The sequence below is a fragment of the Crinia signifera genome, chromosome 3 (assembly GCF_055691185.1).
Source record: "Crinia signifera chromosome 3, ASM5569118v1, whole genome shotgun sequence".
In the NCBI taxonomy this organism is placed as follows: domain Eukaryota; kingdom Metazoa; phylum Chordata; class Amphibia; order Anura; family Myobatrachidae; genus Crinia; species Crinia signifera.
In genome coordinates, this window is record NC_139219.1 from 302,900,214 (window position 1) to 302,972,302 (window position 72,089).

The following is a 72,089-nucleotide window of genomic DNA, read 5'->3' on the forward strand; positions in this document are numbered from 1 at the left end:
ATTTGTTTACTCACATACACATACACGGGAGAACGAAAGGTCGACACAAAGAACCAGAGAGTCCTTAAAGATAACGCTACGTGCTTGTACCCCTCCGCCAATACCGTGAGTGGGGTACGCCCATATTATCTTTATTTGTGTACAATCACCACTGATCCGAATGAGAGACAGCACATAACAGTTGCCTTTTTTTCTATTGTGGTTCCTTTCCATATCGCATCGAGTGTGAATATTGAAGAGAGTAACAAGTCCAAGAGGAATATCGCCGTTCGATAGCCTCACCATCTACCCTTGCGCCTTAGAAGCCTGGAATCCCAAATCTTTTGTATTGTATGATCCTGTGTATTGCTATTAGGTGATAGCTGTGGGTTAGTACAGACTCAAGGCTGCAATAAGCGCCAACAGGTGGCCAGTTCCTATAACCCTTTTTCTTTACGTTATCAGTGTAACCCAACGGCTGCCTTACTTGTGTAGTTTCACGGCGGTAGCCTAAGCTACGTTATCAGTACAGCCCAATGGCTGCCTAGCGTAGTCAGCGTAGTGACTCCGCGGCAGCCCTGTGTAGTCAGCGTAGTGTCCCCGTGAGGCAGCTACTCACCGTACTGTTCTCTGTTCCCGGCGTCCCTGGTGAGCGCCTCTCGCACAGCGCCGCGGAGAGGGGATCATGCGGGTGCCGGTGGAGAGGCGCTCCATTTGTCTGAGATGCAGGAGCGTCTGATACGCCGAAGCGTCTGATACGCCGAAGCGTCTGATACGCTTCTGCGTCTGAGTAACTATTGCGGCAGGGTACAGCAACCCTGCCAACAGGGTTAGGGGTTCGGTAGCGTGTGCGATTTGAAACCCACACTATCCACGCCAGCCTGAAGCATGGCGAGCGCAGTGCGGGTGTATCAGGAACACATTCACACCTGCCATATCATACATCTGAGACAGTAATGACGACATGTGTTAACTGGTAACTGGATTTTAGAAAAAAATGAAACAGTTATTCTTCTGATTCGGCATTGACAGAAACTGCAGCAGAAGTGGATGCAGTTGTGTCTGCATCTGTGTGTGGCTGCGGGAACAGTACGCTGGCTCTGACAGGGATGCTGGCTACATTAAGTGGCTGTGGGAACACTACGCTCATTCTGACAGGGACGCTACACTGACTACGTAACTGCCGCTGTGAAACTACACAAGTACCTTAATGTCAGACACACAAGCCTGGGGGGGGGGGGGGGTAACTGTTGGGTGAGTGGTATTAGTAACCTCACTTGATATTACTTATTAGTGTTGACCGCCAATTACTAACACAGTTTGGGATATGTTATTGTGCTATGCATTTTCAAGAATAATATTCCTTTTGACAGACCATGTTGTTATACCTTTATCATCTCTCCAACATATTTGTGTTCAATGGGCAGTGGCCGAGCGTAGAAGATCTACCAAGGTCAAAACTTGGGGATATATGAACAGTTGAGCTGAGCATGAGGCTCATTAAAAGACCTGGGTGGAAACACCACCAAACACACCCGCCAGCACTGTTTTATACTGTACTCACATTATTTATTTAGAAGCCAAGGTCAAAAATCTGAATTTTGAGTGTAGTGTGCAAAATTGTAATACATGTGTGTGTTTGTGTATGTGTGTGGGTGTGTGTATAGGAGGTTACACAGCAGACAGAATTGCTCACATTTTAGCATGCCAATGGATGGGATGCCGGCAGTTAAAATCCCAGCACTGGTATCCCTATGGGTGGCCACAACACTCAAAACAGCCCCCATCCTGATTGTAAGTAACCAAGGGACTGTTAGGGCAAAGGAGTGGGTGGAGGGTTGGGTGTTGTTTAGGGTTAGACATTGGGGGTTAGGTTTGGGGGTTTAGAGAGCGGGGAGGGAGGATTAAGGTTAGGCACTGAACGGGGAGGATTAGGGTTGGGTATCAGGGGAGAGGGTAAGAGTACTTATGGAGCTTCTTTCAGGATTCAGACCTTCCGGGATGCCGCTGTTGGTCTTCTGGCCAGCATTCCGACCGCAGGAGATCCATATGTATTCCCTCACAACATACCAGCAACACATTACAAGGTTGCTCAGCATAAAGTAACTGCTAATGCCCATAATAGCCCATTTAGCCACTTGAGGTGCCCAGTCCATTTCTCCTCCTGAGGTGCCCAGTCCATTTCTGCTCCTGAGGTGCCCAGTCCATGTATCCTCCTGAGGTGCCCAGTCCATTTATCCTCCTGAGGTGCCCAGTCCATTTCTCCTCCTGAGGTGCCCAGTCCATTTCTCCTCCTGAGGTGCCCAGTCCATTTCTGCTCCTGAGGTGCCCAGTCCATGTATCCTCCTGAGGTGCCCAGTCCATTTATCCTCCTGAGGTGCCCAGTCCATTTATCCTCCTGAGGTGCCCAGTCCATTTATCCTCCTGAGGTGCCCAGTCCATTTCTCCTCCTGAGGTGCCCAGTCCATTTCTGCTCCTGAGGTGCCCAGTCCATGTATCCTCCTGAGGTGCCCAGTCCATTTATCCTCCTGAGGTGCCCAGTCCATTTCTCCTCCTGAGGTGCCCAGTCCATTTCTCCTCCTGAGGTGCCCAGTCCATTTCTCCTCCTGTGCTTCCCAAACTATTTACTCACCAGTGGTGCCTAGCCAGTTACCCATCTGTGATACCAAGCCCTTTTACCCACAATGGGTGCCCATCCTATTTACCCAACTGTGGTGCCCATCCCATTTACCCACCTGTGGTGCCCATCCCATTTACCTAACTGTGGTGCCCATCCCATTTACCCACCTGTGGTGCCCATCCCATTTACCCAACTGTGGTGCCCATCCCATTTACCCAACTGTGGTGCCCATCCCATTTACCCAACTTTGGTGCCCATCCCATTTACCCAACTGTGGTGCCCAGCATCTGTGTCCATCTGTGATGCCTATCATCTCTTAAACACATTCATATCCCTATTCCACTGCCTTTTTAAAACCTGGTATTTGCCCCAGTACTGTACATTCTCCCTCTTGTGCTGAGCACTTCACAGCAGACCAAGCTTTCCACTATGAGTATGGACACATCTTGGACAATCTGTTTAAATTACTGAATAATGATAATATTTGGAGGATTACTGTACCTATATTTTTTGTATTGCTGTAAAAGTTAAAATGTGGTGTATTACAGTGAAGAATAAGTGCACTTTTGTTGGTTGTTTAAATATTATTTTGCTTGTGCCTCTGAGAGTTTTCTAAAGCCAACGTCACATCAGGGGCTACTGACACATCCCTTTGTACTGTGTGAGAGACATGGCAAATTGATCCCAGTGGTGTCTCTTTTGACAATGAGCAAGGTCAGCCTTTATGGCAGCATGAGTTTCCATATTACAGTGCATAGAACATAAGACCTTGAGCTAAATAACTTCCAGAATTAGACAATTGTTCTGTAACGTTCGAATCTTATCATTAATTGCTGAGCACAATTATGTGAATATAATGGTATTATCTGGATTTGCTGGCTATTTATTCCTGCAGTGGTGGCTCATTATCATGCCTGACTGTAGGTATGAATAAAGCATCTTTAGAATTCTAAGAAATGGCTTTCACAATACAAATTGATATCCCATGCACCGGCGCTGCTGTAATAACACACACACACACACACATATATATCTGTCAGCTCTCATGACTCCACGTCTCTCGCACTTCCCATAACAGTAGGTGCCCCACAAGGTTCTGTTCTTGGTCCTCTCCTTTTCTCTCTCTCTATTTCCTCTTTAGGTCAGCTCATTCAATGCCCAAAGCTCTTTATTAAATTCAACAGATCTAAAGGCCCATACACACAGGGCGATTTTGAGCTGAAAGCCGCTCGAACTTGGTGTTTTGAGCAGCTTGCATCTTGCTAATCCATATTTACAGTATGAAAGGAGACACACAATAGGAATTATTTGGTACTTGTTTCCTAGCACGGCCACAATCGCATTGATCTTGTGCCCTTAATAGTGGTATGCGATGGCCCCCGCCGCGATGGACCCGATTTCCCATTGAAATGCATTGAAAAGTTAAAAAATCGCGTCGGTCGCGTCGCATGCGGCTAAATAAGCATGAAATGGTCCCGACGCGATGCCCCCGATTTCCCATAGGGAACAATGTTAAATGGCTCAATTTAACCAAATCAACAGGGAACAATGTTAAATGGTCCAGAAACCCCAAAAAACACCCCTGAACAGTGAAATGGCCCCCCAAAATTAGTTAACGCCACCCCACGATCAACGTGAACCCGAAGCGTGGCGAGCGCAGCGAGCCCGCGAGGGGCGGCGTTACGCGTCCTCCAACCTTTTCATACCCCCACTATCCACGTCGGCGTGGAGTTGAGAATAGAATAGTGTGGCGAGCGCAGCGAGCCACCGAGCCCGAAGTGTGGCGAGGGGACGCGGATACCTTCACAGGTAAACGCGTCCCCTCGCGGGCTTCACAGGTGTCCTGGTCGCCACTGACACCTGTGAAGCCCGCGAGGGCACGCGTATAACTGTGAAGGTATCCGCTGCGCTTGCCACGCTTCGGGCTCGGTGTCTCGCTGCGCTCGCCACACTACAGTAGGAGCAAGTTTCATCTTTGCTCCTTTGTCCATGGCTAGCCATGGCTATTCTATTGTTCTCAGCTGCAATACAATACGTATACAATACGTATACAATATAATAGCCATGGCTAGCCATGGCCAAAGGAGCAAAGATGAAACTTGCTCCTACTGTATTCTATTCTCAACTCCACGCCGACGTGGATAGTGGGGGTATGAAAAGGTCGGAGGACGCATACCGCCGCCCCTCGCGGGCTCGCTGCGCTCGCCACGCTTCGGGTTCACGTTGATCCTGGGGTGGCGTTAACTAATTTTGGGGGGCCATTTCACTGTTCTGGGGTGTTTTGGGGGGTTTCTGGACCATTTAACATTGTTCCCTGTTCATTTGGGTAAATTGAGGCATTTAACATTGTTCCCTATGGGAAATCGGGGGCATCGCGTCGGGACCATCGCATGCGATTTTTTAGCACGCATGCGATGCGACCGATAAGATTTTTTTACCTGCGATGCCCACGATTAGAATCGGTGTGGCCGTGCTAGGAAACAAGTACCAATTATTTTTCTGTAATTGTGCCTGCCTCGACCAAGGACCTCAGCGGACAAACACACAGAGCGGTGTCATGTGTAACGCCACCGTGTGCAACGATTACATTGCATGGCTGCCTCTAATCTTTATGTTGTAATTGCCAAACATAGGAATAAATGTTTCCTTATTGATAAAAAAGTAATTAATGACCTAAAATAGTATCATGGTACAGAAATTCATCTACTGCATTATTTGTGCCAGTACACAGGCTACAATCCTCAGACGGCTAAAAAATTGCAAAGTGCAAAAACAAACTTTGAATTTATTGTCTTAGACAATAATCTTGATTTGTAATATAGATTGAAGACATTGCACCATATATTTTGGTCTGTATGCTGCTGTTTATTTTGGCCCCGGGACAAAATAATTTGTTCAGTGTCACAAGCTGAAACGGAGATGCAAACCAAGATCTCCGGCAAGTCTCTAATAGCCGGACAAGGACCATTATTCTGATTCACTCGCAAAGGGAAATTCCTTCTCAAATGGACAAAACCATGTGCAGGTGGGGTAGATGTAACTTGTGCAGAGAGAATTAGATTTGGATGAGTTTTTTTGTTTCTGTGCAGGGAAAATACTGACCGCTTTATTTTTACACGGCAATATAGATCTCACTTTGAAGTAAAACCACACCCAAACCTAATTCTCACTGCACATGGCACATCTGCCCCCCTGCAGTGCATATGATTTTGTCCATTTGAGAAGGAATTTGTCTTTGCGAGTGAACCAGAATAAGGACCAAGGTGTATAATGAAAAGTTGGATGCAAGGAACATGAAATCTTGTTCATTGTTGCTGAATGTTCACAGCGTCCCTTCATGATCAGGGATGCCAATCCTGGGGCATTTTTTTAAATCCTGGGATTTGAGGTTGGAAAACATTCAATACCGGGTTTTTCCTGTATTAAGTTTGAACTTTTATCCCCACTCTCCTACCCAAACTGGGTGCCCCGCAGTGCCACAAACCCAGAAGGGGGTGTGGTGGTTGGGAGCTAGGCCCAGCATTAGATTTGCGCATGTGCAGGCTAATCCCAGAATTCAAATATTGCAAGGTCTAATCCTGGGATTGAAATCCCGCCATTTTTAGGGCTACCTTATTCATGATATACATTGTGAATGACATCATGTACTACTTACCTACTCCTTAACTTTGTGGTGAATATATACTAAGCTTTTGAGAGTGACAAAGTACTAGCCAATCAGCTGCTAACTGCTGTGTTCCGGCTGTGTTTGAAAAATGACAGGAGCTCATCGATTGGTAGTTTATCACACTCTCCATTTAGTACATCTTCTGCTGTGTCACATTTTATAGCAGTGGTAAAACATCTCCTACAACTCCCCACCATTTCTCAGAGTGTAGAACAGTGTATGACTGAGAGCTAGCTTTGCAGACAGAACTTTCATTTCTTTGTATTATCTATCCTGGAGTGCCTCCAGCAACAAGAGTGCACATCTCTAACCATTGGTGCCACTATGGAGGAGAAATTGCCCATGGGAACCAATCAGCTTTGATGTAATTTTCCACATTCATTCTGTAAAATTATAGGTAGCAGATGATTGGTTGCCATGGGCAACTACTCCTCTCTTTTCACTGCTTCATACATCTCCGCAAATGTACCTTACTCCATGGGAGCACTGTCACTACATTCTAAGAATATCACTGGTTGATTTGTTTTTTTTCTTGATGCAAATTTTAATGACTAGTCTAAACAAGAAACATATGTAAGCTACTGGTGCTGGAAACAATCTTCCTCTATATTATTCCTCATTGTACAAGCTCAGAATCCAGACATAAGCAGGTACGGGTTATAGTGAATGGTGGGATCAGTCATGCCTCCAGTTGGGCAGCAATGGAATTGGGTAATGATCCCACATAGGCAAAGTTTAATGAGGGCTTGTAGACAGAATTGCAGGCTATGGGAATGATTTATAGATGGAAGCAATTTAGAAGTTATAAACAGTAGAGCATGATAGTTTGCCACTGCACATGTATATAACTCTCACTGTGCATGTGCCACAAATGTCTTCTGATTGGTAGTTAAGATGGAGACTTATTTGTAAAGTTATTGAAAGTCAGAGAGCGTTTGTGAGCGGTAATAGGGGGGGGGGTTGGTGGTGACCAATCAAACGCCGGTGTATCGTGACCTTTTTGAGTGCAAGTCACAGCTTGTGACTGCAGTCTTATATGCATTTTAAATGTCTCACTGCATCTTATCTCCATTGGCCACGTTGCATGACCATAGAGTTAGAATGGTTGACTGTTGTGTATCCGATGGTTGCGTATTCACACAAGCGGCTGATCTTAGACTTCTGCAGTCAGCGTCTTAACACATTTACCAGCAGCGGAGACATTTGCATATTTTTGCACAGCTGCTGTGTTCTAATAATTGGCTGCGAAGGCATGTGCGTCCACATCTGGCTCAGATCCTATGTAAACAGGTATAGGGCATATCTTAAATGGGTGCAGAGTGTGTGATGCATATTGGCCCCTGAGTCCAGGTGGTCCCTAAATACAAACTTTGCACCCACATAATTATACTTACCTCTCCTGTGCTGGCCAGTGCTGCAGACAGAATTCACGGGGGAAATGGTACTGCGCCTATTTTCCAAGAGACAAGCACATACGCCATATACTCTGGTGAAAAGCCAGAGTCTACTACAATGCCAGATGGGAGAGGGTCCAGATAAAGCCTGCACTCAGTCCCTTTCCACTCTTAAAACCACCCCGGTATACCTATATACAAAATGCGCTGTTAGCCTGGTGCCCATGGCTGTTCCTTTCTTAGATGAACATTTTTTGCTCCAGGGGAAGGAAATTAATATTAAACTGTTGTAAGAATGGCCTTTGTTGAACCTATGAGTCCACTTTATGTGCCTGCGGCCTTCACCTTCAAATAAAAATGTTGATAAAAAAATTAATTTTTTAATATTATTATAATAATAATAATAATAATAATAATAATAATAATAATAATAATAATGGAATCCAGTATAAACAATATGTAACTAAGATATCAAATTAATTTGATAAAAATGTCTTGTTCACCAATGCTATAAAAGTCCCATATTTTTATGTTAGTCTTTTATTGGGATTTGATGTTTTACATGATCTCTGTAGTTGTTTATAATACACATAGAATTTTTAAACTTTATATACTATTTATTTCTTACACCGAAAACCTTTTTTAATGATGTGACATCACAGAACTTGGCTAATGGTATTCTAACACATTGGTGGCTATTGCATTTCAGCAAGGTGATTTACCCTGATATGTCTATGATTTTGGCTGTGATGAAAAGTATGAAGCTATTAAATGGAGGTTTGGGTGATACATTTTAAATCATGAATCAAATAATTTAAACATTGTCACAAAAGTTCAGTAAACGGACAACGGTAAGATAACAAATATTGTAGTCTTTACATTAAACGTCTAGAATCGCTAAGTACTGTGAATTCCATAACAGATGTTTTTATATCACAGTGACACAACTGCACAAGTGCCTGTTGTATGCATAGCTGTAATGCCAGTGTGTACACAGCAGAATGCTGCTTGTGATTGGTCCTGCAGTCACACACCCCCTCTGCTGTCAGCTTAACTTGGTGAACTCAGGAATAAATAACTTTGTGTATATCCTGGGAAGTGGGATCACAGAGCCAGCACTGTCATCTGTTGCTAGTGGTAATGCAGTTTAAAAATACTTCTCATCATGCAAAGTAACAGATGTTTATAACTTGGGAGGATTGGTATTGCACAGTGCTGTTCCATGTAAGATAAATGAATACTGTTAACTGATTTGTATGCATTATAAGTCCTAGATTCCAAACTACAGTATTGTATTGCAAAATGTAGCGTAATAATATAAATGACTTTCTATCAGAGGGTACAAACTGGAAAATTAGAGGACAATAATGTATCTTTCCATAACTGTTAACATACAGTAATAACTTTTACCTGGTAAGTGTAACCCTTTAAATATACACAAAATTGTTGAATAATAAAACCTTGAAGAGATACTGTAAACCCGGGTTGCACATTATACAGAGGGCTATCCAGCGGCAGATTGGCCATATTCCTCACAGGGAAGTTTCCTGGTAGGCTGATGCCTATGAGGCCACCTGTCAGCCAGTGACCTGCCCAGAGTATTGGCCCTGTCCCTCTCCTGTCTCCCACACAAGCAACCTTTGCTGTTCACAGAGCGGAGTACCTGATGCTGCAAATACTCATCCATTGTGACATCTGTTAAAGGGACAGGAGTGGGTGCTATCTGGGGGTGTAACAGTTACGGGAGGAGGGGTGGGGGATATTTGTGATATTTGGGGGATTATAGTAATGAGTTGGTTATCTGCTTGATGGAAGTCAGGGGGTCTGTGGTCTGCCTTAGTAGGGGGGTTGGGTATTAAATGAAATGTGAAGGTTTGTAGTTTGTCACAGCAGCTTACAGGTCTGGGGGCCACTAGACTACCAATCATATTGAACCAATGGCTTCCACACCAATGCAGTGATGTATTAATCCCAGCTATTTTAGTGTTGGTTCTGCCAACAAAGGATTTGATGCTGCCCATGTGAGGCCACTTCTAGAGGAGGCCGCCGCCGCCTCCTCTAGCATCCTCAAAAACTGTCTGCAGTATGGGGGCAGCCATTTTCTAAGTGTCAGTTTTCATTATAGCAGCAGGAGCTGGCGCCGGGAGAGACGGAACCGTGATGGCAGGCCAGGTACTGACAGACAGCAGCGCGTAACTATAGCCCTGCAGAAGACTCCTGGCGCCCACACTCTCTCTGTGCCTCCCCGCCACCGCAGGGGCTGCGGAGCTATAGTTACACCACTGATTGTACCGTGTACGAGCACCTTAATACAGCTTCTGAAATATTGTAAAAACAGAATACATAGGGATGACTGGCGGTCAGAATACCAATGCTGGCATCCCGAAGGAGGGAATCCGAACAGGGGTTATATAAGTATACTTACCACCCCCCCCTTGCCCCCCCAACCCTCCCTTCTAGCAGCCTAATCCTAACCCCTGTACCCCACCACCTAACCCTCTACCTGCTCCTCCACAGCCTATCCCCCTTTCTAAGTGCCTAAATCCAACCCCACCTCCCCACAGCCTAACCCTAACCTTCCTCTCCTAACAGTCTAACTCAAAGTTACCACACTAGTGCCTTATCTTAACCCCCCTTCCCCGGCCTGACCCCAACCTGCCCCACATATTCATCCCATCACTGATTGGGATGCTGGCTGTCGGTATTCTGGCATCAGCCGCCTAAATTTCCTAAAAGTTCCATCGCCGGTCTCCTGATGGCATTCAGGATGCTGGAAGCAATATACTGAACTCCGGCATCCTAAGCGTCGTGATGCTGACTTTCTGTAATAAAAGACACCAGCCATTTAGGAATGTAGTGGGATATAATTCATACCTGACTGTGACATATATGTACGTATGGAGTGGTAGCACACAGGAGTGAGGGTTCTACAGTGTGGAAGCATGCTGAAGTCTAAATATGATTGGGTGAAAAAGAAGCTTGATATAATTTTGTTTCACTCAAATGACAATCTACAGTATGTAAAAATGAACAAAGATCTGTCTCCTGTTTGCATGGACATTATACTATAGAATGCAGATAGAGTGCCTCATTCATCTCGGGGAATAGCGAAATCCCCTGAGCTGGCGCAGGCCGGCGGAGAGGCGCTCGGCGACGGGGAGTGAAATCTTTGTCCATTTCCGCTTCAGGGAGACAGGCAGGGTTAGAGGGGGAGCGGCAGGTAGGAGGCGGATGGTGTTAGCGTGCTCCGTTAGAATGGGGAATGTCCCTTCTGGTGGTTGGCCCAGGCTCGCAGATGGAGATTCTATTGCCAGCAGCAGCTCCGACAGGAAATGCTCCATTTGTGGTTGGATCATGCTGGGGTTGTCCCAGCATATGCCATATCCAATTTACTGCTCTATAACCAGATGATTAGCAAATGAAAGGGAAATAGAAGAAAAAAGTAAAAAAATAGAAAAAAACAAAACAAAGAAAAATCAAGCAGTTACAGTTTTTCAGCTTCAAAACACTCACTGGCCAATGAAATCCTACCTGTCATTTTTCAAACCAAGCCTGTAACTTCACAGTTAGGAGCTGATCGGCCGGTGATAAAAACCAGACACTTTATCACTTCACCGAGCTTAATAAATCTGCCCCTCAGTCCTAATCAGATATGTATTCCACATGCTGGATGGTCACCACTGCAGCTTCTAGGCTCACAACTAATCCCATGCATCTTGCTCTTGATTTGTGGGAATACAAAAATGTTGCAAGGGACCAGGTTTGGACTGTACAGTACTAAGCTCCTGGATTTGTGCATGGTTCAAAAAATTCACCACTTTCCCGATCTCGTAGGGAGGTGCATTCTCGTGATGGCAAATGGTACCATTAACATAGGTTTTTGGACTGCACCTGGAAATGTCTTCCAGCAATTGTGGCAGACAGTGGTTGGCATACCAGTCAACAGTGATGGTGCTTTGCTGCACTAGTGGTATGATAGCTACAGGACCAGTCTTGGCCACAAAAACATCCACCATCTGCTTGGTCATGCTGTATTCATGCCAGAACAATGTAATGGGGCACCTCCAACTTCAGTACACTGGTCTGACTGCTTGGTCTCAGGGTTGAAACTGTAGAGCCAGTAGCCATCACCGCTGGTGATTCCCAGATAGAGTTTGAATGACTGGCAACACCAAATCACCCAAGTTTCTGATGGGGTCTGCTTGGGTCTGAGCCTGCTGCTGGGGTACCATGCTCTGGCCAAGCTTTTCTTAGATTGTCAAGCGGATGAATACTGATGAGATGCCTATCTCCTTGTCTAATAGGACCATGGTTGCCCCAACATTTACACTTAAATACGGCACACATGGCAGCAACTCAAGTTCTGCAAACCACAGTGGTTCAGGTAAGTGCTTGCTCTCCAAAAGCAGCTTGCAGTCTGTCAAAACTCTCCTGTTCTCGCAGGCAACTTTTGTAGCATATTATAAATGTATCTCCAGTGGACTCTGATGAGTTCCGTAATAAGCTCATGAAGAGAGTGAACATGCTGACTTCTTCAGTGTGAAGTGCTGCCTTCACATTACACAAGAACTTTACAGTTCACAATCAGTCAGAATGTGTCTACTCTACCTATGCGCTGCACATCCGGAAATATATTGCACACCCCTCTAATATCTATATCCAGACAATCCTATTTAGTGCTGCACATCATCCAGGGCCGTCGTACTGACATTGTGGGCCCTAGGTAAAGCAATGCACTGGGGCCCCTACTTTAGTTAAAAAAGAATCATAACTGCCTGCGGTGTGTCTCCACCTGCTATCAGTCATCCAACCAGGGCAGCCATTAGGTGGGACTGCGGGGACTCCAGTACTGGGCCCAGACAGAAATGGGGCCCAGGACTGGAGTTTATAAAGTATAATTTGTCATAAACAAAGTTGACATTTCCCTTGAAGCAATGTAGAGGTTGAGTAGTGCGGTCAGTGCTGCAGACACAGGTGTCACCAGGCACGCCAGGTGTTCAAGAAAGGGAAGGGGGGCCCTGGCTATTTTGTGAGTCCTGTATCCAGCAATTGCTTACTGCCAGTAACTGTTTGGCTGCAGGCCGGTAGAGAATGTTTCCCAGCAGCTCTGATCTTGTGTAATTCACAATACAACCAGCCGGGCAGCAGTCTCTACCAGCCTCACAAGAAACTCCCTAGGCACCAGCAAACCCCTGCTCAAAAGCCCCTAGAATTGTGGGACCCTGCGGCAGCTGCCCAGTAAGCCCATGCCTTAACATGGCCCTGACATCATCAAATGAGGACATTTCTATGTTCTCTGTTTCTTTGGTGGACGGCTCTGGGTTTGTTGCACAGAATAAAACTAAACATTCAAATGTTCCCTGAAAATAGAACATATTCTGGCAAATTTTTGAACCATCCTCTTAACTTCCTTAGACAATTCTACCCAATGACCGCCTCTCTACACAGTTCACACAAAATGTTCATGTGTTTTATTTCACAATCACACAAACCTCTGACCCTGGGCCAGCATTGCTATGTCACTAGATTATTATAGACCACCAAATATTGCAATCTGACTTTTACCGATCTGCAATCTGTACACTACCACTTCATTTTAACTTCATGTTTCAAATTTCCCTATAGATTGTAAACTTGTGAGCAGGGCCCTCCTACCTCTCTGTTTGTCATTACCTAGTCTCATTGTGTGCCATACTGTATTCTGCAGAAAAGTTTGCCCCAGTCTGGCTGGCTCCCAGCAGTGCCTCAGTCTGTGGGTAGTTAGGGGGTGGGGCCTAATGTAGTGAAGTGCACACCTGCATCATAGACTTTTCCTGTGGCTGGTCATCTTCTCTCTCTCTCTCTCCTCTCTCTCTTCTCTCACTCCTATTGCATTTGGAACAAGCTTTCCTAAATAGTAACCATACAGATACTGATTTCAGAACACTTGCTAAGTGAGATATAATTTACATGACTACTGCACTTATCTGCTACTGACTCACAGGTGGCATACTAGCTCCAAATGGTGGGAAGGTCACAGCAGAAAAACACCATGATCACTTAAAGCAGTCTATGAAATTCTGAAGTATTTTATGTGTATATATGTGGACAGACAGGGGTCACCAATGGTGCTAGGGAAGCTGAGAGCTGTCTTACAGGGGAAAGAGTCAAACAGTTTATTACAGGTCTAGTACAGATCTTCTAATGTGCACTGGATGTGAGCATTACTGAAACGTTCCGCTCCTCCTGTTACAGATACTACATATGCTATAGCTATAGTGATACACATAAGAATTCTGCCTGTGTGTGCTACTGATGCAAGGTTTGCTCTTGAAGTACTGGCATGTTACTCTTCTATATATCAGTGTGTAGCTTTGCTCTCTCTGGGCCAGATTCTCTAAGCTTCAAAAGTGATAAAATGGAGAGTGATAAACAGTCAGCCAATCAGCTCCTGTCTGACATTTTTCAAACACAGTCTGTGACATGGCAGGCAGGAGCTGATTGGCTGGCTGTTTATCACTCTTCACTTTTGAAGCTTAGAGAATCTGGCCCTCTCTCTCTCTTTTTCTGTCTCTTTACCTCCCTCTCTTTATCTCTCTCTCTCTCTCTCTCTCTCTCTCTCTCTCTCTCCCTCTTGTCCCTTCTGTCTCTCCCTCTCTCTCTCTGACTTTCCCTTCTTTTATCTCTCTCTCTCTCTCTCTCCCCCCTCTCAATTTTCTGGACACTCTCTCTTGCTTTATTCTCTCTCTCCCTGGCACTGTCTCTCTACGTCTCCCTGATACCGTCTTTTTCCTACTCTGACACTGTCTCTCTGTCCCTGCGTGTGATGTATCAACCACTTGTGGTACATCCCCCCCACCCATCACTCTGATAATAATCACATATGGAAAAGACAAAAAAATATATAAAAGTGAAGGTGAAATTGAGAAAATAAGAGCAACTTTCACCTTCACTTTTATATATTTTTTAAGTGCTCTTTTCCATATACCAAAAATTGTTCTAATTCAGAAGAGCAGCTCTCACTTAGCGCAAAATTCCATAAAAAAAAACAATAATCACATATGCAATTAGTTCCACAATGGGCAGCTCTCCCGATAAGAGCGGACCTCTATGATACGCTCCTGTGCCTGGACTTCTGGGTCTGTGACCTAGGAGTTCCTCTGTGATCCCTCACGCAGTGCTGTGGAAAGAAGCCTCTAGGCTTCAATAGGGTAATACCATCTATAGCTGGCATTATCCTCCACATCGGAACCCCGGCAGGAGGACGTTAGTACATTCAGACATGCAGCACAGAGCCCCAAAACAACATTTCTGGCTTAGTACATCCTGCCCCCTGACAGTGCATCTCTCCATCCCTCTCTTTCTGACACCATCTCTCTCTCTCTCCCCTTTCTTGCCCTGCCTCTCCATATCTTTTTCTTTCTTTCTAACACTCTCCCATTCTCTTTCTCCCTGTCTCTACTTTTCTATCTCCCTGTCTCTCCTTCTCCCACTTATTATATCTCTCTCATCCCTTCTCACTCTAGCCCCTCTCTTGATCCTCCCTGCTCTCACTCATTCTCTCTCTCCACTTCTCCATCCTGAAATATCTCTCTCTGCTTTATTCTCTTTCTCCTAGACATTGTCTCTCTCTCCCTGATGCTGTCTCTCTCTCCCTGATGCTGTCTCTCCCCATCTATCTGTCTTTCTGAGACCATCTCTCTCCTGACAATCTCTCCCTCTCTCATACAATGTCTCTCATCCAAACACCTTCTCTCTGACATTGTCCCTCCCTCTCTTCCTCCCTGACACAATCTCTCTCTCTCTTTCTGCTGGACACTTTTTCTTTCTTTTATTCTCTCTCCCTGTCTTTCTCTCACTTTCTCTTGTTCCAATCTTTTTCCCCTCACTCCATACTCTCCTCGCATCTGAGCGAATGAGCCAGAATACCCCCCTATATGCAGGGCCGGTGCAATGAACCGGAGCGCCCCAGGCGGGGGGCACCCCAGCGCTCACCCGCCCCGGCTATGGCCACTCACCCGCTCCATGCTGCGGCCGCATCGCATCACAATCCCCCCGCGGCGACTCACGGGGGGGGGGGGTGATGCGATGCGGCCGCCACAGTCACTACATAGGGGGTGGTAGAGGAGGCTTGGGTAGGTTTGCCTCCCGGCGTGATGCGCCGCTGTAAGGCACCATGGGGGGGTTGGGATGGCGGGCAGGCCGGGGGGTGTGTGATGCGGTGGCAGCCACTGTGTCACTGGGTGCGGGGGGGAGAGGAGTGACAGCTACTCACCTCCATCCAGCGGGGTCCCGGCTCCCAACTACCGCCCTCCAGTGGCCGGCGCCCCAGGCAAATGCCTAGTTCTGCCTAGTGGTGGCGCCGGCCCTGCCTATATGAAGCTGTAGAAATAGAAATGAACAGAGAACATCTATTTTCTGCCCAAATGAAGGTCTGCCGCAGTGATTTAGGAAAACTCTCGGCACATGCTGGAGTCATTTTTTTATTATGAGGTTTAAAAAATGAACACGGTTTAATGAAATTGGAAAGGGATTTTCTCTTGATACCCCACAGTCATCGCTGGACGGGTTTGCTTGGAGAACAGAATGTAATTTTGGGATGTTTATTTAGGTTAGCTTCGTCTGATCTTGCAGGCTACTCTCAGATTATAAAATAAGTATGTATCTGTATCCCAAACATTTTTGTGAGAGTGATTCAGCCTTCACCATCTCCTATCTGCAGGGTCCAACTACAGTACGAGTCCTAAAATGACCCTTCCAGAGGCTGGTCCCATACCCCCAGCACAAGGAGTGAGTCACAAGTCCTTGGTTGGTTCAGTGGTGAAATATCAATTTCAGAAATGTATCTAATGCCAAAGTGTCTCCAGCAAGCGAAATGCATTCAGATCGCACAAACTAGGTTTTATCAGAACAAAATGTTTCAACGTTCATTTTTTTTGTTGCCTTTAAATTCTAAGCACGCATTATTACGGACTGTTGACTGTCAATGTAGTCGCACATTATGCTTTCAATCTTCTGTAGAAGGAGAACAAACCTGTCATGAATGCCTACACTCCCACAGTTTAGTCGTGATTTCAGTGCTGGCTTTAACTTTCTAGTAAGGACTTTTATTGTTTCATTTTCAAGGTAAAACACGTTATATAAACTGTAAAACATACGTACGGCTCACAATGAAAAGAGATGGGAACTAAGGGGCACATTTATCATACAATATTTGCGGCTAAATACTCATTTTTGGGGGTTAGCCGCAAAATATTATGTATCATCCCTGCGTGTAAGCTATTATACAATGTAGGAATCTTCCAAACAAACCCCTACCTCAAGGTGTAAAACATAACTGTCCATGATTAGAGCTTGAGGGCCAGATGTACTAAGCTGGAAAAGTGATAAAAATGGAGAGTGATAACGCATCAGCTCCTACCCAGTGGCGGATTGGTTCACCGGGAAACCGAGCCGTTTCCTGGTGGGCCGGACTAGATTTCACTCTGACTGGGCCGCTTACCTTTGTTAGACGTAGGCGGTGGTGAGTAGTGTCCGCACCCCCGCCGCCCCGCCTCCTCCCCTCACTGGCTGTGACGAAAGCAACCCCCCCTTGCTGTAGCGGCAGCAACCCCCGCCACCCCCCGGCTGTAGCGGCAGCAACTGCTGCCGCCCCCCCCGCTGTGGCAGCAGCAACCCCCGCCGCTCCCCCCCCCCGCTGTAGAGGCAGCAACCCCCGCCGACCCCCCCCCCCCTTGGGCTGCAGCGTCCCCCCTTCCCGGGCCAGATTTCAATACCAATCCGCCCCTGCTCCTACCTGTCTTTTTTCCAACACAGCTTGTGACATGGCAGGTAAGAGCTGATTGGATGGCTGTTTATAACTCTCCATTTTATCACTTTTCAAGCTTAGTGCATCTGGTCCACTTTAAATGGCAAAAGAAGGGCGCATTTAGGAACAGTAATAAGCCACAAACCCTCGCCGCCCTCCACTGGCATTAGTTCATACCAGGCACCCAGAGGAAAATAGGATGTGGTGGCCCCCACTAGTGGCTCCGGCTTGCACATGTGCTGATGTCAAAGCGACTCACCTATGGCACATCTGGGAGAATAAAGGGCCTGATTCAGACCTGTTCGCTAGGCTGCGTATGTTAACAGCCTAGCAAACCGGTAAACACTGCCCGCCACCTGGAAGAATGCCCACCCCCCTCCGCCACGTGTAGGCTAACACATCCCCTCTCATGTGGCCGCACGGAGGAGAGAACGTTCCATGGTCGCTCCCCATCCAATGATTTCTCCCGCCTTCGCTAAGAAAGGTCAGCCTGGACTGACTTTTCTAGCGCCCACTGTCCTCTGATTTTGGGGTGGGCACTGACGTCATGTGATGTCAGCCCCCAGCCCCAACCAGGCATCTTCATGCCTGCATCTACAGGGGAACGTTGCATTCCCCTCCCCCAGCCTCCTGCCCGTTCCGTTCCCTCCCACCATGGAGCGAACGGCTCAGCTGGTGTGAAACTCGTCAAAGCCGTTCATTCCCGGGGTTTGTACATGCGCTTATTCGCATTTATTGTGCACGCGCAAACGCAGATAATCAGGGACGGGGTCAATTTTGGCCCATAACGAACGGGTCTCAACCGGTGCCAAAGATCCCATAATGCGGCTAGTTGTGGCAATAAGGAATATTTAGTACTAGCTGCAAATGATAATTAATCAATCTAACAGGGGTTTGTTTTAATATAGCTCAAAGAGAAAAAATTGTGAGAAATAAAATACCAATCGGCTTCCACCTGTGTTTTTTTTAAATGACAGTTAACCAGCAGACTGCCCACCTCGGTAGCGATGATGCGGGAGCGCGTCTCATCGCTAGTATGGGATCTCTGGCCCATACACACTAGGCGATTTTGAGAAGAAAATCGGTCAAAACACCCGTTTTGACCGATTTTCAGCTCAAAATCGTCAAGTGTGTATGGGCCTTTAGGGCCAGATTGATTGGTACATTATCTCTCACAATGTTATCTCTCTTCAAACTTTGATCTGGCCTAGTTCAGGAGCCCCCTTTCTTTTAACTCTTTTGACAGCAGTCCGGAGGTCACTGCCTCCAATGTCTCTGGGAGCTATGCCACCGCCACCCACTTTTTTGCTATTGCTGGGGAAAATCAGAAACATCCTGTTGCTCCAGCAAATTAAAAAAAAAAAAAAAATTCGTCAACTTTAATTACAAATTCAGATTTACTGGGAAATGTATGAAAACTTCTAATGAACAAAGAAGTGGAATAGTGGATTAGTGGCCCATAGCAACCAATCCGCATCTTCTTCGCATTTATAGAATGTACTTAATAAATGCAAATTAGAATCTTATTGGTTGCTATGGGCAATTTCACCACTTGCCCATTTCTCCACTCTTAATAAGGTTTGATACATATCTTCTGTAGAACAAAGAAGAGGTTTATTTTAAGCACCAAATCTCTTGTGGGTGGTTATGAGGGTTCCCAAAAATGGTATCTTACAGATGTAGTGGCTACATCAGAGCCTCTGGTGTCCGCAACTCCTACCGTCGGGCTGCCAGCTAATCATTTTATAATGGGATACAGGTGTGACTACCCTTGGTGCATGGTTCTATCTGTATGTATTATGTCTTGGGTAAAATGGTTAGGTGGAATAACAATGGCAATAGGATCCTGATGTGAATGACGTCACCGGGTATTCCCTCATACTCAGGGAGGGGCTGCAAGTGTCAAAATACTTGCAGCTCCCTCAGTTCGCTGGAGCCTGGTATTTGCTTTTTTGATCCTTGAATTCTACATGGACCGAAGAGGATGCAAATTTACCCGGATGGTAAGGTGAGTATGATTTGTATTCACAGGTACCAATGTGGATTCTACTGGACAAGAGGACGGATCTATATAAGTGTGTATGAATGTACTGTATGTAGTGTATATATATAAAAAAAAATGTGTGTGTGTGTTTGTGGGGTATTGATTCTGTAGATGGACTACAAGTCCCAGTGGACCCATAAATGCCCTGCATGTTGTGGTTTTCCAATTCCCAACATGTGAGAGAGGCCTGCTGGGCATTGTAGTTCGACTACAGAAACCAATATTTATTTTTAACATTTAATTTATCTATTTTTACACAATTTGCCGAGCGTCCTCAGCCCAGGAATGCCAGGGACAACCCTGGACTTCAGCTTGGGCCGGGTGTCCCCTGGGGAAGGGGGGAGCGCTTTATTGCAATTGTCCCCAATCTCCCAGGGACCCGGCCCAGGCTGACCAGGCTGCAGGATGGGAGGTTTGGGCACTCCGGGACCCAAGGGCCATTGTTGCTCCTCTTATCCTGCATCCATTATACAGTAAACAGCTTATTTCTTATTAGTACTGCATCTTTCTATTCTGTATATATATATATATATATATATATATATATATATATATATATATATATATATATATTACACTTGTACAACGGCTAATCTACCGTACTTAAATATTTACCCAGCTTACGCCAGGGATTCTGTTTGATTTAGACAAAGCAATTAATGTAGACGTTCATTTTGTATAGCCTTGCCACCTGGCAGCAGGACTTGCCTCTCCACATCATTACACGCATTCCAGTTCAGCGTACAACTGGACATTAACTCCGTAGGAGGTGATTAATTAGTCTGCTCAAAGCCGAGAACAAAAAGGATTAGAGAGAGAACCAGAACAATATATTTTGAGTAGTTTACCTGAAAATTATAATAATGTGCTGTATGGTAGTATTGTTAAATGATTTTCATTTACTGATCACTTAAAAATATTTATAAAGGGTTTGATTTTTTGCGGCATAGAAATGTGAAGTACAATGAACAGTATCATTTTGTAAAAAAATGGACCGGGATCATGTTTTTGTGAAAAGCATCAGATTTGGCCCAATATTTTGTCTTTTAATTGGACGTTTATATAGTGTGGCTGCGCTCGCCACACTATATAAAATCAACTCCACCCCCGACGTGGATAGTGGGGGTATGAAAAGGTCGGAGGACGCGTACCGCCGGAGCTCGCCATGCTTCGGGTTGGCATTGATAGTGGGGTGGCGTTAACAATGGGGGGGCATTTAACATTGTCATTACCCATCAGGGTGGGGATAAAATTAAAAATCGGGTCTGGGTGGGCATTTAACATTGAAATCGCGTCGCATCGCATGCCATTATAATGGCATGCGATACGACGCGATATTAAAATTGTACACTCATCCTGGGAAAAGCCTCAAATCGGGGTCCATCGCATACCTTAATTAGTGGTATGCGATGCGGCAGGCGCCGTGATAATACACAAGTATCCATTTTAATATATTGGCTTTGTTTATTTTTTTAACAATAGACTTTAAAAAAAAATGTCATATACATTAAAAAACCAAGGAATGCCTTTCTAATACCCCTTTTACACCAAAATCCCGGATCCGACCCGTTATTTGGAACACGGTTCCAAGCCAGGTCGGATCCAGGATTTGCACCTTTTACACTGTGGTGCTGACCAGCAGTGTAAACGGGGGTGGTGCTTGGAGATGACATCATCTCCAAGCGCAGAGGCCGTGGACCGATGTGCTGGGGGCAAGCACAGCACCAAGGTAAGCTGCCGGGCTGCCTCCAGCCCCCTAGCACCCCCAGCCCACATCCGTGAGGTAAATGGATGCCGCACACAGTCATCCATTCACCTTCTCCCTGCCTCCGCTGCTGTCTGCACAGTACAGCAGACAGCAGGGGAGGCTGTTTGCGCCCCCCCCCCTACATCCATACTGACCGCAGGATGCCTCGGTCTGGAGGTTGGGCATCTCCATTGCTGTAAATGGGAGCCGGGTCATAACGACCTGGCAAACAGGTTTAGACTGCCCACTACCCAGGTCCTGCCTGTGTTCCACCCTAGTCAGGACCTGGGTAGAAGTAAATGGACACGGGTTAACCCCTTTCACACTGCCGCTGACCTGTGTCCACGAGGGAAAAACCCTTGTTTTTTGTGGCGGTTTAAAAGGGGTATTAAATTACAATAATGTTCGAAAATTTACCTGGCTTAAAGCAAAACTGATAATTATTACAGGTCAAAAAAATAATACTAATTTTGAAAACAATCAAATGACATTTCTCATATACAAATTTATTGAGACAGGACCATTGGAAATTTAGAAATGTTTGTTGTTGTTTTTAATATTATTATTATTATTATTATTAATAATAATAATAATATTCATAAATAATACATTTAATAATAAATAATGAAAATATTTACTTAATCATTTTTTAAGGAATATATTTGTTAAGTGGAAGGTCCATATGGGAAATCTTTCCAACACTAAAGGCCCCTACACACGGGTTGATTTTGCCCAGCATGTATGGACAACGATGATGGGGGAAATCGCTGGGATGAAAATTGCTCAGTGCATACACAGAGTGATTTCGCCCTTCTGAGCAATTACCCCAGGAGTGGACGACCAGCAGATGAGCACCGGCCACCAATTTTGCAAAGCGCCCCATTGAGGGTGCGTGTCAAGCTCCACTCTAAAGGGCGTGTCTAGTTCCATATATAGAGAGATTGTGAAAATATATTGTGAACGTGGCACCAAGAAGCGTGGGTGTGTAATTTAAAATGACTTATATCCAAATTTAGATGAGCCCCAAAACAGTTAGTAAGAGCTACTATACTTGGTAAAGTGCTGGGAAATGGTGCTGCTGATGATTCAATGTAAATGTATCTGTCTCTCTTTCTTTTTTTCCCCAAAAATGTAACAGTGTAATGTGGGCTAGGGGAAATGAGGGAGATTGCTAGACTAATGAGGGAGAGAGGGAGATTGCTGCTATTTCAGGGAGTCTCCTGAAGAATGCAGGAGGGGAGGCAACTATGCATTTGAGGATATTCAAGAACATGATAGTAAGATAAGAAACATATCCGTGTATGGTTAAAATGAATATAGTATGTAAACTAAAATAATGGAACCTAAAATATGAGATTGACATTATTTTCTCTAAAGAAAGCCCTTTAGATTTCACAGAAGAGTGGGCAATGCCATAGTGCTACCAAATTACCTGCAAGGAAAATCCCCAATAATGCAACTCTGAATACCTAATGAGGCATATGTTATAGTTTACACAATCACTTAACTTCCAGGCACGGCTACAGCTTAAGTGAACAAAATTCAGATAAAAATGGTAAACACATACCCTATAGGCTACAATAGTAAATATGGTCAGTACAGTGATCATTGAGAGGGGAAGTAAAGTATATACGCCCTCTACAAATAATTCTGATGGTAAAACAATTAGTATAACCTAAGAAATTGTGTGGAGTTTGTATGTTCTCCCCGTGCTTGTGAGGATTTCCTCCGGGTACTCCGGTTTCTTCCCTCAATCCAAAAATATACTGGTAGGTTATTTGGCTCCTAACAAAAACAAAAGTCACATGATGGGATGTTGTTGGCTGAGTATTATTTTTTGGTTGAGCCTCCATACAGTAATATTCCTAGACATTTTATGTATTTGCCTCAATCATATATACAAAAGCATAACATCATTATAGTTTTTAGAAGCATATTTGATTTTATTCTGAAAACCTATGTGTAGTATCCCTATAGCTGTTGTTATGGCAAGTTGTATTAATGTTACAACAATAAATTAAATTTAGGGTATTTTGAGTCTGTACATCTTCTTTGCATAGAATATTATTATTATGATTTATTATTTACAGTTTCTTATATAGCGCAGCATATTCCGTTGTGCTTTACAAACTGGGTAGATACAAACCGACATGGAGGTAGGAGGGCCCTGCTCGCAATATTACAATCTATAGGAATAACAGGAGGGATACATAAGGATAGAATTCCATAGCATGGCAGTCCCATCAGATTACAGGACAGTCCTGATGGGATGCAATTAGATAAGAATGCTACTGGAGGTTGTGTGGGGGTCCTGAATATGATAAGCTGCCTGAAGAGGGGAGTTTTCAGGGAACGCTTGAAATAAAAATGCTTAAATAAAAACCAAACAAACAAAATAAAATGATATTGATGTTGGAATGTGACCAGACTGAGAAGTCTCATTGCAGGCTCAGCACAGAGGTGAGAAGATCTTAAGCCACATTGGATTTATATATATGGAATATAGCCAGTAGTGGCTTTTAGCTATGTACTGCATTACTGCAGCCCCCCTAAGGTAAAATCCGCCACCTCCTTGGTGTTAGTTAAGACATTAGCTGTACTGTGACTGGCAGTGACTTCCTATTGGAAGTACTACATGCCAGTCACCGGCATAACAGGCAGTCCCATTGGGAGGTTTTAATCCCTCCGGGACTGCCAGTCCGGGCTGCAATAGACAGAGAGCTGGCTTCCTGTAGGAAGACACTTCCTTCCTTACCGCGCTACCCTAGCCAGCATCTATGGGCTGCAGATGATGCAGCCCATAGAAGCCAAGCTTTGGCACATGCTGAATAACACTGCTGGTACTGCTCATGCGCTGGGCCCAGTGCCCTGTAGAACCCCAGAAAATCTAGAGACATCACCATGCTGTGACAGACATTGCTCATGCACACTTAAGGGGTGTACACAAGCTTCGATCTGGCGTCTGTTGATATCGATTCGATATTGGCGGCAGCCGGGTGCCGACATTGATGAGATGGGAGGGAGGATGGCATGAGGACGACGACGTGCAGGGGGTGGATGCTGCATTGAACAGCATCGGACTTTGTATGATCTGCTAGATTGAAGCAGAAATAGACTTGCCAGTCAAATCTATTTCTGCTTTCAGCCCGATGCCGCAGGACAACTCTTTGGGATCGAGTCTGCATCTAATGCAGCTAAACAGAAGCTTGTGTACACAGAGTAATGGAACTCCCCAGCAGGTCAGTAAAGCCCTGCACCATGGTAACTACCCACATGCTGCAGATGTCATCCGGCACAGGTAGACACTTCTAACAGTTCTAGACTCCAGAGAATCATTCTGAAATTATATAAAAAAAAGTCTTCCTAAGTTTTTATCTCTGACACTATGTAGAATTCTATTCTGTATGATTCTAAAAAAATGTACATGTCACAACTCCTAATTTATTGTAATTAATTCATTGTGACATCTCTTCTATTCTACTGTGACAACTACTCTAGGATTAGGAATAGATAATATGAAGTATTCCGCAGCAGTGGAATAAAAGGAAGCCATTCTCGGTTCTTCATTATAAGATCAAACAACTTAATGTTACACTTTTTTTGGACACATTTCATTGCTTTTTAATGTCAACTAATCTGTGTTTAAGACTACACAAACGAATGTCTAACAATCTTTCAGCTACGTGACTATCGCCAGACTGAACTCTGTAATGAAAGGTGCTATTTATACTTGGAAGGACCCTACAGTACCATCTACATTCTCCGATTTCCCAGTTAACAAACTGGATCTAGTTGCAGGTCACAGGTTCCAAGTACTGAAAGCAATTTATCAGTTTTCCAAAACTGTTAGCAATTTACTTTTCAGACTTGTAGTCTACCAGAGCAGCAGACAATACTGCACTTACCATTATTCTCCTGTTAAATCCAAGAAAGCTTCCGGCTTTCGATTGCCATTTAAGAACTGTGAGACAGATGCTTCTGCCAACTCTTTACTCCACTTGAGGGAAAACTTTAGAAATGTTCTGGGAGCGCCTCATTGTGTTCCTGACTCTTAACTTTCAAACTTGAGAATGGAAAAAAGGAAAGCATTTCTCTACCGTGGTGTTAGCAAAGAATGACTGCTAATACAAAACAAGGCTCTGGCACTTATCTATAATGGACGTTGTTTGCAATTAAAATAAATATTGATACATTTCCGGAAGCCAGACAGAAAACGAAGTGATTATTTTATAATTCTGTTTTTTTTTTTTTTTATCAGAAGTGGTGTGGGCCTATCAACAATTATAGGATGTGGTTTATACAGTTAAGTATTCAGATTCAGATTGTGCTGGTCAGAAGAATGTGTCTGGTCTATCTATTTTTAAGAGAGGTGATGGCCTGTGTGCGAAGCCCAGATCAAACACTCTTTAATGGTTATTAAGCCTCTGTAGTGACTAGCCACACCTTTACTGAAAACTGGTCACACCCCTAAGCATGAGCCCCTACCAGGGCCGGCCCTACCATTACGCCGAGTACACAGCTGAGTAAGGCACCAGAGTAATCAGGGTGCTGATAGCGTCCTCTTCATTGCTGTCAGCGCCCTGATTACTATGGCACTTCAATCAGCTGCTGCTCTCTGTAATGAGTACAGCCGCCAACCAAGCACAATTGAAAGCCGTGACAGCCTGGCAGAGAGCTGTGGGCTGCCGGGCTGTATCCAAAATCAAAGCAGGTCCGCTGCTATTTTGAAAACTCCCACTGGCTCGCAAGCCAATCAGAGCTCAAGTTTAGACAGAAAAAGTTTGAACAACGTCCTTGGTGCTTTTTCCCTATGTTATGCTGCATTCCATTACCCAATGGGGGCTATTCCTTTAAGTCCCAAGTGGATAATGTAGAGAAAAGGTTGTTTGGTAAAGGATTTGGCGCTACATATAATTTAACAAACAACCTTTTCTATGATTAAACCTATCCTTTACCAAACAATCAGAGCTCAAGGTCTGGCAGCCAATCAGGAGCAGCAATGGTGGCCCACCGCTCTCTGCCCGGCTGTCACAACTTTCAATTGTGCTCAGCTGGTGGCTGTCCTCGCTACTGCGAGTTACAGCATTCCACTCCCCATTGGCAATGAGCATGGAATCCCCCTTGGCAATGAGCATTTAACTCCCCCTTGGCAATGAGCAATTAACTCCTGTGTGGTAACGAGCATGTAATCCCTCTTGGCAATGAGAGTGAAATCCCCTTGGCATCGAGCATGAAGCCCCTGGCAATAAGCATGAAACCCCTGACATTGAGCATGTAACCCCTGGCATCAAGCAAGAACCTCCTAGCAATGAGCATGTAGGTAAGCAACACTTATGTGGCATAATATGTAATGGCCATCATTGGTGTGGTATAATGTTTAATGGTGTGTTTCATAATGCGTAACAGTCATCAAGGTGTGTGGCACAATGTGTAATGGGCATTACAGTGTGTGGCACAATGTGTAATGGGCATCATGGTGTGGCACAATTTGTAATGGGCATCATGATGTGTGGCACAATGTGTAATGAAATTAAGCTCATGCCAGCTCTGGCCCCTACCACTGAATTTCCCTGGTGGTAACTTTGTGCCAGGGTTTGGTATGCATGCTCAGGACTCTGCATCTGAGGTCTGTTCCTTGAGATTTCTCTACTGTGCATCTCCAGGATAATGCCACCACACCATTTTCTCAGTGATTGCCTGCAGAGCGAGTCAGCATGGGATTATGGAAAGGTGCTTTCAAGAATTAAGAATTTATATGTACAGTATGCAGAGTGTATGGAATATGCCCCCCCCCCCTGACCTAAGGCCCCATGTGCACGCACGCCCTGCACCCATTACAAATATGCCAATGATCTATAGCACAGTGCCTGATTCAGTGCACAAATAAAACATGAACATACTGCATATTATCACTTGTCTTCTCCTTAGAGCCGCATCTAGGGGGGAGCCTAGGGGGTCATGTGACCTGGGCATGAGATCTGGTGGGCAATGGCTGCCACTGCTTGCCTCCGAGTCCTGCCGGGTGCGTTCTCTTCTCTCGCATTGCGTGAAATTACTGCCTTGACCCGGGCAACAGAATTGCTAGTTTTGGAGTTGTTCTCCTCAATCCCAACATTTTCATTTGATTTATCATTTAATTTATCATTCAACTCAATCATTTTTGCCCTCCCTTTACCCCTTAAGGGGCCTACACATAGGGAGATGCTGAAGTGTTCTGAACGATGCTAGATTGCTCAAAACACTTCAGCAAGATTGCTTAGTGCTGTTTGCTGAGCAACTTGTCAGGGCTAGTGTTCTCTGGTGAGAACACTGGCCATGACACCGGCGATTATAGATCTATCCTGGATATTAATCGTTGTGCATTGCTATCGCTATGGCCCCTACACACAGAGCGATGTAGGGGCATTTTCTAAGTGATTTCTAAGATTGCTTAGAAAATGCCCCTAAATTGATATGTGTGTAGGTCCCATTAGCAGTTAGCAATCTTATAGATCTGTTTAGTCTTGACTGTCAGTTACCTCTGACTTACTGAATCCTCGAGTCTGTATTTTTTTCTGTTAAATTACGCTGGAGACATCAAATAATGCCCGACCTAACTGTACCAGTTCCATTCCTTACGTAGCATTCATTACTCCTCTAATCTTCGTCTCTCTGCCCATCTCCTTTACTTTCTCTGCCAATCTAAACTTTTGAAACTTTTGTCTAGACAGGTGCTAAAAAAAAGTTTTGTGATTGATGGAGGTCATGCAAACCCTTTACGATTGCCATCTACTGTCTGGTTTAATGTCGAAACTCAAGATAAGCGCATTAGAATTCTTAGGATTTCTTTCATATTTTAAACTGTACAAAATATTCCATGCGATATGAAAAATATATTGACTTTTACTGTGAAAACCTATAAAGGCAAAATATTCTGTACAGGTTAAAGATTGTGGGTAATTTGGCATCTACAAAAAAATCTTATTCTGTCAACCACAACCCAAGATTAAACAGCCGGGAAGATAGGGTAACAATCTTATTTTAAACTTAGGGTCCTCCCTATGGAAATTACTTGCTCATTTGAGTGCATGGAGTTTGGCAGGGTTAGGTTTCACAGTACTTCTCATTTATCACCCCCTGGAAATTGAAAGATATTTCTACATTAGACACTGTTGCGGTTGAAGTTCTGGAGCATCAAATATTGCTCATCCTTGGAAATTTCAGTCCTTGAGTTGGCGATGAGCTCTCATGCCTTGGCCAAGACCTTCTGTGCTTAATAAATGGTCTGGGCTTCACACAAAGTCATTCCTTCGGCCACACATGAAAGTCATCACATTCTTGATCTTGTCTTTCAGATTGGTTTAGAAGTCTCTGACCTAAAAACCAACCCAGTCACATGGTCAGAACAACACTGAATTTGGTTCTCAGTTGCAACCCCCTCAAATTAGATCTTTGCCCGTGAACTTGACCAGATATCGACCAAGGAGCGGTAGGACTCCCTAGGCTCTTGTAGCAAATCCAGGTCTGTGCGACATTGGATTTGATATTGGAACCCATTACTATAATAGGGATGTAAGGTGTGCAATAGCTATTATCTCTTTGTGCAAATATGACCTCGCAAATTTCACCATCAAGATCCTTGGTTTGACAACCGTGTCAATAAGATCAAGAAAAGGAGAGTAGAATTGATAGACAAAGGAGGAGAACTAACCTGGCCTCAATCCTCAATCACACCGTTCCTGTCAAATGAGATCATTACAGCTTACAAAATTCCAGCTCAGCTTGTCCATACGGTAAAGATGCCTTGTAAGCCAGCGTGCCTGCAGCCTAATAAAACCCTCTCACAAGCAATTTGCCTTCCCAATCTTCTTCTCAGAGAAAGTATCTGCTACTTGGGTTGGGATCTCCACAGTGCCATGGAGTAGTGGCAAACTATCAGGCCTGCCAATGTAAGCCACCTGTCTTAATTGACCTGCTGTGACCCAATGAATATAAAAACTATGTGGGGTCCACCCTTCTTAGCATAACCAGCCATGTGTTCTATGAGCTTATGTTGGTTCTTCAAATACAGGCAAAAATAACATAGGGTTTCCTTGTGTTTGAAGAACCAGGACTGGGCTCTTGGACCGATTCAGGTTCCACAAATACAGGGAGAAAATGATGTAGGGGTCCCCTGTATTCTTTAATCCAGCACCAGGCTCCAATAGTCAGTAAGATAATGCCACAGATGGGGGACACATTTATACCAGTTCCTATGGCCATAGCATTATCGCTCCTTCTAGTATAGGCGCTGAAACCGTGGGTGCTCCGGGGCCCGAGCACCCACGGAAATTGAGGAGCACCCATGGGCTACGGCAGCATGGTCCCAGCAGAGGAAATGCTGTCAGCAGCGGGGGTCCCTTCGGTGGATGGGAACTAGTAGCTGTATTAATACTGCTACTAGTTCTCATCTTCCGCAGGGACCCTGCTGCTGACATCATATCCACTGTGACACCAGATGGAGCCTGGTGGTTGCTGTGTGCAGCCGGGAGAGGTTGGGCGCTGGTGATCCGGTGCCAGAGGTGCAGCGGTGTAGCCTGCGCCGCGTCACAGAAGTCATTGAGACAGTGAGTGACAGAGGCTGGAACTCGCTCACCGCCCGAACTCTCCCGGGGGGGTGGGGTGCGCGGGGGGCGCGGCAGTCTGTGTGTGTGTGGGGGGGGGGGACGGTAGTCTGTGATGGGGAGAGCACCCACCGGAAAAAAATTAAATCGGCGCCCCTGCCTTCTAGTCAGCCCTGTCTGGGTCCCTGGAGGAGTGGGGACCCTCAATAGAGGGGGCCCCCCACCAGTAAACCCAAGCCCAAGGTTGAAGCCTGCTTATGCTAAGGAGGAAAAACTCTGCAGAGTTGAGTTCAACATTGTAAATACTGTTAACAAGTGGGCTTAGTCATATATTAGATTTTTTTTTAAATAGACCCGTGTACATTTGTAACCTGCTAAATGCAACTCATCTGAAACACAAGAGCTAAGTAAGTCGACTACCTAACCTGTCCATTTGTTGCTGCATGTCGTTATCCAAGTTTACACTGTATAGTACTTGTAATATGTCAGATTACACTGTCACTGTATATTGGCTATGCGGCACTGGGGAACTTTGAGCAACCTTAACCCTTTGAGTTCCAGCGTGAGAGAAGTGCAAGATATCCGCTAAAAATGTCAGGGCCGTAGTCAAGGAATTTGAATCACTTTAGTTATTGCCGGCAAATGATCTGAAGTTTAGTTAAATATCCCCCCTCCAACCCCCCCCAAAAAAAGGGCACTCAAAGGGTTAAAATTGATTGGAAATTATTATGGGCTGAAAATTAAACAGTTCCATGTGTCAATTTCTCCAGTGTCAAACAGGGGGATAAAGCCCCCCCCCCCCAAGGGAATGTAGTATTAGGGACCCATGTTTAGAGGTGTGACTAATCTCCAGAAAGGGGAGTGGCCAGTCACCATAGATGCTTGGCTAACCATTATAAAGTTAATGGTCTGGGCCCCTTCATACATATGTACAGTAAATACTGTTAGTACATGCATGATAATGTACTTTAATAATAACAACAATGAACTGTAGAGTATACACCATAGTCATGTACTGTACAATATAACGTAGCATGTGTGTAATTCAAATGCACAATCTGAAACCTTATCCCTATAGGTGGAGCTGGGCCCAATAGGGGTTTCCCTTGGGGGCCAGTCTAACTCTCAATTTTATCATACTTTCCACTTGTTACAATAAATTCCAATTTATCATGTCTGCTCATACATATGTACGAATTAATACATTCCACTTTTTTTTTTTTTTTTTTATACAATACTGCACAGGTTCTCAAAGTCGGTCCTCAGGACCCCACACAGTGCATGTTTTGCAGGTCTCCTCACAAAATCAAGTGAAATAATTAGCTCCACCTGTGGCTCTTTTCAAATGTGTAATGCAGTAATGAGTGCACCTGCTGGGTGACCTGGAAAACGGGAACGGTGTGGGTTCCTGAAGACCGACTTTGAGAACCACCGCAATACTGTATGATCAGTAACAAGCTGTTGTTTCTCCATGTGAACAAACACATTGCAGTAATTGCTGTTCCCTTGTTTACTCCTCGGCCAAGCAAACAAATGCTTGATATAAATAAGATTTACATTTGCCGTTTCCCTGTAAATATTGTATACCTCCAGCAATTTGTTGAAAATAACACGTACTCCAACTAACAGCCTGCGATTGTAGCTGCGTTCCGCTAGGCGAGAGTTCAGCTGAGGTGACACAGTCAATGCAGGAACATGCCGGTCTAAACCTGCACTGAATTTTAACTCACATCCCCTGCGCCAAGGATAATAACTGTGAACTACAGGACAGTATCCTCTCACAGCAAACTAATGAGTTTTTGTAGCACCTCGGAACATCCTGTACATGCTGACGTCTTGTCTAAATCTTAGCAGAAATGTAACTGTCATTTTTACGGCCACAATTCATTCATAACATTAAAGAAACTGTTTTATAGAAGCCCCATAAACTGATGTAAAGGTACGCGGGGAACAACAGCCAGTGCACCTCTCTTATATTGCACTGGCTTTGGAGATCAGGCAATTTATTGGCACAGACAGATGGGTATATTTTCCAAAGGTTATCAGCTTTTCTGCCTAGAAGAGATTAGTAGGCAAGATCCGTGAAAATGTTTCTCAGAGTTCTAAGGACAATTTGTAGCGGTCAGGAGAGAGCTAAAATATTGAAAAGATCTGAAGTGGAAAATAGTGCTGATAAATATATACTCACACATACCACTAAGGCAACTGCAGGATTTGTACAAGGTGGATTTACAACAGTTTGAATTTAAGGTGGTTATACGATTCTCGCAGCAGTGTATGGCCAGCCAATCCCCCTTGAGTCGCCGGGACCTTCCTGGGCGGCAGGACCTTTGACATGTGATGTATCGCATACGACCCCATTCCCTGCTGCCGGGAGGGGATCGGAGGTCAGACGTTTACGGGACCAGGTGAGATGCCAAACACATCCGATTTGGCCACTTTTCATCCAATTTCTCACCCTGATCTGTTGGAATTGGGTGAAAGTGGCCAAATCGGGACTAATGTATGGGGGCCTTTAGTTTGGCCATCCTATGAAGGGGGCATAATTATCACTTAACAAACTATAGCCCACCTACTGCAGAGTGCAATGTACAGTATGTGATACTTTAGGCATAGACAAGACCGGACAGTTTACGGTAAGCCATTATATATAGTAGCTCCATGCCAATCACTGTAAGAAGTCCAGAAGTCCGGGGGAGCAGCAGATAACCTAGTCCCTGCTCTGGACATATACTGTATGCATACATTTAATAGTATAATTAATACAGAATTAATTAACACTATAGATGCTATGTAGCCAGGCCGCCTGCCTTCCATTTAGCTCAAATACTAAAGTGTGCCAGGATTGTAAAGGCCCGTGGCCGATAAATCCCCCATCCCCACGGATAACAACAAAGGTCTCCCCCCATATATCGCAGCCACCTGCCGATAACACAGTCCCCCCACCACACATATAACAGTTGCTGATACCTCCTTGCTGTAAGCAGCATGTATACAACTGAATCACAGTCCACATCTCAATCATGACCATTATTATATTTTGTACAAACAGGAAAACTCAAAGATAGAATCTACTACTCTTGGGAACTTTTCCTCTTTAAATAATAATAATAATAATAATAATAATAATAATAATAATAATTATTATTATTATTATTATTATTGTTATTATTGTTATTATTATTATTATTACCACTATCACATGCAATACACATATTTATATACAGTATATATATATATATATATATATATATATATATATATTTATATCCAAAGCCAATAGTGTTTTCTAAGCGCCCAATGTGTTCATATGTAATTTTCATAAAAGAGGAACAATCAATATGTACACAACCTATATTTAAAAAAAATACCATAAAACAATCATAAAACAATGATTAATACTTTGTTTTTACACGACTCTTTAAAGCTGGAGTAGTACATACAGCAGTGATTTTCCTTTACAGTTTAAGATGGTTACCCAATGCATTTCATTTCATCAAGAAACTTCATCAAGGGAAAAACAATTGATCTCCATTTTTTAAAATACAACAATAAGTGCCATGTTCATAACATACAATTTTTACAATATTATTAATCTAAAGAGTAGTCTAAAGAGTAAAAATAATAATTGGAAGTGGAAAATGTGATATAAGTGGGAAAAAAAGGATGTATTTTGGATATAGATAGATTTATTTATTTGAAGATGAGGATTTTTTTTGTGTATATATATATAGTTTCGTGGGTAGCGGCACTCCGTATGCTTGGTTGGATCTGGATATCCACTGCACCTTGATAAAGGTGCCGCCACCCAGTCACTATATATATATATATATATATATATATATATATATATATATATATATATATATATAGGTACTCTATCTCACAGCGGAGAAGGCGGCACACGGTAGATAAATCATAGTGGAGTCAGGAACGTCATGCAACGTTTGATTTTATTGTTTCAAAATCGTCATCAGGCATAAAATAAACATTCACAAGCTTACCTTATATCCCCACTTCACCGTGCACGCCACAGCACGTTTCCCGCGGCAGCCGCACTACGTCATTCAGCAGGCGTCACTGCACGTCACGCAACCACGGAGACCAGCATCAATAAACAACGCTAGTCACCCGGCAACGATCGACGCGCAGTGACGTCACATCTGTCAGACGAAGTTACGTCCCAGCGGCAAACAGTGCTGTTTAGAGTGATTAAAACAGCTGAAGAATGAGAATAGGGAAGGATAACACATCAGCAATAACATCAATATACAATAAAGATGAAAATGGTATATATAAAGATGTTTACATAAATACAACTATAAAAGTACAAAAAATTACAAAGAATTTCACACAGATACACACATGACGCCTGGTGACTAGCGTTGTTTATTGATGCTGGTCTCCATGGTTGCGTGACGTGCAGTGACGCCTGCTGAATGACGTAGTGCGGCTGCCGCGGGAAACGTGCTGTGGCGTGCACGGTGAAGTGGGGATATAAGGTAAGCTTGTGATTGTTTATTTTATGCCTGATGACGATTTTGAAACAATAAAATCGAAACGTTGCATGACGTTCCTGACTCCACTATGATTTATCTACCGTGTGCCGCCTTCTCCGCTGTGAGATAGAGTACCTGTACATGACCGCCGATGGTCTTTGGTGAGCACCGGGACAGCTTTGCAAGTTATTAGTGTGCTTGGCCGTTTGGACTATATATATATATATATATGAGGATTTCTTATGAAATCTAGCGACATCTAGCCAGGACTGCAAGAGGCAGTGGCGCGGCTCAGCACGCTTGTTCTGTTTCCCAAAGACCAGGTGACGTGCGAGCACCGACACAGTGAGTTATCACCCTCTTATAAAGCTATGTTGCCACTCCGATGCCACATTGAGGAGACAAGCATGGTGTCGCCGTTGCTATGGCGACACTGCCATGCTTTTCTCGTGCACCATGCTCTTCTCACATACATATTCATGTGTATGAGTGAGATACTGTACCAGCACACCTTGCAAAGTGTCTTTTGACTGGGCTGCTGCATTTGCTAGGTATTGTTTACATCATTTTATTCTTAACTTGTCATTTATAACATAAGTCACTATTTTTAAATGTATTAAAGTTAAGTAGTGTATGCAAGGGCATAATGGATTGTGTCATATTCTGTAATGGGCATAATGGTGTGTTCCATATTGTGTGATGGGAATTACGGTGTGTTCCATAATGTGTAATGGGAATTACGGTGTGTTCCATAATTTGTAATGGGTAACACCTCCTTTTTCTGATGCCACACCTCCTTTCCATGAGGCCACACCCCTTTTCGCAAGGGTCCCACCTCCCACAGGTGGGCCTGTGTGCTCAAAATGCCAGGGTCGATTTCTGGTCCCAGTCCGGCCCTGACTGAGTCCATTAATCATCCATCGGAAGACCATGACTTCGGCTCTCCCACAAATGGAGCAACCCGCCGCCGCCATTTTGTGAAAAGAAAAAACCCACACTGCACATGCACATTACATGTCCTGCGCAAGCACAGCGTACCAAAAATCTTCTGGTACAACGCCTAGACCTGAATCAGACCCAACGTCATAAACATCAATTTACCATTTTTACGTGGGTAGAGCAATAAAACTTAAATGTCTAATTTAGAGAATTTGAAGCAGAATTCAAACACAAAAACACGACGGAACACAGAAGCAAAACGACTTCATATTTACTGCTTGCTATTATCCTTTTATAAGTATATATGATTTTTATGCTTTTTCTAATGCCCATTATTGCATAAAACATGACTAAAAAAAAAAACAATTGCAAAAATGAACACATATTGACCTAAAAATGATATAGAAACTAAAACCCAAATTAAACATTCAGGTCTTTCTGTAAAATTGGGAAATATGACAAGCATTAAGTAGCAATTCTGGAAAAGTAATCAGAATCAGGAAAGTATTTTTTTTTTTTCTATAGAGTATATATAATGTTCATTACATATGTCGCCAGTAAAATTGAAACCGAACTTGTACGCCAGCTCTTTACTGGAAGTCAAAAACTCCATGAAAGTCAGTCATTTTTCATTAGTCTGTTTAAACACGTAATAACGACAATATTACATTTTCCTCTTTTTAGTTACACATTTTACAGCTATTTTATGTGTACAGTATATCTTTTTGTAGATCAAATTTTGACAAAGATCAAATTGATTTATGGCCTGCTATAATATAAGTCAACTTTTACTTGGCAACTCTGATTAATAGATTATAGATTATTTCACTAGGATATGAGAAATTTTAGTTTAATCAAGATTAGGCGTAGCAGCCGGGAGTCTGTGGTGAACATGGAGATCAGATTAAGCGCATTTTAAAACAATCAGCAATAACTGCCAGTGAGTATCGTTTATCAAATGCTGTGAGTGCTGGAGACAGAATTACCTGGAGAATGGATATAGCAAATCTGTAAAATTGCAGAAGCAGATCTCTGTCACGTCCTATATAGTATCTGCCTGACACAAGGTGTTCTAGAGCACAATATAATACTATAATGCAATGTACACCCTACAGTAGTTATTAAGTTATTTTGCATCTGTATTGTTTCCTGCATATTCCACCATGTGTTGTCTGCAGGAAATGCAGTGACAGGGGATTATATATAAAATAAAAAGATTGAACCAGCATATCGATACGGAGAATCCCAACAGGATACATACCTTAAACTCTCGCCCAACCACCCTCATCTTAACCCTCCCTTGCAAAAGCCTTGGCCCCCTCCCCGCAGCTTGACCCTAATCCTCCCCGCTAGTGTTTAACCCCCACTATACCCTACTGCCTAAACCTAACCCCCCTCCCCTGCATCCTAACCCTAAGTCCCCTCATCCCCGGTTTGATCCTTACCCATCCGTCATGTTGGCTGCTGGTAATCTGGTGTCGGCATCCTGATCTCTTGCAAAGTTCTGGCGCCAGTGGTCTGACAGTAGTAGAGATTCATGGAGGACCTGGAACTTGTGATGGAGAATGTTGAAGAAAGACAAAGAGAGGACAATGTAATTAAGACTAATTGAGGGAAGAGCAGAAAAATGTGTACTGTATGTCATCTGTGTCACCGGCTGCAGTGCAGGTAGGTCTAGAAGATGAGTACAAAGACATGAACCTTTAATTTAGCGAAGAAGGCATCACTGGTAACTAGAGTTGAGGCACTTTTTGCAGGGTAGGTAGAGTAAAATCTAGACTGGAGCAGGTCAAGGAGGAATTTAGATGAGAGAAAAGTGGAGTTGTAAACAAGTCTCAAGAGTTTTAGCAGCAGAGTTTATATGGTGACAGAAAAATAGGGTTAAGAGAGACAGTTTGTGGAGGATGGGGACTTGAGGGCATGTTTGAAGAAGGAGTAGTGATAGAAAGGTGGAAGAGCTGTGGACAGTTGGTGAGGGTGAAGAATAGACAGAGATGTGCGGGAATGGAATTTAAGGGGCAGGTGCAGGGGAATGAAGCACAGAGAATAGTTTAGATTATTTTGCCAGTTGTGAGGAGAATGGAGCAAAAATATGGGAAGTAGGGGGAAGAGAATGGGTAAAAATATTAGCAGAATTAAATTTCATGACTAGAAGTCTCTTTCAAAGGTGAATTAATACTGGTTAGATCTGCGCTGTTGATCTTCATCATTATAGTCATCATTATCATCAACATAATCATGGATTTTTGATCAGGAGATTAGTACACACTAGATATAAGGCTGTATACAGGTGTATTGGAAATATGGCTTACTGAAATTAGGCTACAACTTCAGGGGCATACTACTCTTACATGGGCACACCCATATGGGCCAGATTTCCACTCATATTCAGCTAAACATCTGGAACAGGCTTGGGCCTCAGCCCCATTCATAAATTCATATTGCAACTTACCACCCTAGCAATGCTGGCACAGCAGCAGTGGCATCAATCACAGCCTCGGAAGCGGAGCCTACCATTGCTCTCACAGGATCTCCTCTTCCAGGCGTCCATGCCTTGGTGACACAGGCAATCCCAGCAGGCACCGCTGTTCCCTATGGGAGATCCTCACATGACCCCCAACTTCAGCTGCACCAGGAAGCACTCGCATCCCAGCGCAATCTATTCTACTCAGTGCACCAGGCTGCAGCCTAATGCTCTTATTGGTTAACCAGACACTGACACCCATACTGTAATTTTGATATGCCGCCCAAGGTGCCTCCCCAGGGGTAGAGAGCTGCATGTGCCTCTTGCTTGCACCATATCATCCCATGTTATTGCATGTGCAGAATTTGGCACTTAAAACTACAACTGCAAATGACCCCATTATCTGTGATTGCTATTAGCCGCTACTAGAAACAGTAGGTTTTGCTTTGCTTTAAGCGTCTCGCATGGCAATTACCATTATAATATTGTTACAGGTATGTAGGAGGCATGTAATTAATGCAGAGCGAATCTCATCGCTGCAACACTTCCAGAAAGCATATGAAATAGATGAGGCTCTATAATTTAATATCTAATTATACAGCAAGCATATCCAGAACTATTAAAACATAAATTAAAATATGGTAGTGAGATGAACTTACAGAGCGGTAATGGTGTCGGTGACATGCATGGTTAGGTGTAATGTACCAGATTAATGAAGAATAATTTGCTTGCAGAATAATCTGTATGTTTATAGCATGACATGGATAATAATTCTTTGGAGAATAACTCTGTAAATCTATTTATAGTTGCGAGAGAACAGACTCAAAGCTACCTTATCTACATTATATATATATATATATATATATATATATATATATATATATATATATATGTATTAGAGATGTGCAGGCTCTGATTGAATGTGCCCATACATGCACCGATATGTGTGCTGTGCATTTTGTACTTTATTTATGCCGTGCGATTTTGGCACTTGTAGAGGGATTTTGATGTGATGCGATGTACTGTACTTTGCGGGTGCGAAGCGATGCGATGAGATGCTATTTTAGGCACTTTTTTTTTTTTTAAGTTAATAGGTACTAATGGACATCGCATCGCATTGCATGTACTCCTGTACTGATGCGATGCGATGCAATGAAGCACAAAAAGTACTGCCTGCAGATACTTTTTGTGCTTTACAATATTGTACCTGTGGGGACGCGCATCGCATCACATCGCATACCCGCAGGTACACGGTGCGAATATCGCACATGCGATGTGTTTTGTACTTTAAAAGTACAAAACGCATGTGATAATCGCAGCGTGTATGGGCACCTTGACTCTGATTTACTCTGATTTCGAAGCAGGATCTTATTGGCTATCAGCTGTCAACAACTGTCATGTGATTTGGGATAGCCAATAAGATCCTGCTTTAAAATCAGAGTAAATCAGAGTAAATCAGAACCTGCACACCTCTAATATGTATATATTGCCACAAAAAATGTGCAAAATAGCTATATCATAAACTGGGATCATAAACGGGCTATTAACATTCAAAGGAAGAATGCTATAAGGGACAATCAGCCTGATTCAGATCTGATCGCATAGCAGCGAATAAGCAGCGCCATGTGATCACAATTAAAAAAGTTAGCCACCGCCCTGCCAAAGTGTAGACAAAGATGTCGCACCACTGCAAAAAGCTGCATATCTTTTCACAGCTTACTCACCATTAAATGCGGCCGCTGCAATGAAATCAGGCTGATCGAGGCCGGAGCCGACGTCAAATGTCCTCCCCGAAAATGCTTGGGCGATGCCTGGATTTTCCCTGACACTCCCAGAAATGACGGCTTCCTGTCAATTAACTCTCGAACAGACTGTGATGAAAGGAAGTAGCAGGATTTCATTGCACAGTGGCCTCGCGCATGTGTACTACGAGCCATACCGATGCGCAGTATATCTCTAACCGGTCACCATGCGAATTTGCACAGCAATGCAAACTCAAAAAATAAGTGACTTCAGTACTTATGTATTAGCAGGGTGCCCGGCTACGCTACACTGACAACGTACCTTAAGCTATGTTGTCAGCATAGCCTAACCGGGCGCCCTGCTAATATGTGCCTTTATACTTACGGCGGGCTGAAGGGTGGACGGCTGGCTGAAGGGTGGGTGGCAGGGCTTGAGCAGTGGCTGGGCGGAGGGGGGAGATACCGCCAGCACCCTGCGGACAGCAGCACCAGGTGGGGGGTGCATCCTGTGCTCCCGGCAGGGGGAGACGCGTCCTGGGCATAATTCAGCGTACTGCCACTGGGGGAGCATCACATGTTTCCCTGCTCCCCTAGTGGCACTACGCTAATTGGGTACATTGCTGCCGCTGGGGTGTCATGGAGGACGCTGCCGGAGGAGTGGAACGCTGCTGCCGGGGTGTCATGGAGGAGGCTGTCGGAGGAGGGGAACACTGCCACCAGGGTGTCATGGAGGAGGGGAAAGCTGGCGCCGGGGACATTAGGACATTAGGTAAGTATAATGCACTACACACACACACTATCAACACACATTTCACCCACTAACACAATCATATCCCCACTATCCACGTCATACCCTCATTATCCACATGGGCGTGGAATTAATTTTATAAAGTGTGGCGAGTGCAGCGAGCCACCGAGCCCAAAGCGTGGTCAGCGAACTGAGCCCTGCGAGGGGACGTGTATCTGCATCCCCTTGCTCGCCACACTTTATATAATTAACTCCACGCCCACGTGTATAATGGGGGTATGATGAGGATAGTGGGGATATGAACCATTGTGTATTGGCACAGCTCCTGTTACGTAAATTACGTAGTTTACGTAGCCAGCATAGTGGTGTATTGGTATTCTCAATACACCACTACGCAAACTACGTAATGGGCGCCCTGCTAATACATAAGTACCGTGACTTCTAGGAAAATCAGTAAACAAGTAAGAAATGAAAGTACAAGTGGTACACTGGGCTATGAAGCTAATTCTGAGATTGTGAGCGGTCGCTGTGTGCAGATATGCAAAATCTGCAGAAGGCAGATACACTGGCTGCGTGTCAAGTGGCAGCATTGGGTCGTCATTGTGACCAACTGTCCCAGCACTGAATCTCTGAGTAACCCCGAGTTAAGTTGGCCATACTGTACATCTAAAGATGTATTGTCCGATCTGGCTGTTTGGAACGAAAAACTGGTAATGGATGAGAGCAAATGACATTGGACCATTTGCTTCGAAATGCTGGAAAACTGACAAACTGTCAGTCAGATACAGTACTACCAGGTTTTTGTTCCAGCCAGCCAGATCTGACAAAAACTCTGTAGGTGTATGGCCTCTTTACTCAGAATATCTGTAAAAACTATGCTAGACTCGAAAGACACAGTCATTGGTTTTGGCATGACCAGAAAAGGTGCCCGTTCTCATGGCATCCTCCCTGTTGCGCCCCAAAATGTCTGCAGCAAATAAAATCCCACAAAAAACATTGGTCCCCACTGCATCAAAAAACAAATAGGTATCGATTTACATTCTTCCGACTCCCCAATCAGCCAATCAGTGCCCTCATCAGTGGTGTCACATTAAGTGTAGCACCTGGGTTCTGTCTCCATGTTGCAGCTGGCATTGACGTGTTCGGCATTGCCATGTATGGGGCCAGACTGCATAGTTCTGCCCTTTCCCACAAAGCCACGTCCCCTTTTAAGTGGCTACACCGCTGACCCATGAAGCCAGACCCCTGTCCCGCAAAGTCATGCCCCTTTATACAGCAAATGGTCTAAACCCACTTAGTTCTGGGTCATGCCGTGCTAATATTGGTTCCTCTCATAATGTAATGGGCCCCATACATCAGCAATCACAATTTATGGATTTCCAGATAAATGGATTTTACAATCTATCTGACTTTGCCCACACATTACAGATTTATTTCAGTGATCGGCAGATTTTTCCATCTAAAGATTGCATCTTCATATCTGGAAATTGCCCAATCGATTGCTGTTCATAATGTAAATAGATGAAGAAGACGAATTGGGAATGCCCACACATATAAAAAAGATCTGCAGATAATACCAGATTATTAAACCTGCTTAAAAACCTGATTAAGCAATCGATTGGTGATTTTGATTGGGATTGCCAAAATGGGGAGCCCACACATCTAAAATTAATTGTGGCAATCATCTCCGTATCTGAAAATTGTCACAATTAATTGCTGATGTATGGGGCCCTTAAGCCTTATTGACTCACTCTTCTGCAGGCACATACATGAAATAACTAAAGCTGAACCTTTTCTTGGCTGAGGTGTGTTATATGTGAAAATCCCTTAACTATTATATACTACTACTGCTACTACTACAGTACTACAGTACTACCACCACTACTACTACTACTGCTGCTACCACTACCACTGCTGCTGCTGCTACTACTGCTACTACTTCTACCACTACTTCTACTACAGTACTACCACCACTACTACTACTACTACTACTGCTACTACTGTACTACTACTACTACAGTACTACTACCACTACTACTACTACTAATGCTACTACTACTACTGCTGCTACCACTACCACTGCTGCTGCTACTACTACTACTACTACTACTACTACTACTATTACTACTACTACTACTACTACTACTACAGTACTACAGTACTACCAATACTACTACTACTACTACTGCTGCTACCACTACCACTGCTGCTACTACTACTGCTACTACTACTACTACTACTACAGTACTACCACCACTTCTACTACTACTGCTACTACTGTACTATTACTACTACTACTACTACAGTACTACCACCACTACTACTACTAATGCTACTACTACTGCTGCTACCACTACCACTGCTGCTGCTACTACTGCTACTACTGCTGCTGCTACTACTACTACTTCTACTACAGTACTACCACCACTACTACTACTACTGCTACTACTGTACTACTACTACTACAGTACTACTACCACCACTACTACTACTAATGCTACTACTACTACTGCTGCTACCACTACCACTGCTGCTGCTACTACTACTACTACTACTACTACTACTACTACTATTACTACTACTACTACTACTACTACTACTACTACAGTACTACCAATACTACTACTACTACTACTACTGCTGCTACCACTACCACTGCTGCTGCTACTGCTACTACTACTACTACTACTACTACTACTACTACTACTACAGTACTACCACCACTTCTACTACTACTACTGCTACTACTGTACTATTACTACTACTACTACTACTACAGTACTACCACCACTACTACTACTAATGCTACTACTACTGCTGCTACCACTACCACTGCTGCTGCTGCTACTGCTACTACTGCTGCTGCTACTACTACTACTACTACTACAGTACTACCACCACTACTACTACTACTGCTACTACTGTACTACTACTACTACTACAGTACTACCACCACCACTACTACTACTAATGCTACTACTACTACAGTACTACCACCACTACTACTACTACTACTACTGCTGCTACCACTACCACTGCTGCTGCTACTACTACTACTACTACTACTACTACTACTACTACTAATAATAATAATAATAATAATATTCAGTTATATATTTATTTATGGGGAATTACTGTATGGAGGCAAATAAAAGATGGGGGGGGAAATCAGCCCAATCAACAATGCATAATAAAAACTAACAACATGCAGTGCAGCCTGATACCACCCAAGGTACACAAACACAACTAACTATAGAACCACTATAACACAATAAAGTTAATCATTTGACCTTCTACCATCATTATCCAACTGTTTGGGTAATGACGCTGCCCCGATACGCTGGAACAGCCAACTACCACTTAACAAAGGAAGTATACCTAAACGACATAATTGAACCCATACTGGCAACCTTCCATTTATGCGCACCACAAAAAGTCAATGAAAAAAACAACCAAAAAAACCCCCTCAAAACTGAATTTTGGTTTAAACTGTAGCAAAGAGGCTAAAAAGTCTTTAAACAAATGAAAATAGAGACACAGGCCTCCACTGCTATAGGCCAATTAAATCAGTGATCCATGCCAGCCCCCAACCTTGTGGTTTGATCCACTTCTTCTCTAATGTCAATCATTCGGTTTCTCGTTAGGATCTTAAGAATTGCCTCCGACTATGCCTGAAGTTATAAATGGCACCATTAGAGTTCGACTCAAATAAACACCACGTATCAGCTCCTGACCCCAGTATCCTATTCTTAGACATTCCACTTCACCATGACACAGTTGACATCAATTATATTATCTGTCCCATACACAAACCACCATGTTCTATTTCTCCAGCTGCCGTTCCACCAGGCAGAGGACAGTGAAAAATGTGAAAAGTAATTCTTTGTCATTCCGACAATTCCGATATTGGAAGACAGATTAATTGCTGAGGAACAAATAAATCATTAATGAATCACAAGGGGAAATCTGTGCGCAAAACGCATACAAAATAGTAGAAATACCATAAGTGTGATTTTGATAAATTGAGCACATTATCTCCAATTCAATTGTAATAATTTTGACCTTCATCCGCAAGTAATGTGTATATGGGACAAAAGTAAATGTACAGTACTATAGAAAAGAGCAGCAAATGAGGCCTTATTTGTTGCTTGTATCTTTAAATATAATAATTTCTATTACCAACTGTAAAAAAAAAAAAAACAATATGTTCATTTTTTTATGAACAGATGGATAACAATTACGGATTGCTTGATCCATATGGGTTTTGACATATTTTTTAATATGTTATTTTGTGAAAGAACATTTTTGAATAACATGAAGATATAGGTCTCCTGTATAGTACAATTTAAACTGTCAAAAAATTTTTTGCGATGTTTGTGAATAATTTAAGCACATAAATATGTAACGCGTTATTTTGCTTAGGATGAGTTACATATAATTTAGATTACTTTATGTAAGAAGTATTAAAGAAGGGTGCCAGGAGATCGAGCAGGGGGGTTTTGGGGGAGGAGCAATGGGTAGATTGAGGGGACCCAGGATATGCCACCACCCTTTACTATTTATTTATTATTTATTACAGTTTCTTATATAGCGCAGCATATTCCGTTGCGCTTTACAATAGCAGACAGTGATACAACAAAACAGGGTATTTACAGACAGTCAAAATGTAGGAGGGCCCTGCTCGCAAGCTTACAATCTATAGTAGTAATAAGATATGGCAAATGCAGGATTTTTAGAGGGGGGTTTCCAGATGTAATCCAAAGTCTTCCACTCTACAGCAGATTGGAGTAAGTACGGGAGACTGGTGGTGTGGTAACAGCCCTGAAATTTATAAAAATGACTTTTTATACACTGGACACAGTATGGAATACAGTGTTAATATTTAACAGTACAGATGGTCTATAGTATAGGCTGTTTCAAACATTTAAATAAGATAAGTGGTCAGGAAAAGGTTAAACATGTCACTATAAATAAATATACAGAAATACTAGAACCAGTACCACACTTTCTAAGCTCACATTCTCCCACCACATGTTAAGGCTCCTGTCTCTTTCTTCTGGCAGCTACTCTCTGGTCTTTTGCAATGTTTGAGGGCTCAGACTCCCCCCCACACACACACACACACAGCAAACTTGGTAGAAGAAGTTGCTCCCACAGGATACGTGCAGCAGCTCTGCTTTGTCCCTTACGCTGATGTGGTGGCAGCTCGATTGATCATATTATATACCAGTGCTATTGTCATAATTTAAGGCAATTGGAGGGGGGTTTCTGTGCAACCTATTCTGTAATAGGCAAATGCGGGGGGGGGGGGGGGGGTGTTCTGGTACACTATGCTGTAATACCAGCTTAGTGTTCCTTATTTGGTTAAGGCAGTTTTCAACCCAATGCCTTTCTTCAAGTCTGGTGTAAGGCTTCTCCACACACTAGCAAAACTTCAATCAACTGCCCCTCTCCTCAACCCCACTACTGCCCCCAATGCCCACTTTACAGCCCCCAAGTGAAAGGGTAGAGGAGGTGTCTTAAAAGTTCCACAGCCACCACCTGCATTAAGTACAACAAGGATGTCTTCCTCAGAGACATCCTTAATTTTGTGATAAACAGACTCGTTGTTACCCCCCAGATCCTGTTGCCCTAGGCAGCTGCCTGATGGTAGAGCCTGCCTAGCCTTTCTCTTGTAAATTGATTGCTTATCTGTCTATTTTATCCAATCCCCATACCCCCTTTTACCTGTCATTTCAAGTCACCCGTGACCTAATAGAACAACTGTGCTATCAGTCTCCAGAGTAGAGGGAATAAGCGGTTCCCAACCTTTTTTCTCTCCCGTACCGCTTGATTAGGCTTTTCATTTATGAGTACCCATCCCCTTAATTTTAAATATCCATAGTACTTTCAAGTGGAGTGAAAGTGAGCAGTATCATACCCTTGGTGGACAGTAATAAAAATACCATCTTTTTACTTGGAGTATCTTAAAGGGCCTACCAGGAATGGACAGTATCCATCTATATATAACAGGAATTGTGTAGGACATTATAAATGCAGCTGAGTGCACTGTATACATTTATAATTTACTTTGGTATACTCAACCTTCAATTTACATCATATGATTAGTATTGGTCATACTCCTGTTAAATAAAATGTTATTTTAAGTGTAAAATCAGTCCAACTGGTTTTTAGATTTTATTATAATTTTTTATTATCATTTTATTATCAGCGCTGCTATCCTCTTTTTCATATTCTTAGTTTGGGTCGCTGGCTGTGTACTGTCTCTAGGGTTCCTGCTGATGCCTGTACGATTCATGCCGCTGCTTCCTCCAGCCGTGTCAGCGTGGGACAGATGAACACTGTTGTCTGAGTGCAGCACAGGCAGCTCCGAGTGGATTTCTGGTAAGGCAAAAGCACAATGAGATGGAGATGACGTTGCAGACGGAACTGGAAGTGACGCAAAGGGAGACTTCTTCTGCCATCAGGAGACTTCTTCCGCCATCGGATCATCTCCACGGCAGTGGAATACTTCTTCTGCCATCTGGAGTCTTCTTCCTCTACTTCTGCCATTACCAATATTATTTTCAAGTACCCCTAAACCGGTCTGCAGCATACCCCAGGGGTACATGTACCCCAGGTTGCAACAGTAGAAAGGTGCTTTAACTCACACCAAGCAATCCAGTTCTGAGATTTGTCGAAGACAAGCCTCAGACAATGAAAGCCCATTGCAATTTCTTCCTATGCACCAGTTTTACTAAATCACCTTTTAATTTCCTACAACAAGAAAAATGCTAATTACCAAACTGATTTACCTACTGCTATCATAAAGCCATAAAAGAAACATTTTCATGTCTCAAAAACATTGTTTTTCAAGGGTAAATTTTACAGACATATAGAACATTTCTTACCGTGGCTGAAGGAACCACTGGAATTGTAGAACTCATTAGCTCCTGTATCAGGCCAGATGCTTCGAGTGTACTGACAATACAATTAATTAATATTCATTATAACAGCTTAGGTAACAATTGAATGATTAACAATGCATTTAGTAATTTATATTCTGGACTGGTAACTCACCAAAACAACGGGCCCAACAATTTTCACTAGCAATAAATGTATAGTTATACATCTGTATCAGTTAAGGGACACACAACAAACAGTGGGGAAATTCTCATTAGAATGTGGTGGGGCTGGAGCAACTTAATGCACAATATCTGGACACAATGGGCCGGATTCCTATAAGTACTCAAAAACTTACAAAGCTACAATTTTTCAGGCTATGTACATGCTATGCTTCGCAACTTGGTGTGAATATGCGCAGTTGGCCGAGAATTGGTCAGCGTTATGAACATCGGCAATGTGTATAAGCGGAATTAGGCCCAGTGTCCCAATAAACAAGATGTTCACCTCCTTTATTAGATGTAGTTTCCTCTAGTTGATAAAAAAAAAAAAAAAAACTTTTTCACAAGATTTTTCATTATTTGATAAATTCTATTTTAAAGGAGGATTTAAGGCAGGGCTGGGCAATTGCGGCCCTCCAGATGTTGATGAACTACACATACCAGCATGCCTTGCATCAGTTTCAGCATGGCCACATAGCAAAACTAATGCAAAGCATCCTGGGATGTGTAGTTCATCAACATCTGGAGGGCCGCTATTGCCCAGCCTTGATTTAAGGGTAAATTTACCTTTAAGTTTAAAGCTTCGTTTCTCAAAGTTGTATGCCCAACGCAGGTTCAGATTTTTATTTTAAAGGGACACTATTAAATACAATATTAGACATTTTTTTGTATTTACTATTTTTTCCCCATTTGAATCCAGATGCTGAGACCGCTGATGATGTAGCCATTTTGAAAATCTCTGCATAGCTGTGCTGAAATACAGAGAACTCTCTGGTAGCAAGTAAGATCGCAACTGGTAGTTTATACATGCCCAGAAATTCATGCACAATAAGTAAACATTGACCGATGTGAGTACAACAGCCATTTTGTGACCCCATCTAAAGTAGGCCCATTATGATGCATCACCAAACATTGCCTTATGTCAGGACACTCTGTCACACTCCAGTTCCATCTTTCTGATCGTAATTGTTTTAGATATGTGTGTAGAGGATCGAGTATGAAGCTGAGTTTCTGTACACACCGGTAGATGCCTTATGCGCATCAAGTTGGATCGGATGTCAAACAGGTCAGATTTGGCCAATATTCAGCCAATATATATATGGCCGTTCCGTCAGAATCGGGTGAAAACAGGCCCGATATATACAGTATCTCCAGTAGTAGCCTAGACAGCCTAGACTTGGTTCAGGGAATGAAGCTTCCCTGGAGAAGTATCAAGATGGAGGGGGAGATTCTCTAAACTTAAAATGCGGTAAAACCCCCGTTATCGGGTTTTTACCGCATTTTGGGATGCTCTAAGCATCCCCCGCCGGGTTAGGGGGCATCGCCTGCATCGCCCGCTTCTAACACGATCCCCCGCCGCCCTGCACTGAACCCCCACTGCCCCGAACTGCCCCCCCTCCCCTCACCTGTGTCCGGGCAGCACAGAGCTGTGCTGCCCAGACCTGTGACCTCCTCCTCCCTGCACTATGATTCTCTTCCAGGTGCAGGGAGGAGGAGAGCCCGGCGCAGCAGCAGAAGCATCGGGTAAGGGAGGGAGGGTAGAGCAGCCGGGTCCACATGGGACCCACTGACTCTCACCGCAAAGGACAGCTCTTAACGCAAGAGCTGTCCTTTGCCATAATTATCGCATATGTTAGTGAATATGCGATAATTATGAATGCAATGGGTGGAGAAGGGGGGCGGAGCTGGGGTGCGGATGTTAGAACATCCCCCCGGAGTCTGCACAGTAGCACACTCCACTTTCAAAAGTATTGTGTGACTGCACTGTCTGTACTTGCATGTGCACATTTTCAAAGCATGTGAAGAGCAAATTTACAGAGATATACTTGTCAAGTGGGTTTACATCATAAACTGCATCAGCTCAGATCCACCATTTTATATCACATACCCAGGATGCACTGGTGCCATAAGCCCATAACAGTGACGTTTACATTCTATTAGGTTTGCTCACCTAATATAGTCAAACCTTTTTTTATTTATGAACATGGCATTTTCTTAAATTTAAAATAATATAATATAACGTGGTTATATAAGAAAACAATTGGTTATAAGGGGAAAAGAAAGAGCAGCGTTTAAATGTTACAAAACATAATGTATTTAAAAAGTCTAAAAACCTATCTCTAGTTGCCAGAGGGTCTGCATACACTTAATCCCTCCAATTACTTACGTTCTTTTGAGGTAAAAAAAAAAATTAAATCCAGTTATGCGGAGCGAATATCTTCACATTTACAGCACAGACATCTGTCCTAGAATGATTAAGCGCCAGCATTTGAATAGCGAAAGGTCTCCCATATCTAATTAATAACATTTCATTACAAAAATCACCACCTAATTAAATTATTCAGATTTCGTTCACGTTACGGAATAACAGGACACCTAATCGCGACAAAATTATCTTTGCAATTAATTTAACTTCAAATCTTTAATATACTACATGCTTTAAAAGCTTTTCTCTGAAGATATAAGACAGCCTAATACAGTATAGTAATTGAGCATATATTATTTTCTTTCATTTGATACATTATCTTACTGTACTAAGGGGGTTATTCAGGTTGGCTCACTAAGCAGCATTCATTTGCTGCTTAGCGAGCACCTTATCAAATACGCGCACCAGCAGACCCCCTCCACTATCGGAACAGGGCTGAATTCGGCTCTGTCCGATCACTGCTGAATCACCCCCTTTGTTGAAAATTAGAACAGGGCTAAATCACCCCCTTAGTTGAATGATTTCCATTTGTAATACATTTCACTGTAAGCACATAGCGGGAAATTTACTAAAGGAAATTTGTAATAAAAAAATAGGTGTATTCAATTCATATCCAGAAATACACCTATTTTTTACACATTCGTATTTTCGGGATTTACTATCCCGAAAATACGGCAATTCCTATTCATATTGATAGCACATTCGTATTCGTATTTACAAATATGAATGAATACACCATCGATAGAATAGGAATTTACTAAGCGACCGTGTTAAAATATGGCTGGTAATTATTGGTAAACGTCCGATTACACCAGAAAAATAGACTTCAATTTCGTATGGATAAAAATAAATAAATAAAAAAACGGAGTGGGTTCCCCCTCACGGCCGTAACAAGCCCCAGGCTCACAGAGTCGGTCCTGGTTGTAAAAAATCAGGGAAAAAAAACGGATCCCCGTATATTTTACAACCAGCACCAGGCTCAAGGGCCGGTGCTGGTTTCCAAAATACGGGGGACAAAATGACCAGGGGTCCCCGTATTTGAGAACCAGCACCAGGCCCAACCAGCCAGCAGGGTAATACCACAGCCGGGGAGAGAGTTTTTATACGAGTCCCCCCCAGCCAAAGCATTACCCCCTGACCGGTCAGCCTGAGCAGGGGTCCTGGAGGAGTGGGGGCCCTCCCAATGAAGGGGTTCCCCCCTCCAGAATGTCCCTGCCCAGGCTGAAGTCTGTGTGCTTTTAACTATTGGAACTATTGAACTAAGAGTCCCAGCAAGCCCATTAATGGGCCACATGCTGGAACTTGTGGGTCTCCAAGTCTCAGTATGCGTTCAAGGCTTGCTGGGACTCATAGGGTGACATTCTATGGGATGAGATAAATGCGCATTTTTTTATCTCGCACCACATCGCCGCTATTCGCACTTTTTAAATTCGCATTTTTTGGTAATAAATCGCATATTTAATGGGATGCGATTTGGAGGCTGAAAAGTGGGATGTAGTGCGATTTGCGGAGAAGTGGTGCGAATTTATGACACAAAAAAGTGCGATTTCTTCCACCGGTCATGTGCGAGTTTTGGACCAACCGGAGTGCGATTTACAAAACTGTCTCCGCATGACTAAGAACCCCCCAACCTATTGGCCCACCTCTGTCCCCTCCATTATGCATCACACCCCCTATATAAAGGGGCACTGGCGCCATTTCACTCTTTGATAGGACGTAAGGAGCATGGAGAGGAGCAGTGGCAGTGTCAGCAGAGGAAGAGGTGTTGGTGGCAGAGTGAGGAGTGGCAGAGTGAGGAGTGGCAGAGCGAGCAGTGGCAGAGGGAGCAGTGGCAGAGGGAGAAATGGCAGAGGGAGCAGTGGCAGCAGTCAGCCAAGTGGGAGAGGCAGCAGAGGACTGCTGAGGTCGTCCTCCATTACAGGGAGTGGCAGCAGTGTGGCAGGCAGCATGGCCACAGCAAGGCCAGCCCCATACCAGGCCCTGGCGGACCAGCCCCAGCAGGAGGAGGTGGAGGATCCGCTGGCATCCCCATCCTATACCCAGGACCTATTCCATACCCCAGAGCAGCTGCAGGAGGGCCACATGTCAGAGGTGGAGGAAGATGTCTGGCGGAGTAGAAAATGAGGAGGAGGAGGAGGAGGTAGAAGCTGGCCGCACAAAAAGTGTCCGAAAGGTCAGATTCTCCTACGAGGAAAATGCTGCGCTATCATACCCGTGTTTGACCGGTTACTGGGGAAAAGTCACCACAAGAGCACTGCACAGCGGAAAAGGGCTATGTGGAAGGACATCACCCAGGTGGTGAACGCTGTAAGTCAGCACAAGCGCCTGGTCAGAAATGTCAAGAAGAGGTTCAACGACATCAAGAGACAGCTCAAAAGTAAAATGGCCATGGAGTTGGAGGAGGCCACCAAGACTGGCGGAGGAAGCCCCACCACTGTCTGCTACACATCCTATGAGGTCAAGCTCAAAAGAATTATACCCCCTGAGGTCCTGCCTGGCATGCACATCGCGGATACCGATAGGCCGCCAACGCCATCCAGAGCTGGTAAGTGTGACCACATGCAATCTTAAACATACATGGCAATGTTTTCAAACTGTAATGTTCACTTTGATTGTTATGCTAAGTAAAGTGCTGCTGTGGAACTACATAGCCCAGCAAGGTCAAGCACAAAAAATTGCCTGCTCCTACTTTCAAATTGGTCATAATGCTGGGCCTTGTAGTTCCACAACTGCTGATATTGATCAACACTTTAACATTCTTTCTAGCAGCTTAACATGTATGTGGCCCAAAAAACATTGGTGTACTGGTGGTTTAGCTGCCATGCCTACATACCACAGATTATCCACCAGTTGTAATGTGTCCAATAGTTTAATAATAATCTAACTAAAAATTCAGGTGAAAAACATATGTCAAATAATGTGGGGACTAAATAATGTAGTCCTTAATCAAAGGAAGTATTGTCCAGTAATGTCATTTCAATGCATTTTTGGCATAAATGCTTATCCATTGCAAGGTACATAATGGCTGCCCATCTTTCCTTTCACAGATTGTCCGTCCCGAAGTGCTCACGCATCAAAGAAAAGAAGGCCCGTTGGTGCAGAATCTGTGGAAGCAGGTAAATGAACAAAAAACAGGCCATTACACATACAGTACACACACCCATGTCACATCAACAATATCTCACACTACATTCATCTCCTGCTGCTACATTGCAACGGAAATGAATGTAATCTGACCTAGCCATCTCACTTATTATTAATGTCAATGTTACATGCAGTATCGGGGTACATGTGTAAGTACATAATACCCCTAGGTATGTGCGTTCAGCATCTCAAGCCCTTTCAAAAACAGTACTGAAGATAGACTGGCCTATATATGCATCAGTACTTACCACTTCATCTGTATCCACAGGTACTGTATAACTAGGAACACAACCAACAGAATCCTCTATGATGATGTTGGACGAAATGGACATCATTCTCGAACCCGTGGAGACCTTTGCGGCTGAGGAGGAAATACAGACGTCATCACAGAGTGATCTTCCCCCAAGTGGGGTGACTCCCAACCCACCCCCACCCACAAACACACCCCATACAGCAGCTTCTGCTGCACAAGTAGCTAACTCCTTGGTAAATTTCAAGGAGAAACAAATTGAATTTATGGCCTCCCAAAGCCTGCAAATAGGGAACATCCAGGGGTATATGCGTCACACTTTTCCTCAATTAAGAAAAATTTCAAGGAGTGTACGGGTTGGTGTAGGTACTCATGTGCGCATTGCTAATATCATTGACACCCGTTTTGCAGATCTTACTTCTGCTGTAAGGGAACAGAATAGCCATATTGGCAGCCTTGCACAAAGTATAGCTGCACTTAGCCAATCATGCACAGCGCAGACCAATGCCTTAATAGGTATGCAGGCACAACTTCAGCAGATGGAAGGCAATGTCATAGGTGCAGCAGCATCTACACTGAGTAGTGTACCTAGCACCCCAGTAAGTGGCTCCCCCACTTCCCCACCCCGTCGGAGTATTAGGACCTGGGGTGGCCTGGGTGCAGCTTCAAGAAGTGGTTTAGGGTGGCCTGATGGTGGGAGAAAATAGGTCATATTTTTTATACATTTTTAATTTGCATCTAATATGCAATACATCTTGTTACATCTCCCGACAGTTTGAATGTTTGAGTGACAAAAATGCAGGTTGCTTATGACATACTATACTGCAGTAAAAATGTCTAAATCAATACCATTTTGTCTGTGTATTATTTTTAAAGCAATTGTTGTGTGAAATATGACATAGTGTAATGGTATATGACAATGGGATTGCTGAAAAGTAGTGTTGGGTAACTTCTAGCCCGTCAAAGGTTGTGGAACTACATATTTCGGATTGAGACAGGGGTGGGCTGGCACAGGCTGGGGGGACAATTGGGTGTTATTAATTAATTAGATAATTCAAATAAACCAACATGAGAAGGTGGCCATGCGGGAAAAACCCTGACTGGCTATAGACGGTTGGTGGTGCTCCCAAACAAAGTTCAGAATATACACTGAAAAAAGGGATGTAGTCTAACGAAGAAGACTAAAGAAGAACCAAAAGGTTTTTGGGGCACGCTTAGTATGATAAATTGCAGATTAATTGATGTATATATGAAGTAACAATAAAACGTAACTTTTAATGGAAAGCTTAGTTAATAAAATAAATTCATATTAATATATTCACACACCGTTTATGTGATTATTGGAGAGCACCTTATGTGGTGGGCTCCCGCCAATTAATGTGACAATATCAGAAATCAAGTTATTACAACAAGAGCGAAAATGTTAACATAATATAATACTTTGCCTAGTACCAAATTTTTATATATAATATACGGTTATCGGCAAAAAAAGGGGGCACGGGTCACTGCGCACCGCCACTACAGTGTCCACCACAGTGGTGGAGATTGTAGAGATGGATTGTAAGGTCAAAAAGATGGAAGAGAGAAAGGGAGGGTTCAAATTTGTTGTGGCTGCATCCCAAGGATACTAACAGACGTACTGCCCCAGTGGATGAATACAGCACTGGATGTTCCCTACAGGTCCCCCATATAGGTACTTGTCCAGCCTCTCACTGCTTAGCTTCTGTGTTCGGATGGTTTACAGGCGGTCCAGTGAAGTATGGCTGTATAGGCCTTGCTGGTTAATTCCGGTGTCAATAGGGTGGATGAGCCCAAGTAGGCTTCTGCTGTCCAAAACCGTTCAGAGCAAGGCAGACCTGTTACCCATGTAGCATTGCAGGAGTGCTTGTGCTGGCTGGATGGATGAGAGAGCCACGAAATAAGAAAGTTCAGTGATAGGAGGTGCTAACAAACAGAACCCTCATCTCTGCTGTCAAAACATCATGCAAGCATCAGATAGTTTGATGAGAGTCAGAGGATCATGCGATAGCTCCTCTAAAATGAAACAACCGGGTAGGATAAGGATATATGAGCCCGTAGGGCTTAAGGAGAAGATTTCAAAAAAATGGTAAATGTACCCACGGTCCCTAGATGAAAGGGAAATAGGCACCTAGTGTCAGTGTATATATTACTAGAGACACCAGATACAAGCCGGGGAATCCGAATAATGATTGGGGTAATTAGGACTGAAAATAATTAGCAATTCAGTCCTTAGGATTTAGTAATAAATAAATAAACATAAGCACAAATCAGGTAGTAAATGGTCTCCCAAAAGACCCTATGTATGCCGTCAGGTGTTGGTTACTTAGGTAGTACTGAGTGTGTAGCAATCAGATGTCATGCAGAGGTGGTGGGCATGTGAAAATCACAGACAACCATAAACTCAAGACCATATGTGGATGCTGACAAATACTAGTTAAACAAGTATTGATTAGTACATGATATTCAGACGTCATACAAAGGTAATTCAATAGAAGCACTGATGCTGCGAGTAGATTAGATTGGTAAGTAATCAAAGGGTTAATATTCAGCTCGGTGCTGTAAGAGTACGTGCAGCGGTTTGAACAGGTAAATATGCAGGCAATACTGTTTAGTAATTCCTAAATATATGGAGTCACACTGTTAATAAACACCCGTTTATGGGGTGTGATATGTGATCAAACAGGAATAGTAAACGTAAAGATTGTTACCGCGGGAGACCAGGGTGTGGGGGGTTAACCCCGTTACCTGAGTCGGCTGTGGAAGTTCTGCTCGGAGATGGATGCCGGTGGGCAGGAGCATAAGTTGTTTGAGGTTAGTGGTGGCGGTGTGATGCGCGCTGTCGCGCCGCAAGGAGGGTAGAAGTAGGACGGCTGGACGGTCACTCCGTATCAATTTGGAGTTCTCAGCCGGCACTGGTGGGGGCGGTGGGCGTGACCACGTGTGTCCTTCCTGACACGTGTTTCGCGTAGAGCTTGGTCACAGGGGTGTGTGCAGGTGGGAGGGTAAGGAGGGATTACTTATGGCGCGTCTGACCAATACAATTGTGGAACGGGTGGTGGAGGCGGGTACTGATCCCGAGAATGGGGGAGTGCGTTCTGTAATTAGGTTTACGTTGGTATAGACGTGGAGACTGTGTATGCTGGCCGTGAAGAGGGACGGGCAGTAAGCTAGACACTGGACGCTAGTCAGGTTGCCTGGGTTACCTGCGCAGCTGTATGCTGGATATGAAAGGCTATATATGCAGGGAGGCGGCGTAATGCTGCAGGCAGGACTGCGGTCATGTTGCCAGATTGCAACAGTGGCAAAGTGTATGCGAATAGCAGTATAGAGGTAAAGTGGCCATAGTAGTAGGCGTAGCTGTGTCTATACGTTTTAAAATGGTGAAATAAAAGGGGGGGTTTTAGGGGAATGAGAAAAAAATATAGTAAAATAGAGACATATGGTTATAGATTGTTGTTGATTGGCTACTGTTGGAATGGAGGGCAGGCCACTATGATATATAGGAAATATACATGCACATACATGTGAAAGAATATATACTTGAAAAAATATATATTATAGATAATGACAATATATGTATCTAAAATATAGTAGTTAATGCTGTGCCTAGGTACTGGTGACACATGAAAGGTGAAAAGCACCTGAATGTCTGAGATGACAAGATAGTAGAGATGGACACAGCGAGATAGGGATATAATTTGGAGCTGTCCTGTCAATTGGGGAAGAAATGTAAGTCGAGCTATCGTTGGATACGGGAGGGCAGAGAGCACTATAGTAGTGGTACCCGGAGATTGGGATTAACATATCGTCGGAGAGAAAGGAGGACACTGGAATGGTGATAAAGTGTGGGGAGATAAAGTTAAGAATTTTGGTAGATGTTAACTTAAAGGAAGGCACTGTATTTTATGTCCTCGTTCAGGCCCTTTGGGGCAAGTGAGCCTAGCTGGAAAATCCACCAGCTTTCCCTGCGGAGGAGTGCCTGATTGATGTCTCCACCTCTTCGGCCCAGGTGTATTTGTTCAAGGCCTGAGAATTTAAGATCATCCGTGTTCGAGGCGTGCATCCTGAGAAAATGGCGTGCAATTGAGGTTAGGGTTTTAAAATTGTCTTTGTCCCTGGAGGCGTTGCGGATGTTACCTATATGCTCCAAAATCCTCTGTTTTAAAGGGCGGGATGTCATTCCTACATATCTAGCCTGGCATGGGCAAGTGATGCAGTATATGATATTTTGACATTTACAGTTGTAGAAACCTCTAATCCTGATGTCGTCGCCATATCTATCTTTGATTGTCTGCGTATTGATAATATGTTTACAGGCTTTGCAGCTGCCGCACGGGTAACTGCCGACTGTTGTGGGTTGGGTCGCACGTCTTGCTACATAGTGGCTTCGGACCAGGTTGTCCTTCAGATTGGGTGCCCTCCGCCAGCTCATATCAGGTTTTGGTTTTAATTTGGAGGCCAAGTCATCATCTGTTAGCAGAATATGCCAATGTTTCTGAATTGAATCTCTGATTTCTCTCCATTCATTACAGAAATCGCCTACTATTCTGATAACTGGTGGGGTATCATCCGGTGGTTTGGTGTTGAACAGGATATCATCTCTGGTCTTCGGCTGGATAGATTTCATAGACCTCTTGATAAGTCTCTTCGAATATCCCCTCTCCTGTAGCCTGTTGGTAAGATCGTGACAAAGTGTGTTATATGTGGTATCATCAGAGCAGTTTCGTCTTAATCTGAGAAATTCGCCTTTTGGAAGATTAGTTACAGTTGGCGGAAAATGGGAGCTACTCCTGTGCAGCAGACTGTTAGTGGAGGTGGTCTTTCTGTAGAGTTCGGTGGACAGGGAATTGTTGGCACCCCGATAGATGCGGAGATCAAGAAAAGTAATACTGTCCGGACTCCAGTCATATGTGAATCTCAGGTTCAAAGTGTTCACATTTAGTCTTTGAATGAAATTGGTGAGGTGTTCAGGAGATCCCTTCCAAATTATCAATATGTCATCGATATATCTTGTCCACATATGGACACAGTCGATGTAGGTGTCATCTTGAAGAACCACCTCCTTTTCCCACCATCCAAGGAAGAGGTTGGCGTATGTGGGGGCGCAGGCCGCCCCCATCGCTGTTCCTCTCCCCTGGATGTAGTAGTACTGTTCGAAAACGAAATAGTTTTTGTGTAACACAAAGTCCAGCAGGATCAAAAGAAAATCATGAAAGGGGGTGAGGCCCTCAATTTCCAAAAAGTATCGTACAGCCGCAATCCCAAGATCGTGTCGGATGCAATTATAAAGAGACTCAACATCCAAAGATACAAGGAGATGGTCGTCGTCTAAGTAGATGTTATTCAGTTTCTTTAGGACTTCCGTTGTGTCTTTGGTGTATGAGGGTAGGCTCATAACGTGGTGCCGAAGATGGACATCTAAGAAAATACAGGCATTCTCTATGAGCGATCCGTTGCCGGATACAATTGGTCTGCCCGGGGGTGACTGTAAATTCTTATGTACCTTTGGAAGGAGATAGAAGGTGGCTACCCTTGGATTAAGGTTTAACAGGAAAAGATGTTCTGATTTAGTGATGGTACCATCTGATAGGGCCCTATCTATTAATCTTTCGAAGGCAACTTTAAAATTGGAGGTGGGATCAAATAGGGTTTTGGAGTAACAAGATTTATCATTTAATTGTGAGTGAACCTCTTTGAGGTACATATCTGTGGGCCATAGGACAATATTACCCCCCTTGTCCGAGGGTTTGATGACAATGTCTTGCCAATCTCTGATCTCTTTGATAGCTGCTCTTTCAGTTTTGGTGAGGTTACCCTTGGTTCTATACTTTTTGTTCTTGCGATGTAGTTCATCAAATTCCTTAGAAACCAGGTTTACAAAGACCTTGACCTCAGGGCAGATAGTGTCCTGTGGGAAGAAAGTGGACTTTTTTTTGCAGATGGTTCTGTTATTAGTGGCGGATGTTTCTGTTCCCTGTAGCATTTCCAGGTCCGCAATGGCCTGTAACTCTTGTGAAGTCCAGTTGACTGGGATGTCGGGGGTATCAGTTTGACAGCGAGAGTGGAACTTGGCTAGAAGTAATTTTCTACCAAACAGATGCAAGCTGGTTTCCCAGTGGAATCTGTCGAAGGTATGGGTTGGAGAGAAAGAAAGGCCTTTTTCAAGGACTCTAGTCTGTTCAGTGGTGAGGGAGTGATCAGATAAGTTGATGATTTGTAATTTGGTCACTGTGGACTCTACTGTGGGCGTTTCCTTTGGGATTGTCGGCTCGGTTGACGCGGCTCCCATCTCGTCCAATCTCGTCTTCCCCTTCTTCCTACTTCGTCTGGTCTTCCTCTTCCCTGAAAATGTCCTCGGCCTCTGCCAAATTCTAAAAAATCGCTTCCTCTGTTGTGGGTCTCCTCAGTATGAGTGCTGTCATCAGTACTCGAGTACTCAGATTCTGAGACTGATTGTGTGCCCCGTTGATCTCGATTGTATGTCTGCCTTTGTGGTCTCTGTGGTTTGGTCCAATTGAAAATTTTTCCGGTTGAAAAATCGTGTTGGTCTCTCAAGAATTTGTTCTTTTTACGTTCTGTTATAACGTTTTCATAGGTCTCTAGATCTCTTTTAATCTTCTCAAATGTGCTCTGAAAGAGAGGGTCAGTTTCCCACTTCTCCAACTTTTTTCCAAATGTGTCTATCTTTTGAGTGCACTCTTCAAGAATCAGATGATTGTGACGTATTAATATAGTCATCAATTCCTGGGAACATTTAAGCAGACTGGTCTCCCACTCTTTTTTTAGGGCCTCAGTCTGAAGTTCAAATGCCGGGAAAGTTTTGGGTCTCAGTCCTCTCGGGGTAATCTTTTGTTTACTATAGTTCTCCAGGCTAGATAATTCCCAACTAGATCGTATTTGTTTTTGGAGAGTCTTTTTTAGGTTAGACAGATCCTCATCCCAATTGGTATCGCTGTTTGTAGAGGCAGATTGCGAAGGGAAAATGGCATCAAAATTGCTACTTTTATGTTTGTAAATTAATTCATTACGAAGGTTAAAAGCAGCCATTTGAGTAGAAGTGGAAAATGTATGGGGAATTTAACCTGATAATGGAAATAGGTACGGTAATCCCTCCTAGGGAAAGGTTAATATGATAAAGAGTAAAGCTTTTTAAGATCTGAATATAGAGTGGCCGTGCACAACCTAGAAACTGAGACAGACCTCAGTGAGTATCTTGGATTGAGACAGGGGTGGGCTGGCACAGGCTGGGGGGACAATTGGGTGTTATTAATTAATTAGATAATTCAAATAAACCAACATGAGAAGGTGGCCATGCGGGAAAAACCCTGACTGGCTATAGACGGTTGGTGGTGCTCCCAAACAAAGTTCAGAATATACACTGAAAAAAGGGATGTAGTCTAACGAAGAAGACTAAAGAAGAACCAAAAGGTTTTTGGGGCACGCTTAGTATGATAAATTGCAGATTAATTGATGTATATATGAAGTAACAATAAAACGTAACTTTTAATGGAAAGCTTAGTTAATAAAATAAATTCATATTAATATATTCACACACCGTTTATGTGATTATTGGAGAGCACCTTATGTGGTGGGCTCCCGCCAATTAATGTGACAATATCAGAAATCAAGTTATTACAACAAGAGCGAAAATGTTAACATAATATAATACTTTGCCTAGTACCAAATTTTTATATATAATATACGGTTATCGGCAAAAAAAGGGGGCACGGGTCACTGCGCACCGCCACTACAGTGTCCACCACAGTGGTGGAGATTGTAGAGATGGATTGTAAGGTCAAAAAGATGGAAGAGAGAAAGGGAGGGTTCAAATTTGTTGTGGCTGCATCCCAAGGATACTAACAGACGTACTGCCCCAGTGGATGAATACAGCACTGGATGTTCCCTACAGGTCCCCCATATAGGTACTTGTCCAGCCTCTCACTGCTTAGCTTCTGTGTTCGGATGGTTTACAGGCGGTCCAGTGAAGTATGGCTGTATAGGCCTTGCTGGTTAATTCCGGTGTCAATAGGGTGGATGAGCCCAAGTAGGCTTCTGCTGTCCAAAACCGTTCAGAGCAAGGCAGACCTGTTACCCATGTAGCATTGCAGGAGTGCTTGTGCTGGCTGGATGGATGAGAGAGCCACGAAATAAGAAAGTTCAGTGATAGGAGGTGCTAACAAACAGAACCCTCATCTCTGCTGTCAAAACATCATGCAAGCATCAGATAGTTTGATGAGAGTCAGAGGATCATGCGATAGCTCCTCTAAAATGAAACAACCGGGTAGGATAAGGATATATGAGCCCGTAGGGCTTAAGGAGAAGATTTCAAAAAAATGGTAAATGTACCCACGGTCCCTAGATGAAAGGGAAATAGGCACCTAGTGTCAGTGTATATATTACTAGAGACACCAGATACAAGCCGGGGAATCCGAATAATGATTGGGGTAATTAGGACTGAAAATAATTAGCAATTCAGTCCTTAGGATTTAGTAATAAATAAATAAACATAAGCACAAGTCAGGTAGTAAATGGTCTCCCAAAAGACCCTATGTATGCCGTCAGGTGTTGGTTACTTAGGTAGTACTGAGTGTGTAGCAATCAGATGTCATGCAGAGGTGGTGGGCATGTGAAAATCACAGACAACCATAAACTCAAGACCATATGTGGATGCTGACAAATACTAGTTAAACAAGTATTGATTAGTACATGATATTCAGACGTCATACAAAGGTAATTCAATAGAAGCACTGATGCTGCGAGTAGATTAGATTGGTAAGTAATCAAAGGGTTAATATTCAGCTCGGTGCTGTAAGAGTACGTGCAGCGGTTTGAACAGGTAAATATGCAGGCAATACTGTTTAGTAATTCCTAAATATATGGAGTCACACTGTTAATAAACACCCGTTTATGGGGTGTGATATGTGATCAAACAGGAATAGTAAACGTAAAGATTGTTACCGCGGGAGACCAGGGTGTGGGGGGTTAACCCCGTTACCTGAGTCGGCTGTGGAAGTTCTGCTCGGAGATGGATGCCGGTGGGCAGGAGCATAAGTTGTTTGAGGTTAGTGGTGGCGGTGTGATGCGCGCTGTCGCGCCGCAAGGAGGGTAGAAGTAGGACGGCTGGACGGTCACTCCGTATCAATTTGGAGTTCTCAGCCGGCACTGGTGGGGGCGGTGGGCGTGACCACGTGTGTCCTTCCTGACACGTGTTTCGCGTAGAGCTTGGTCACAGGGGTGTGTGCAGGTGGGAGGGTAAGGAGGGATTACTTATGGCGCGTCTGACCAATACAATTGTGGAACGGGTGGTGGAGGCGGGTACTGATCCCGAGAATGGGGGAGTGCGTTCTGTAATTAGGTTTACGTTGGTATAGACGTGGAGACTGTGTATGCTGGCCGTGAAGAGGGACGGGCAGTAAGCTAGACACTGGACGCTAGTCAGGTTGCCTGGGTTACCTGCGCAGCTGTATGCTGGATATGAAAGGCTATATATGCAGGGAGGCGGCGTAATGCTGCAGGCAGGACTGCGGTCATGTTGCCAGATTGCAACAGTGGCAAAGTGTATGCGAATAGCAGTATAGAGGTAAAGTGGCCATAGTAGTAGGCGTAGCTGTGTCTATACGTTTTAAAATGGTGAAATAAAAGGGGGGGTTTTAGGGGAATGAGAAAAAAATATAGTACAATAGAGACATATGGTTATAGATTGTTGTTGATTGGCTACTGTTGGAATGGAGGGCAGGCCACTATGATATATAGGAAATATACATGCACATACATGTGAAAGAATATATACTTGAAAAAATATATATTATAGATAATGACAATATATGTATCTAAAATATAGTAGTTAATGCTGTGCCTAGGTACTGGTGACACATGAAAGGTGAAAAGCACCTGAATGTCTGAGATGACAAGATAGTAGAGATGGACACAGCGAGATAGGGATATAATTTGGAGCTGTCCTGTCAATTGGGGAAGAAATGTAAGTCGAGCTATCGTTGGATACGGGAGGGCAGAGAGCACTATAGTAGTGGTACCCGGAGATTGGGATTAACATATCGTCGGAGAGAAAGGAGGACACTGGAATGGTGATAAAGTGTGGGGAGATAAAGTTAAGAATTTTGGTAGATGTTAACTTAAAGGAAGGCACTGTATTTTATGTCCTCGTTCAGGCCCTTTGGGGCAAGTGAGCCTAGCTGGAAAATCCACCAGCTTTCCCTGCGGAGGAGTGCCTGATTGATGTCTCCACCTCTTCGGCCCAGGTGTATTTGTTCAAGGCCTGAGAATTTAAGATCATCCGTGTTCGAGGCGTGCATCCTGAGAAAATGGCGTGCAATTGAGGTTAGGGTTTTAAAATTGTCTTTGTCCCTGGAGGCGTTGCGGATGTTACCTATATGCTCCAAAATCCTCTGTTTTAAAGGGCGGGATGTCATTCCTACATATCTAGCCTGGCATGGGCAAGTGATGCAGTATATGATATTTTGACATTTACAGTTGTAGAAACCTCTAATCCTGATGTCGTCGCCATATCTATCTTTGATTGTCTGCGTATTGATAATATGTTTACAGGCTTTGCAGCTGCCGCACGGGTAACTGCCGACTGTTGTGGGTTGGGTCGCACGTCTTGCTACATAGTGGCTTCGGACCAGGTTGTCCTTCAGATTGGGTGCCCTCCGCCAGCTCATATCAGGTTTTGGTTTTAATTTGGAGGCCAAGTCATCATCTGTTAGCAGAATATGCCAATGTTTCTGAATTGAATCTCTGATTTCTCTCCATTCATTACAGAAATCGCCTACTATTCTGATAACTGGTGGGGTATCATCCGGTGGTTTGGTGTTGAACAGGATATCATCTCTGGTCTTCGGCTGGATAGATTTCATAGACCTCTTGATAAGTCTCTTCGAATATCCCCTCTCCTGTAGCCTGTTGGTAAGATCGTGACAAAGTGTGTTATATGTGGTATCATCAGAGCAGTTTCGTCTTAATCTGAGAAATTCGCCTTTTGGAAGATTAGTTACAGTTGGCGGAAAATGGGAGCTACTCCTGTGCAGCAGACTGTTAGTGGAGGTGGTCTTTCTGTAGAGTTCGGTGGACAGGGAATTGTTGGCACCCCGATAGATGCGGAGATCAAGAAAAGTAATACTGTCCGGACTCCAGTCATATGTGAATCTCAGGTTCAAAGTGTTCACATTTAGTCTTTGAATGAAATTGGTGAGGTGTTCAGGAGATCCCTTCCAAATTATCAATATGTCATCGATATATCTTGTCCACATATGGACACAGTCGATGTAGGTGTCATCTTGAAGAACCACCTCCTTTTCCCACCATCCAAGGAAGAGGTTGGCGTATGTGGGGGCGCAGGCCGCCCCCATCGCTGTTCCTCTCCCCTGGATGTAGTAGTACTGTTCGAAAACGAAATAGTTTTTGTGTAACACAAAGTCCAGCAGGATCAAAAGAAAATCATGAAAGGGGGTGAGGCCCTCAATTTCCAAAAAGTATCGTACAGCCGCAATCCCAAGATCGTGTCGGATGCAATTATAAAGAGACTCAACATCCAAAGATACAAGGAGATGGTCGTCGTCTAAGTAGATGTTATTCAGTTTCTTTAGGACTTCCGTTGTGTCTTTGGTGTATGAGGGTAGGCTCATAACGTGGTGCCGAAGATGGACATCTAAGAAAATACAGGCATTCTCTATGAGCGATCCGTTGCCGGATACAATTGGTCTGCCCGGGGGTGACTGTAAATTCTTATGTACCTTTGGAAGGAGATAGAAGGTGGCTACCCTTGGATTAAGGTTTAACAGGAAAAGATGTTCTGATTTAGTGATGGTACCATCTGATAGGGCCCTATCTATTAATCTTTCGAAGGCAACTTTAAAATTGGAGGTGGGATCAAATAGGGTTTTGGAGTAACAAGATTTATCATTTAATTGTGAGTGAACCTCTTTGAGGTACATATCTGTGGGCCATAGGACAATATTACCCCCCTTGTCCGAGGGTTTGATGACAATGTCTTGCCAATCTCTGATCTCTTTGATAGCTGCTCTTTCAGTTTTGGTGAGGTTACCCTTGGTTCTATACTTTTTGTTCTTGCGATGTAGTTCATCAAATTCCTTAGAAACCAGGTTTACAAAGACCTTGACCTCAGGGCAGATAGTGTCCTGTGGGAAGAAAGTGGACTTTTTTTTGCAGATGGTTCTGTTATTAGTGGCGGATGTTTCTGTTCCCTGTAGCATTTCCAGGTCCGCAATGGCCTGTAACTCTTGTGAAGTCCAGTTGACTGGGATGTCGGGGGTATCAGTTTGACAGCGAGAGTGGAACTTGGCTAGAAGTAATTTTCTACCAAACAGATGCAAGCTGGTTTCCCAGTGGAATCTGTCGAAGGTATGGGTTGGAGAGAAAGAAAGGCCTTTTTCAAGGACTCTAGTCTGTTCAGTGGTGAGGGAGTGATCAGATAAGTTGATGATTTGTAATTTGGTCACTGTGGACTCTACTGTGGGCGTTTCCTTTGGGATTGTCGGCTCGGTTGACGCGGCTCCCATCTCGTCCAATCTCGTCTTCCCCTTCTTCCTACTTCGTCTGGTCTTCCTCTTCCCTGAAAATGTCCTCGGCCTCTGCCAAATTCTAAAAAATCGCTTCCTCTGTTGTGGGTCTCCTCAGTATGAGTGCTGTCATCAGTACTCGAGTACTCAGATTCTGAGACTGATTGTGTGCCCCGTTGATCTCGATTGTATGTCTGCCTTTGTGGTCTCTGTGGTTTGGTCCAATTGAAAATTTTTCCGGTTGAAAAATCGTGTTGGTCTCTCAAGAATTTGTTCTTTTTACGTTCTGTTATAACGTTTTCATAGGTCTCTAGATCTCTTTTAATCTTCTCAAATGTGCTCTGAAAGAGAGGGTCAGTTTCCCACTTCTCCAACTTTTTTCCAAATGTGTCTATCTTTTGAGTGCACTCTTCAAGAATCAGATGATTGTGACGTATTAATATAGTCATCAATTCCTGGGAACATTTAAGCAGACTGGTCTCCCACTCTTTTTTTAGGGCCTCAGTCTGAAGTTCAAATGCCGGGAAAGTTTTGGGTCTCAGTCCTCTCGGGGTAATCTTTTGTTTACTATAGTTCTCCAGGCTAGATAATTCCCAACTAGATCGTATTTGTTTTTGGAGAGTCTTTTTTAGGTTAGACAGATCCTCATCCCAATTGGTATCGCTGTTTGTAGAGGCAGATTGCGAAGGGAAAATGGCATCAAAATTGCTACTTTTATGTTTGTAAATTAATTCATTACGAAGGTTAAAAGCAGCCATTTGAGTAGAAGTGGAAAATGTATGGGGAATTTAACCTGATAATGGAAATAGGTACGGTAATCCCTCCTAGGGAAAGGTTAATATGATAAAGAGTAAAGCTTTTTAAGATCTGAATATAGAGTGGCCGTGCACAACCTAGAAACTGAGACAGACCTCAGTGAGTATCTTGGATTGAGACAGGGGTGGGCTGGCACAGGCTGGGGGGACAATTGGGTGTTATTAATTAATTAGATAATTCAAATAAACCAACATGAGAAGGTGGCCATGCGGGAAAAACCCTGACTGGCTATAGACGGTTGGTGGTGCTCCCAAACAAAGTTCAGAATATACACTGAAAAAAGGGATGTAGTCTAACGAAGAAGACTAAAGAAGAACCAAAAGGTTTTTGGGGCACGCTTAGTATGATAAATTGCAGATTAATTGATGTATATATGAAGTAACAATAAAACGTAACTTTTAATGGAAAGCTTAGTTAATAAAATAAATTCATATTAATATATTCACACACCGTTTATGTGATTATTGGAGAGCACCTTATGTGGTGGGCTCCCGCCAATTAATGTGACAATATCAGAAATCAAGTTATTACAACAAGAGCGAAAATGTTAACATAATATAATACTATGCCTAGTACCAAATTTTTATATATAATATACGGTTATCGGCAAAAAAAGGGGGCACGGGTCACTGCGCACCGCCACTACAGTGTCCACCACAGTGGTGGAGATTGTAGAGATGGATTGTAAGGTCAAAAAGATGGAAGAGAGAAAGGGAGGGTTCAAATTTGTTGTGGCTGCATCCCAAGGATACTAACAGACGTACTGCCCCAGTGGATGAATACAGCACTGGATGTTCCCTACAGGTCTCCACCACCCGTTCCACAATTGTATTGGTCAGACGCGCCATAAGTAATCCCTCCTTACCCTCCCACCTGCACACACCCCTGTGACCAAGCTCTACGCGAAACACGTGTCAGGAAGGACACACGTGGTCACGCCCACCGCCCCCACCAGTGCCGGCTGAGAACTCCAAATTGATACGGAGTGACCGTCCAGCCGTCCTACTTCTACCCTCCTTGCGGCGCGACAGCGCGCATCACACCGCCACCACTAACCTCAAACAACTTATGCTCCTGCCCACCGGCATCCATCTCCGAGCAGAACTTCCACAGCCGACTCAGGTAACGGGGTTAACCCCCCACACCCTGGTCTCCCGCGGTAACAATCTTTACGTTTACTATTCCTGTTTGATCACATATCACACCCCATAAACGGGTGTTTATTAACAGTGTGACTCCATATATTTAGGAATTACTAAACAGTATTGCCTGCATATTTACCTGTTCAAACCGCTGCACGTACTCTTACAGCACCGAGCTGAATATTAACCCTTTGATTACTTACCAATCTAATCTACTCGCAGCATCAGTGCTTCTATTGAATTACCTTTGTATGACGTCTGAATATCATGTACTAATCAATACTTGTTTAACTAGTATTTGTCAGCATCCACATATGGTCTTGAGTTTATGGTTGTCTGTGATTTTCACATGCCCACCACCTCTGCATGACATCTGATTGCTACACACTCAGTACTACCTAAGTAACCAACACCTGACGGCATACATAGGGTCTTTTGGGAGACCATTTACTACCTGATTTGTGCTTATGTTTATTTATTTATTACTAAATCCTAAGGACTGAATTGCTAATTATTTTCAGTCCTAATTACCCCAATCATTATTCGGATTCCCCGGCTTGTATCTGGTGTCTCTAGTAATATATACACTGACACTAGGTGCCTATTTCCCTTTCATCTAGGGACCGTGGGTACATTTACCATTTTTTTGAAATCTTCTCCTTAAGCCCTACGGGCTCATATATCCTTATCCTACCCGGTTGTTTCATTTTAGAGGAGCTATCGCATGATCCTCTGACTCTCATCAAACTATCTGATGCTTGCATGATGTTTTGACAGCAGAGATGAGGGTTCTGTTTGTTAGCACCTCCTATCACTGAACTTTCTTATTTCGTGGCTCTCTCATCCATCCAGCCAGCACAAGCACTCCTGCAATGCTACATGGGTAACAGGTCTGCCTTGCTCTGAACGGTTTTGGACAGCAGAAGCCTACTTGGGCTCATCCACCCTATTGACACCGGAATTAACCAGCAAGGCCTATACAGCCATACTTCACTGGACCGCCTGTAAACCATCCGAACACAGAAGCTAAGCAGTGAGAGGCTGGACAAGTACCTATATGGGGGACCTGTAGGGAACATCCAGTGCTGTATTCATCCACTGGGGCAGTACGTCTGTTAGTATCCTTGGGATGCAGCCACAACAAATTTGAACCCTCCCTTTCTCTCTTCCATCTTTTTGACCTTACAATCCATCTCTACAATCTCCACCACTGTGGTGGACACTGTAGTGGCGGTGCGCAGTGACCCGTGCCCCCTTTTTTTGCCGATAACCGTATATTATATATAAAAATTTGGTACTAGGCAAAGTATTATATTATGTTAACATTTTCGCTCTTGTTGTAATAACTTGATTTCTGATATTGTCACATTAATTGGCGGGAGCCCACCACATAAGGTGCTCTCCAATAATCACATAAACGGTTGTGTGAATATATTAATATGAATTTATTTTATTAACTAAGCTTTCCATTAAAAGTTACGTTTTATTGTTACTTCATATATACATCAATTAATCTGCAATTTATCATACTAAGCGTGCCCCAAAAACCTTTTGGTTCTTCTTTAGTCTTCTTCGTTAGACTACATCCCTTTTTTCAGTGTATATTCTGAACTTTGTTTGGGAGCACCACCAACCGTCTATAGCCAGTCAGGGTTTTTCCCGCATGGCCACCTTCTCATGTTGGTTTATTTGAATTATCTAATTAATTAATAACACCCAATTGTCCCCCCAGCCTGTGCCAGCCCACCCCTGTCTCAATCCAAGATACTCACTGAGGTCTGTCTCAGTTTCTAGGTTGTGCACGGCCACTCTATATTCAGATCTTAAAAAGCTTTACTCTTTATCATATTAACCTTTCCCTAGGAGGGATTACCGTACCTATTTCCATTATCAGGTTAAATTCCCCATACATTTTCCACTTCTACTCAAATGGCTGCTTTTAACCTTCGTAATGAATTAATTTACAAACATAAAAGTAGCAATTTTGATGCCATTTTCCCTTCGCAATCTGCCTCTACAAACAGCGATACCAATTGGGATGAGGATCTGTCTAACCTAAAAAAGACTCTCCAAAAACAAATACGATCTAGTTGGGAATTATCTAGCCTGGAGAACTATAGTAAACAAAAGATTACCCCGAGAGGACTGAGACCCAAAACTTTCCCGGCATTTGAACTTCAGACTGAGGCCCTAAAAAAAGAGTGGGAGACCAGTCTGCTTAAATGTTCCCAGGAATTGATGACTATATTAATACGTCACAATCATCTGATTCTTGAAGAGTGCACTCAAAAGATAGACACATTTGGAAAAAAGTTGGAGAAGTGGGAAACTGACCCTCTCTTTCAGAGCACATTTGAGAAGATTAAAAGAGATCTAGAGACCTATGAAAACGTTATAACAGAACGTAAAAAGAACAAATTCTTGAGAGACCAACACGATTTTTCAACCGGAAAAATTTTCAATTGGACCAAACCACAGAGACCACAAAGGCAGACATACAATCGAGATCAACGGGGCACACAATCAGTCTCAGAATCTGAGTACTCGAGTACTGATGACAGCACTCATACTGAGGAGACCCACAACAGAGGAAGCGATTTTTTAGAATTTGGCAGAGGCCGAGGACATTTTCAGGAAGAGGAAGACCAGACGAAGTAGGAAGAAGGGGAAGACGAGATTGGACGAGATGGGAGCCGCGTCAACCGAGCCGACAATCCCAAAGGAAACGCCCACAGTAGAGTCCACAGTGACCAAATTACAAATCATCAACTTATCTGATCACTCCCTCACCACTGAACAGACTAGAGTCCTTGAAAAAGGCCTTTCTTTCTCTCCAACCCATACCTTCGACAGATTCCACTGGGAAACCAGCTTGCATCTGTTTGGTAGAAAATTACTTCTAGCCAAGTTCCACTCTCGCTGTCAAACTGATACCCCCGACATCCCAGTCAACTGGACTTCACAAGAGTTACAGGCCATTGCGGACCTGGAAATGCTACAGGGAACAGAAACATCCGCCACTAATAACAGAACCATCTGCAAAAAAAAGTCCACTTTCTTCCCACAGGACACTATCTGCCCTGAGGTCAAGGTCTTTGTAAACCTGGTTTCTAAGGAATTTGATGAACTACATCGCAAGAACAAAAAGTATAGAACCAAGGGTAACCTCACCAAAACTGAAAGAGCAGCTATCAAAGAGATCAGAGATTGGCAAGACATTGTCATCAAACCCTCGGACAAGGGGGGTAATATTGTCCTATGGCCCACAGATATGTACCTCAAAGAGGTTCACTCACAATTAAATGATAAATCTTGTTACTCCAAAACCCTATTTGATCCCACCTCCAATTTTAAAGTTGCCTTCGAAAGATTAATAGATAGGGCCCTATCAGATGGTACCATCACTAAATCAGAACATCTTTTCCTGTTAAACCTTAATCCAAGGGTAGCCACCTTCTATCTCCTTCCAAAGGTACATAAGAATTTACAGTCACCCCCGGGCAGACCAATTGTATCCGGCAACGGATCGCTCATAGAGAATGCCTGTATTTTCTTAGATGTCCATCTTCGGCACCACGTTATGAGCCTACCCTCATACACCAAAGACACAACGGAAGTCCTAAAGAAACTGAATAACATCTACTTAGACGACGACCATCTCCTTGTATCTTTGGATGTTGAGTCTCTTTATAATTGCATCCGACACGATCTTGGGATTGCGGCTGTACGATACTTTTTGGAAATTGAGGGCCTCACCCCCTTTCATGATTTTCTTTTGATCCTGCTGGACTTTGTGTTACACAAAAACTATTTCGTTTTCGAACAGTACTACTACATCCAGGGGAGAGGAACAGCGATGGGGGCGGCCTGCGCCCCCACATACGCCAACCTCTTCCTTGGATGGTGGGAAAAGGAGGTGGTTCTTCAAGATGACACCTACATCGACTGTGTCCATATGTGGACAAGATATATCGATGACATATTGATAATTTGGAAGGGATCTCCTGAACACCTCACCAATTTCATTCAAAGACTAAATGTGAACACTTTGAACCTGAGATTCACATATGACTGGAGTCCGGACAGTATTACTTTTCTTGATCTCCGCATCTATCGGGGTGCCAACAATTCCCTGTCCACCGAACTCTACAGAAAGACCACCTCCACTAACAGTCTGCTGCACAGGAGTAGCTCCCATTTTCCGCCAACTGTAACTAATCTTCCAAAAGGCGAATTTCTCAGATTAAGACGAAACTGCTCTGATGATACCACATATAACACACTTTGTCACGATCTTACCAACAGGCTACAGGAGAGGGGATATTCGAAGAGACTTATCAAGAGGTCTATGAAATCTATCCAGCCGAAGACCAGAGATGATATCCTGTTCAACACCAAACCACCGGATGATACCCCACCAGTTATCAGAATAGTAGGCGATTTCTGTAATGAATGGAGAGAAATCAGAGATTCAATTCAGAAACATTGGCATATTCTGCTAACAGATGATGACTTGGCCTCCAAATTAAAACCAAAACCTGATATGAGCTGGCGGAGGGCACCCAATCTGAAGGACAACCTGGTCCGAAGCCACTATGTAGCAAGACGTGCGACCCCAACCCACAACAGTCGGCAGTTACCCGTGCGGCAGCTGCA

The 72,089-nt window shown here is 43.6% G+C and overlaps 1 long non-coding RNA gene across 1 annotated transcript; it reads right to left on the reverse strand.

Annotated features, from left to right (window-relative positions):
* Positions 1 to 24,363: 24,363 nt before the first annotated feature.
* LOC146062777 (uncharacterized) lies at positions 24,364 to 47,149 on the reverse strand. The gene is made up of 4 exons (XR_014471514.1): positions 47,103 to 47,149; positions 36,704 to 36,810; positions 25,144 to 25,301; positions 24,364 to 24,575 (listed from the first exon to the last, which is right to left on the reverse strand). It is a non-coding gene; the product is annotated as an uncharacterized LOC146062777 (long non-coding RNA).
* Positions 47,150 to 72,089: the final 24,940 nt, after the last annotated feature.